This window comes from Neopelma chrysocephalum, unplaced genomic scaffold (assembly GCF_003984885.1).
Source record: "Neopelma chrysocephalum unplaced genomic scaffold, ASM398488v2 Primary Assembly neopelma1_97102, whole genome shotgun sequence".
NCBI classification, from domain to species: Eukaryota; Metazoa; Chordata; class Aves; order Passeriformes; family Pipridae; genus Neopelma; species Neopelma chrysocephalum.
In genome coordinates this window covers 1,171,087-1,243,175 of record NW_020925744.1, presented here as the reverse complement: position 1 = coordinate 1,243,175, position 72,089 = coordinate 1,171,087, and the positions used below count along the sequence as shown (strand labels likewise).

At 40.3% G+C, this 72,089-nt stretch overlaps 1 long non-coding RNA gene across 1 annotated transcript; it reads right to left on the bottom strand.

Annotated features, from left to right (window-relative positions):
* Window positions 1–35,411: 35,411 nt before the first annotated feature.
* LOC113961268 lies at window positions 35,412–50,689 on the bottom strand. The gene is made up of 3 exons (XR_003532255.1): window positions 50,587–50,689; window positions 43,310–43,396; window positions 35,412–35,558 (listed from the first exon to the last, which is right to left on the bottom strand). It is a non-coding gene; the product is annotated as an uncharacterized LOC113961268 (long non-coding RNA).
* Between the last annotated feature and the right edge of the window lie 21,400 nt (window positions 50,690–72,089).

Sequence of the window (72,089 nt, the reverse complement as noted above, 5' to 3'; positions counted from 1 at the left end):
TTAAAGAACCATTCCCTGTTTTCTTTTATTTTGTTTTTAATTCTCTTTTACATTAAGTATTCTCATTGGTAGACACCTGACTAATTTCTGGACCTCTGTACTTCACCAGAAGAGAACCTGCATTGTCTATGAGTGGAAGAGTTGTGTGACTCAACCTGAAAGAGTGGGAGCTCAGTTATAATCCTGCCTTAGTCAGAGGTGTTCCCATGAAGCCTAGTTCCATTAATTAACTAGTCTTTAAATGGGATTAATAGCATGGGTTTAACTTGTAAAGCTTGCTGGATCTGAGAAATAATATTATGGGTTATGGGAAATGCACCAGTGGGCAGTAAATTAGGATATTTATGAACCTTTCTCTGGGCTACACAGCAATTCAGATCTGAGAAATGTTGACATAGCACTGTTCAGCTCCTTTTGTGCCATAGTTTATCAATAAATGGTTTGGCTCATTCTGACCTTTATTTTCTGCCTGGAGCCCAAAACACTGTATTTGTGTATCAATAGGAATAGTGGGAAGCATATTAATTGTGGAATTGGCAGGATTAAGGATGGAACTGATAAAAATACACATATAAGGCACAAAATGAGAGCTCTATGGTGTACTTTGAAAACAAAACCTCATCTTGAAGACTGTGGAAGGGATTAATTTTGTGGACTTTGCATTTCTTCATTAACAGAAGTTATTCTACAAATAAATTCTATGTTATTCTGGATTTATTTACTGGAAATTTGTTTTGAAAGGCATTTAGATAACCAGGCCTTGTCATTAAAGCAAGCATAAATCACAGTGTGCTATTAAGTGTCTTTTGGGTATTTAACAATAGTTGTACCATGTTATCAGAATGTGGTAGTTTGGCCTAAGCCTTCCTTGGTGACCAGCTTGTAACCAAGGAAGTGCCCAGATTTACCCGGTATTCCCTACGATTTTTATGTAAGCTGGGGTATAAGAAGAAAGGAGGAGACGCCTTCGCTCTCTTTCCTTCCGGCAGTGTTGGAGGTGCAGAGCTCCCTGTGTTGAGTCTGTCGGCTTGGAGAGTGAGGCCTGGTAAGGCCTTGTTGACCTTGGGAGGCAGAGGCTGCAGGCAGTCACCCCAGCGTGGCTCTCCATTGTCCCAAGGAGAGTAGTAAGATATTCTTTGCTAATTCTTTTAGTTGATAGACCTTGGGCTACTGATCGGGATATATATCTATATATATATATATATAATTTTGGTTTTTGTTCTTCCTTTCCCCTTTCCCTTTTCCCTGTGAAATTGTATATATATTTCAACTGTACATAACTGTAATATAAGTGTAAATATATTTATATATATATATTGCTTTGTCTCTCTCTCGTTTTTGGTTCTTTTGGTTTTTTTCCCCTCTTCTCCCTTGGTTTGGGGTGGGGAGGGGACTTCTTGTGGTAAGGTTTGGAGACTTGGCAAGGAGCCAGCTTATTTTTCTGTACACACTCCCTATGGTGTTCTACCTTTGACTTGCATTATGGCAATTGACTGGCTGTTGTTCAATTAGTATTCACTTCCTGTTTTGACTGTACTAACGCATAGTGAATATGATATAAATAATGAACATGTCCTCTTATAAATAAAGAGGACCATTAACCAAACAGCATCATAAACCTGACCATCACATTCTTATTTATTCTTTCTGCTGTAGGCTTCAGTGCTGGTTGCAACTGATGACTGCAAGTTACAGGTCAGTCCTCTGATGATAGTAAAAAAAGTGGAATCTGTGAAATGTATGCTATTACATAGCCTAGTACATTAGGCTAGAGGGATGATGAGGAAACTGAAAGAATCTGTTATGATTTTCCAAGAAAAATACCTTACTTTGGAAAAGGTTTATTGTAATGAGCAGCATTGTCATTCTGATTCACTTTTAGTTCTGCAATTGCTATTGACATCGGGAAACTACGTAAATAACACAGAAAAAGTTGAGTCATGATACTTATTGATCTCTGCTTCTAGTTTTTCCTATTGTAAGGTATGTGATTGTAGTTCCAGTTTGTTCTTAAATAACCTGTCTCTCCCATGTCTGAGAAAACACAATATTTAGACAAACAGGTCCTATTCCCTAGATGGTACGTTTAAGTGTTACTGCAGCACAAACAAAAAGTACTGCTGGGCATACAGCTTACAAATCTTGCTCTCAGCTGGGCCACCTGAGGGATTGCTTGCCTACTGATGCTGAAAGAACTGTGTATTGCAGTGTTTTAAGAAAAGCTTTCTTCACTTTGTGAAGCAATCTTTTTGCAATTGGTTCATGATTTTGCAAAGCAGGCATCTGATTGATGGTGTTTCGTTGAGCTTTAATGGAGGAAAGCCAGGTCTGAAGAAAATTATTGTAGTAGTATCAAATGTTTTAATAAGTTATAGACTTTCTATGAACTCAATCATATTAAGAATTCTGTTTAAAAAGAAATGTCACAGAAAACACTCTATTCAGTGACTTTGTTTTAGTCTAAAGTCAAATAAGTCAGAGTTTAAGAAGTTACTTCCTAGGCCAAAGAGCCAAAAGGTAATGCTAGTACTTTTTATTGATTTCTTTAAGAAAATAAAAATGCACATTCCACTAGTGAAAACAATCCATCAGTCATTCACAAGCCTACTTCCTTTGCAGTCATTTGGTGCTACATCATTTAGAAACCAGACTTGCTCTGGGGCTTATACTCTTTTTTTGGATTAATATAACCTGACTAGTGTCAGGTTTTGATTATCATTAAGCTGAAATTGGACAATGGTTCTTTACCTGTATTAATCCTGACATTTTATTGCTTCTGTTTCAGACTTGAAAGATTTTTTTTTTTTGAAATATTTGTCTATTTTCTTCCCCCAACAGTAGCAGTTAGTCCAATACTTATTGCTGCTTCTTATAAATCTTGCTGAACTTTCTTTTAAAGTATTTGGTTTAGGAATGTAAGATTATTAAAAAATGAAATTTAAAAATTATTTTTGAAGTATTGTTTGTGAACAATATGCTTAGGTTTAATGTTTTATTTGATTTGAACTAGAGGAAATAGATTTGCCACAAAGCAAATCTTGCCTATCAAAAAATCTTTTAGTTTTCAGTGAACAGAGTACCATCGCAAAACTTTGAAGATTAAGACCTATTCAATTGCCGGGGGGAAAGGTGCTTTTCTCTGGATTGCCACGCTATGCTTTATTTTGTTCAGTGTGTAAGAAAGGCATGAACAGATGGGTTGGACTATTTCTTAACTCAGGGTCTGAGCTGAACTGCAGGTTAGATGCAATGGTATATATTTTGAAACATTAGAAACCATTTCAACTTGCAAGTCAATGAAACCAGGAATAAGTGCTGAATGGTATCGGTTACTGGAAGTTTAATATCTGTAATTCATCAATACAGCTATTTAGCACTGAGAAAACCACTCTTCAGTTTACGAAGAAGTTTTTTGGCTCACACAGCCTGGCAGCATTGGAAGCTGGTGATTTTCATGCCACCACAGATGAGACACAGGTAGCAGAAGGTTGATCTGTCTCAGGAAGGAAGATGCCCGAAATGTGGTGTGCCTGAAACTACTGGTCAGGAGAAAGAAACACAGTATTTGAAAGAATGGTGGGAGGAATGGGTTTACTGTGTGCACGTTTGTGGAACCGCACACATGTGAATTGCAAGCCAGTTTATTTTCCCTAATCTGTTTATGTACTTCTTCTAGAGCCCAACTCTACTTGGTTCTAGCCAAAGGCAGTGTAACTGAAACTTCCCAGAATTATTCATCTTGAGCAGGATTTCACTTTAGCTGTGGCTTTATGAAGTTGGAAGTTAATAGTCATCCCTGGGTTATATTGTTATCAAAATTTTCAGCCCAAAATATTTAGGCTCTCGATTGGTACTGATGTTTGCAAGTATCTTTGTAAGACAGTGATCAGAACAACTTTTTGAAGCTAAACAGCCTTTGTACATGGCTCAGGCTGTCTTGATTTTAAGGAGCTTCTGTCTTATATAGCTTGTGGTTTTAACATATACTTTTGTACTGTAAGGGTTGCATTTTATCTTGCCTTTTTGAATCATAGAATATCCTGAATTGGAAAAGAGCCACAAGGATCACTGAGTCCGACTCCTGGCCCTGTGCAGGACAGCCCCTAGGATCACACCATGTGCCTGAGAGTATCGTCCAAATGCTTCTGGAACTCAGACAGGCTTGGTGCTGTGACCACTGCCCTGGGGAGCCTGTTCCAGTACCCAACCACCCTCTGGGTGAAGGACCTCTTCCTGTTAGCCAAACCTAAACCTCCCCTGATACAGCTTCATGCCATTCCATTGGATCCATGTCATTCCCTCAGGTGTTATTACCCAACACTAGAGAGAAGAGATCAACAGTCCATTGAGTCCTTAACTAGCAAAAATTTCATCAGGAAAAATGTCTTATGCATACATACAATTCCCATTGCCTTTTTCAATCCATCTCTATATTTCTGCAGGGTAGCATGATGCTTATTTTCCCCCTGTAGCCAAGGGGAAAGGAGTAAGAGACTTGCCCAAGGTCATCTATGGTAGTTTTAGGTGGTGGACCTGCATCTTCCAAAGCTTTCGTTCTTATTGCTGCTTGCTATCAGTAGCAGTAACTCAGCCCTGTTAGAATTGGCCATGTTTGTATTGTATTTTAATCAAGAGAATAACTACTACTTTTAATCTTCTGAACCAGTCCCTTTAATCCTTTAAACCTATTCAAATTAGGCTCAGTGCACAAGGTGCTAGTAATAGCTCTGGGAGTCAGAAATCTACTTATGAGAAGAGGGGGTCCCTCTGTACAACAGTGAAGTAGAAAATGGTCACTCTGAACCCTAGATTAAGATGTTTCCCTTCTTATCATCTACCATGATGCTTGCATTTACATTCTTGGGGTAAATCAGGTATTCAGTGCTGTAACTTATCCTGTCTGTGTGTATTAGGTTATACCTTGACTCTATAGAGTACCCTAAGTTGACTGTCCTATGACTTCATTCAGTTATTTCTATTTGTCCTGGTTTTGGCTCAGACAGAGTTAGCTTTCTTCCTGGTAGCTAGTACAGTTTTGTCGTTTAGATTTAGGGTGAGAATAATGTTGAGAGCACATCGATGTTTTAGTTGTTATTGAGCAGGGCTTACACTATGTCAAAGACTTTTCAGCTTCTCATGCCCTGCCAGAGAGGAAGCTGGGGGTGCACAAGAAATTGGAAGGGATACAGCCAGGACAGCTGGCCCCAACTAGCCAAAGGGATGTTGCATACCATGTGGCATTGAGCTGAACAGTAAAGCTGAGGGTGTTGGCTAGTGAGTGGGGACCTACTCCTTGGGGACAGGCTGGGCATCAGTCAGCAGATGGTGAGAAATTGCATTGTGCATCACTTGTTTTGCATATTCTTTTTCTAATTATTATTTTTTCTTCCTTGTCTGTTCTATTAATCTGTCTATACCTCAACCCATGAGTTTCACCTTTTTCCTGATTCTCTGCCCCATCCTACTGTGGGAGAATGAGTGAAAAACTGCATGGTGTACAAGGTTGAACTGCAACCATATTACTACAGGTTGTAGTTTGTAGTGAGTAGGCAAGATACTACCTGGTCTTTTCAAATATCTCATCACCTGAGTCGCAAATACTCCAGAAAGTCCTTGCCCACGATGGCAAAGTAAGAGCTAATGCAGGAGTGTAAAAAAGACCTAAATTAATGAGATCATTTGGATTTTCAGCAGTATGTTTCCAGAATGGTGGAGTGCAGTTCTGTGGTATTGCTGAATGTAATTTAGGCTGCAATTAAATGGTGGTGGGTATGGGTATTCTCTAACAGCAAATAAATACAACCCCTTTGTTTAAAACACTGAACTACCAGACCAAGTCATTTTCAGCAAAAAATGGTCAGGATGATGGTTTTACTCTGAAAACTGAAATTAGATGCAAACTTTGGATTCAGGAAGAGCTTTTCCAAGATTGCCAGGTGTTGTCTTACTGCAAAAAATGCATAAATGATGCAGATAGGAATTTGTTCAGATTACAGGAGACAACAGCGTATTGGATTATGCCAGTCATGCTGAGCAGAAGTAGCAAGCTTCACAAAAGTTAGTTTTAATAGATCTATGCTAATATTTGGCACTTCATAAAATTGTAGCTTATTATCCATAGTTTGACAATGACCACATGTTTCCCAAACCAAATATCTTGAAAGAGAAAAAATATAAAACTCCCTTGACAGGGTAAATAAAGTGGGGAAAATGTTATTTTAAACTATAGGGAATGTCTGAAAATTTAGTATTGTGAATGAGGTACCAAACTTTTAACTATTCTATGTACAGAAAGGCTCTCCTTCACAAACCTGCCTAAAATAAGAGTGCTGGAGGGAAGGACTCTCATCTACTTTCAGACAAGGAATAAACCTTGTTCAGAAGTTGACATGATATTGTCTACTCTATCCCTGGAGGAGATCCTCCATTTCTTAGCAAATTGTAGGGGATTAGCAGTAGGCTGCTGAAGGGCCATAGCGCTTCACTGCTGTAGTGGTTGGCTTTTGGATGAGCAAATTCTGACTAAAAAAATCAACTGTAACTTCTTCTCTGATTGAGTAGAAGTGAATCTTCTCTAGTCAACAAAACAAAACTACAGTGATTGAGAGCTCACACTTTGTGGGAAAGATTTGTTAAGAATTCAGGCTCCAGAGATCCTGAGTTCTTGCTAATTTTGAAGATAATATTGACTTCCAGTTGCAGAGAATGGAGTGCTGTTCACTATCTACTCAAACACTTGAATGCTCCAGTTACAAAGTTTGCCTGGGTGTTGTGAAACTCCTCATTAAATTCTCATCTGAGGGTGATGTCTTCTTTAATGAGCTAAGTCTGTTCAGACTGTCTAGACCAAGACTATTTCCATAGGGTGACATGACTTAGCACTCTGTTCAGTATTCATAGTGCCACTTCTTTTTAATATGGCAAAGTTAAAATGGATTTCTATTGCATCAGTGTACCATGAAGTGTGTATTTTGCATTCCTCCCCACTGTCTATGTTTATATGTGTCATACCATAATCCTTGAAAACAAAAAGAAAGCCTGATTTCCCAAAGGATTTTTGTTGTGTGTGCCCTAAAAACTACTAACTGTCTCCTTGCAGCATCTTACCTTCTTACCATGACCTTCTCATTGCTCTCTGCAGTGCCATTCCCCCATCCCAGTACCTTCCCAGTTCCCCTCACACTGGTCCAGTTGAGTACTGGTGTACATTACTATTATCTGAAAGCTGGGCATGTGCAGATCAGCTGGACAGCATCTGTGTGCTTATGGGCCATCTGGATGAAGCTTCTCTGTTTTGATAAGGAAAAAGTGGTTTTAATTCACCCCCTCAGATGGTGATTTAATCAGTCTTCTATCCAAATATGATTTTTCACATTTCTTGGAGACTTTTATTTCTGAGTCTTCATCTGTATTTGCCAGACAGATAAAAGATGGACAAAACTGAAGAAGCTGTTAGAGATGAAGGAGAGAGACAGACAGATTGACACTTTAAGGGTTTGAATAGGTCTCACTTCCCCAGGAAACGGTGGAGCAAAGAAACTGAAACATTGTGTGTGTTCCTTGAACTACCTGTTACTGCAGGCCGTTAAAGTTGCATGAGGGAGTGGTCCAGTGAAGGGTGAACCCTCACTAAGTCAAATGGTATTTCAATAGTAAGGAGTGCTACGGGGTCATAGCAGAGAATTGGGAAATTGAAGAGTACTCTTCTCTGAGCCCACAAGTAGTGGATGCTGACAGAGAGATCACTGAATATTTCGAATAGTTCTTGCTTACTTTCTCTGATTCCTGTCTTTTGTGTTATTGGAGAAACAAGAGAACTGTGTTTTTCCTGAAGTTTAAGAAATGTGATTTTAGATAGACTTCTGAGAAGATAAGTAAAACAAAAGGCATAGCTGTAAGTGTGAGATTATTGTGGATTGTGGTTTAACCCCAACTGGCAACGAAGTAGCATTCATACGCATGCTCAGTTAGCCCCACACCCCAGTGGGTCACAGACAACTGGAAAAATGTAAACCCTGTGGGTTGAGATAAAAACATCTTAATAATTGAAATAAAATGAAAAGCAACCACAACAACAATGTAAAGGGAGGTAACAAAAAGAAAGGAATAAAACCCTAGAAAAATCAAGTCGTGCACAATGCGATTGCTCACTACCTGCTGTTTGATGCCCAGCCTGTCCCTGAGCAGCCCTTCTGGCTATTTCCCTCCAGTTTGGATACTGGGCGTGACATTTTATGGTATAGAATATCTCTTTGGCTAGTTTGGGTCACTTGTCCTCGCTGTGTACCCTCCCAGCTTTTTGTGCACCTGCTCACTGGCAGAGCATTGGAGAGCTTTGATTTGAATAGACCCTTGATTTAAGGTAAGTGCTACGGAGCAACAACTAAAACATCACTGTGTTTTAAGCATTATCCTCATACTAAATCCAAAACACAGCACTAGGAAGAAAATTAACTCTGTCCCAGCCTAAAACAGGACAGTGGTAGAGCCACTTGTTATTGTCCAGCACATACAGGCATGTTAATTCTGATCTCAGATATTGTACTGGTGTGTCAGCATGACACTACTTAATTACTGTGGCCTCCCAGGCTACTGTAGCCAGGTCTGAGTGTTTGGGTGGCATTCTCTACGGCACCCTGCAGACTAGGGAAATTTTCCTTCATCCTGGAGATTTAGAGTTATCTCCAATAAAGCAACTGGAACTTGCCTCACCAAAAGACACTGCCTAACTCTGAAGGTGCTTGAATGTCAGACTTGATTGAGAAGCCAAAATTGGATGAGACCTGAAGTAGAAAAGCTTTTGGCTTCGTGCAATTCTGGAGTTTCTGGTCATTCCTCTTTTCAGCCGTTCCCCAAGGTGATAATTTTGTGCAGCAGATTGAACGTTTGACCTGCTCTGAATTTCATCTACCTATTTCTATTGGACTGAACTGCAGCAAGTCAAACTTGAAATCAATGTAAGTATCGGCTGAAGATATGAGCTTTCACACTTAACCTGGGCAGCCTAGTCCCATCTGGGTATGGAATGTGCAGCTGTAGCCAGATAACAAAAATTTCACTCACAACGGACCACCTACGTCCATACCAAAGAGGTTCTGATGACTTCGACTAGCTTTCCAGACATCTAATAGCTTCTCCCAGTGAATACACAGTGAACTATACTATCAAGATCTCTTTTTTTTCTTAATAACAAAGTTATTAAGATATTACAGAGCATCCAAAGGAGGGCTATGAAGGTGATGAAGGGCCTAAAGGGGAAGCCGTGTGAGGAGCAGACAAGATCTCTTGGCCTGTTCAGCCTGGAGAAGAGGAGGCTGGGGGGAGACCTCATCAGAGTCTACAGCTTCCTGACAAGGGGAAGTCAAAGGGCATGCACTGATCTCTTCTTCTCTGCTGACAGAACGCAAGTGAATGGCATGACATTGTGTCGGGGGAGGTTTAGGTTGGATATTAGGAAAAGGTTTTTCACCCAGGAGGTCATTGGGCACTGGAACAGGCTCCTCAGGAAGTGGTTGCAGCACCAAGCCTGATAGAGTTCAAGAAGTGTTTGGGCAACACTCTCAGGTACACGGTATAATTTTTGGGATTGTCCTGTGCAGGGCCAGGAGCTTGACTGAATGACTAGGACACCTGACTAGGTCCAATAGTAAAAAAACAATCACTATATGGCTTTTCTTTTCTGCCAATGAAAGGCCATCTTGTAAACCTAGAAGACCAGGAGTTTTGATATTAAGATACCATTGTATGGCTGTTTACCTGAATCAGGTGGGGATGCATATTTAATTCTAAAGATGACGATGTAATATTAAGTGGTAAAAAAACCAAACCATTTTTTTCAATTGCCAAACTTTGTCTCAATGGCAGACTTCATGTGAATACCAGAATAGCATAACACTCTTGAGTTATGAGCAATGCCCAGAACAGCAAAGAATTGCATCACACAGCTAAAAAAAAACAGGTCCATGAGAACTGCAGGCTATTACAGGCAAAACTGATGTGACAGATGATTGTCAACTCCAAAAAGTGCCATGCTACTCTGGTACACCAGCGACAACCATGACAGAGCTAAGCTTTACATGGCTGCTTTTTGTACCGCATAGTTATAGCAGGTTTGCATGGCAAAATTTCAATAGCTGGGGAGGGCTACAGCTGTGGCTTCTGAGTAGCTACCAGAAGTTTCTCCCATGTCAGCCAATGCCAGCCGGCTCCAAGACAGAACTGTTGCTTACCAAGGCCGAGCCCATCAGTGACTCTGGGATAACGTATTTAAGAAGCAAGGAAAGTTATTGGCCAGAAGCAAATTACAGAGGAGTAAGAACATGTGAGAGAAACAACTCTACATACCCCCAGGCCAGTGCAGAAGGAGGTGGAGGAGGTGCTCCAAGTGCTGGAGCAGAGATTCCCCTGCAGCCCATGGTGAAGACTGTGATGAGGTAGGCTGGTCTCTGCAGCCCATGGAGGATGGCAGTGGAGCAGATATCCACCTACAGGTCATGAAAACCCCATACTGGACAATGTGGAGATATCAAAAGAAGATTGTGACCCCATGGGAAGCCCACGTTGCAGCAGATTCCTGGTAGGACCTGTGGCCCCATGGAGAGAGGAGCCCACACTAGAGGAGGTTTCCTGGCAGGGCTTGTGACTCTGTGGGGGACTCACACTAGAGCAGTCTGTTCCTGGAGGACTGCACATCATTGAAGGGACCCATGTGGGAGCAGTTTTTGAAGAACTGCAGCTTGTGGGAATTGTACAAGCTTGTACAATTGAAGCTTGTACATTGAAGAAGTTCATAGAGGACTGTCTTCTGTGGGAAGGAGCCCACACTAGAGTAAGGAAAGAACTCCTCATCATGAGGAGTAAGGAACAGCAGAAATGTGTGATGAATTGACCGCAACCCCCATTCCTTGTCCCTCTGCACAGCTGTGGGGAAAGAGATAGAGGATCTGGAATTAAGTTAAACCTGTGAAGGAGAGAGGGGCAGGAGAAATGTGTTTTTGAGATTTGGTTTTACTTCTCATTATCCTGCTGTGATTGAATTGGCAAGAAATTTCCTCAAGCTGAATTTTTTTTTTCTGCCTGTGATAGCAATTGCTGAGTAACTCTCCCTGTCCTTATCTCGACCCCTGAGCCTTTTGTCATGTTATGTCTCCCCATCCAGCTGAGAAGAAGAGTGACAAGAGTGGCTTTGGTGAGTACCTGTCATTCAACCAGGGTCAAACCACCAGAGTCCCTTTTGATGCCTAACATGGGGCATGAGGAATCTGAGATAAAGTTGGTAGTGGGGAGTAGTAATGGGCAAAACATGGACTGAACAATGTGAGAGAGTAGAATGACAGTGAGGAATTTCTGTTGTAATTGTGGCAATTACTGAGCAGTGGATTGTGTCTAAATTGTCAACTTCCATTCAGTGTTGTGATAATGTTATCTTGATTTTGGTGTGGAGAATTATTTTCTTTTTTGGTTGACATTTGTTGTTGACATGAGTGAAGATTGTGTGATGAATGTGGATTTTAATGATAATTCTTAAATATGTGATTCACAGAGGTAGCGGTGAAAGGAATAGTACTTATGTCTCACTTGCTGTGACCTGGAAAAGGCTGCAGGGGGAGTGGGGGCTGCTACCAGGAACCCAGGGGGGTGTTGGCCTGGTATGCTGATGAACTGCTGAGGATGGAGAACAGGTCTGAGGAAGTGCTGTGATAGAAACATTTCAGAGAAGCTGAAAGCCCTTCTCTGATTCATTAATTCCCATTTCTACGGCTTCCATTTCCTTAAGGTGACAGACAGTGCCACACACTCCTCTGAAGTTAGTGAAATGTAAGACCTTTTAAATATTAGTATTTCTTGGGACCTCTGGGTAGGTTCACCACCTGCCTACCTCATATAGCAGCTGTCTAAAGCAGTTTCAGTCACTTACCTTTTCTATTTTAAAACCTTGATTTTGCTGAACTCCTCATCACAGGCTGGTAAGACTTTAAGGGACTAAAAACTATTCAGCTTCCCCACTAAAAGTGATGTGAGCCCTAGGCTGTACTAATGGGCGTACTTCATATGTCATCTGTGCAGCTTTAGACTGGACAGTTAAGCACAATAAATCTTCACAAGGGCACCACAGCACTAGATTATGTTGGCACACCTAATCCACTTCTTTCTATCTGTTTCTACCTGTTTTCAAAGCACCTGGGTGTCTCATAGTGGGTTTCTTTTTTTTTGACACAAGCAAGGGAGTCTGATTGCTCCCAAATTACAGAGATTCTGGACACTAGCAAAGAGCAACCAACCTGGAGCTGTAAAAGGAGTGACCAAGTGTCTCATATGTAAGAGTTTGTATAGTTCGGTTTTGTGAGGATTTGTCCACTTGCCTTAACTTTGAGTTAATTCTTATAAAACAGTGCCATGTGGGCATCACTTCCAAAACATTTCAGTTAGAAATGAAATACAAACAGTTCCTTCTGTTAATGAATTCAAACCCAAGCTGTTTAGTAAGCAGCTACATGACCCTTATGTATCAGCTTCTTTCAAGTGTAGCTGGAAGGAACTTTCTTAAGACATAATCTCAGTCTAGCTTTGGTACTGGCATCACTGTAAACCTAAAATTTGGAAGATAGATTTTAACTGCTGTGTCTCCTCCCAGAAACACCATCCACCTATTTCATGTACATACCTTGTCTTAATCATTGTTAGCCTATTAGTGGTGAGAACTGTGTAAGCACCATTCAAACTGGGAATAAACCTGTATAATGAGCTAAATAACATTGTCCAAAATGCAGAGACACTAGTTTGTCTGTTGCTTGTGGGGTATTTCTCAGTATATGAAGTAATTTACTATTGTTCACACAACTATCATTTTAAAACAGCATCCTTACTTCTTAGAAGTTGTACTGAGGAGAGAGGTTTTTCTTGGGCATAAGGTTTTGGCTTGTTGAAGATCTTATAAGAAGAGCAGAGCATTTAAGAGAAGTTCCCAGACTTCTGCTTTTAAAAGAGACCAGGTGGCTGCATGGTTATGGAAAATAGTACTAAAAATTGTGTGTGTGCAGCACAGATGGCTTTGAAATACTGAGGGTGGTCTGGAGAGACTCTCACCAATGCCTAACTTTCCTTCCATGTCACAGTGACTTATCACCAGCATTAACTGTGAGTTTCTGGTTAGAACTAGGCTTCCCTTCATACTGAAAAGTATAAACGCAAAACCACTTATGAAAAGACGAATTAAAAGGACAAGTAACTAGACTAACATCACTGTGCTCTGAAAGCAGATATCAATGGAGCCTTTCAGAACACCATGTGAAACTACAGATGGGTATTTCTAAAGCATAGCAGGCGGTGCTTTCCTAGAAACCCTGGAAGTCATTGCCTCTAGCACCTTTTACTCCCTTCAGGAGAAAAAAACCAGACTGGCACATCTAATACCACAGGGCATTAACACCTTTTGATAAAATGCCTGCCAAAATTTCATGCAATTTGGGGATTTACCACAGTTTGTGGTGCTTACAGGAACCTAGCTTCTTAATGTGGGCTTGGTGAATCTTATCCCTGCTTCAAATTATTGCTTTGTTTAACATAAGCATATTGAAGGTATCTATCCTTACTCGTGACTAAAATTATGTCCTTTTTGAAAGGTGAAAACCAGCCCTTTGATGTTAGTACAATAAAGCCTTCTCTAAAGGGCCAAAGATACTTGTGGAGGGGGGGGGGTTGGTGTTTTTGGGGGGGTGTTGTTGGTTTTTTCTTTTTTTTTTTCTATACTGTCTCTGTGCTTTAAGTTTATCAAAGATTTAAAAATAAAAATTGTGCTTTCAATTGGCAGTTTCCAGCTCAAATGAAAACAGTAGGGAAGAGAGGCAACATAAGCTTCAGTTATTCTTACAATTGTCAGTTTAACAACAATAACAAAATTACTCCAAAGCTCTGAAATGTGAGTCACAGTTTAATGATTTAATAGAACATGAATACTGAGATATTTGGATTCAGATTCAACTCCGGATTGTACTTGGATTTTCAGAAACAGGTCTTGGCTATGTGTCTTATCTTTTGTACACATAAAATACAAATACATACCTTTTATTCCTTATAGGAGTTTTTTGATTTCTGATACATTTTTTGTGTCATATAATAATAGAATAGTTTGTGTGGGAAGGGACCTTTAAACCTCAACCAGTCCAATCCCCCTGCAATGAGAAGGGACATCTTCAACTAAATCTGGTTGTGCAGAGCTCCATCCAACCTGATGTTGAATGTTTGCAGGGATGGGGCATCCAGCACCTCTCTGGGCAACCTGTTTCAGTGTTTCACCATCCTAATTTAATAATTTACCACCCTCGTATCTTTTGCCATTGGAAGAAAAAAATGTATTCTTGGACAGCCAGTTACATGAGGAAGATAATCTGCCTAACTATACCGTAACTTGATTTAATGCCTTCCAGGCACACTTTGAAATCTCTGCTCTTTCCATTACTTTTGACGTTAAAGATCTTCCAAGACAATAGCACATGTTCATAACCAAATGAGTCCTAGAACACCAGAGACAGCTAGACAAGTCAAAAGCAACTCATGCAACTTGAGCATTCATAGCAAATTTTCTCCCCAGGACTTCCTCAGGCTTTGATTTATTTTTCCAGGCTTTTGAATATGAAGAGTATTTTAAGACAAAAGATATATGGTGAACAGTTCCAGAATAGTAAATTGAAGCTATCTATTTGACACCCAGGATAGATGAACTGATATCTCTTTTTCATTGTCAATTACCTAAATGTATGGTACCTATTTAAAGGTTATTTCTGATGGAATGCTGGAGAGAGAGGCTATTCTGAGTTGGATTTAGGTGACATTTTCTCTTTACTTGTTAATGCAGATGATACAGCTAACAAGCCTCTGCATCTTGGCTTTTAAAATATCATGTCAAACAACATCACTGCTTATGATGAATGTCCTTAAATCTATTGCCTTGTGGAATAGTACTTCAAATTTTGTTTTCATCACTGTGTTTCATCTATAAATATACAAAACTACCTGAACAAAACAATCATAGGGAATATTACGTGCATTTTCTTTGCATAATTGAATCACATTTTTGCACAGATATTAACAGCATTCAAAACGAAACAGTAGCAAAGTTATTAAGAAAATCAGTGCTAGGATTTTCCTGCTGCATCTCTGCAAAACATCAGTTGATCATCAATTGATGGCAGGAATTCAACAGCATGATTAATTGCATTACTGACTGAAATTTTCATACTTAGACCTTTTATTAGATTTATTTTTGTTGGGAAAAAATCTTCTCTGTGAAAGGGAAGATGGTTGAAAACTGAGATTTGCAAAGCTGAGGACTTTTAAGCCTTTTTCCCATCAAAACAGTCCCTGCCTTTGGAAACTTACTGGCTGGAGTAATTAATGCTTTCTGCAAAACAGAGAATTCAGATAAAGCTGAAATGGAAAAAACTATACAGTGAACTTCTGCTGTGTTACGCAATGTGAGTAGGATTCTGGTGTTTTACATAGACTTGAGAAGATGAGATCAGTTCCAGGTGTCTGGACCTGTTCTTAAACCATGGACATTTTTTTCACAACACTATCAGAGTGAAATCCAGCATGCATCAGGGTGCATGCATCAGACCCAGCACAAATCAACGTGTGGCCCCTTCCCCCTCCTCCAGCAATGCTGTTTCTATAGGAGTGTATGGACGTGCTTCTGGCCAGAGCCTGGTATGCTCCAAAAGGGGACCTTCTCTGGACAGTCAAGGAAGCAGGATGCTGCAATGTGCTGTGCTGTCTAGTCAGAGAACATAGGTACAGGGTGAGTCTCTGAGATGGAAGACATAATGTGGTCTCCTCATAACAAGACTGGAAGAGGCCACCACTGCAATTGCTTGTGGAGCAGGACTGGGAGGGCAGGGGTATATGAGGCTGCTGATTTTGCAAGTATATTTATGCAGAAGATCCAGAATAAGCACACTCAGAATGACAATTAGAAGGCATTCTCCATCTGTGCTGCAAGAGAGAATATTAAAAACATTTTCAGAGAATGATTTATGTGGAGAAAAAAAATGCAACAGCAGAAATAGGTGTGGGTTAAGCACTAGATAGAGCAAAGTGGGCTGTTATCACCAGATCATTAACAGCCACATTGAGGCTGAGGACACTTTAATAGACCCATGCAGGGAGGATTACTGCTATTAGAAATGAGTGGCAGCACTGTGCTTTTTATGAGCAGTTGGGGCTATATCCACCAGAAACAATCTTTCCTGGAGCTATTTTATGTCTGCTGGTACATATGATATTTTTCTTTGATCATAGCATAGTGGGTAGTTTGATACTTATATTTTCATCATTATAAAAATCTAATCAATGGAACTATCAGAGATATGCAAATCAGCATTATAGAAAAGATGGGCAAGCATCCAAAGTTGGAAAGTATTTGAAATGTGGCAGAAGACTGCAAAATTAGGGTTCCAAAAAGCTTATTTTTATTCTGTTGACCTCTGTCTGTCTGTGCAGAGTCATAGCCAGGAATTTCTGCACAAAATCTTTCCTGCTTTCTTATGAGACACAACACATGAAAGAAAGCTGAATTGCACATCTTCTTTCAGGCTCTCTGCGGGCATGCTGCTTGGGGTCCAGTGCAAAGTGTCCTGAGGTCTGGGACTGCCCTAATGCCATGGAGAACTGCTTCAAACAACAGAGCAGATTATTTCTGTAAATGGTAATTTGCAGTAGGTTCTATCCTTGAATAAACTGCTTTCCTAGAATAAACTCCTCTACTGGTTTAATGTAAATGTGGCAAGGGCTCAGTTATGTTACAGAGGTTGGGAACTTTTTTGCTGCTAATCCAATAAAAAGAAAGTCCTTTCTTCCCTTTCAAAAGATATTAACTCCGAATCTAAAGGTGTGTTTGACTGACAGTTAGGAGAGACTATATTTAATATAGGGCCACTGAAACTTATAAAAAAATTACCATGTAATACAATTTTTGCAGAGTGGATTCATTCATTAAGAGGATTTCTCACTGATCAGTAAAAAACTACATTAGTGCACATAGAAAAGAAAAATAGAGAAAGTATGGGGCAAAGGAAAGGAAAAAACAGGGAACAATTTGAGCTCTCCTTCCCATGGTGTGCTTCAGTTATTATGACAGGCATCATGTTCCAGCAGTGAAGCCTTTGTCTAGCACAAGAAGAAATTTCCAGGCGAGACATGAGGCGAGAAAAAAAATGCCTTTATATTTCATTCATATTAGTTTATATTTCACAGGTCTTTCTGCAGGATCACTTTTTCAATAAACCTCTACAGACACAACAAAATATAAATAGTAAGAAATAATTGCCCTCTAGGATCTTACATTAATAGTGAGGATCTGACTTTTGCTCCAAGAAAATACGCAAACCTGTCAATGCAAAACAGTGACAAAAACTAAGCAGGCCCTGTTCTGTATGCAGAAGACTATCTTGCACTTACAGGCATCGTTAATTTTCAGTTTCACTTGAATCTCACTGGCCTAACTCTACTGCCACTGGGAATTATGCTTACTGATTTCAAAACGAACCAAGTTAAGGCAGTGTTCTAGAAATTCCAACTCTGACAGAAGGTTAGTCCCTGATTGAATGGACAGCACTTTTCCTTCTTGAGTCCTGTCAGAGAGAGGAGAGTCCTGCCACTATGTTCCCTGATCACTCTGGAGTTCAGCATGGCAACTGATTCTACTCTCTGAAAGAGACGTTACAGATTTAAACCAGGCATCTGAAAGTCTTTACAGCACAGTCACTGTACTGAGGTTCATTAAATCTGGAATTTAATCTGTACAGAGAAGTAGTGGTATGTAGTTGGACTACATTTGGACACAAACATGTCAATGAAAAGACTATGGGAACTAGATATCACATCAAGTTGTTATTCATTTATGATAGTTTCAGTTGGAAATGCAGCTTCTCTTCAGTGACTGTCTCACTGACACACTGTGAAGTCTCCCAGCATGCTTTTGTCCTGCAAGTAGCCATGCTCCAGCAACATCCAGCTTCTAGAAATGAAATATCATGAGCACTGAGATACATTAGCTGCCACTACTACAAGATCTGGTGTCTGTGGCTTGTAAGTATGTCCTGGTTTCACAGGAGCATGTTTTGTCTGAGATGTTGATGTAAATGTAGCTTGTTTTGCCTGATGATTATATTTTTCCATGCCTGTCACCATATGCTATTGCTGTGACTCCTGCTGCACTCATGTTTTACTCCTCTTCACATGCATTCTCTTATCACATGACCCAGGGAGTCATGTGTATGAAGCCTATTTTACGTACTTTGGTGGAGACTATACACCTGAAAATAACAACAAGCAAATTGCCATGCTATCAAATAAACAATGTAGGAAAAAAAGCTTTTTTAAAATGCATCAGCTTATTTTGTTTAAGAAATTATCTGGGGTTTGATAGATCCCTTTTGCCTCGTCTTCTGTGTTGTCTGACATCATATGGTATAACCTGTTGACTCTCCTTACAACTTCACATTCCAAAGTGTATTAAAATGGAAAATAATGCAGAGTTATAGGCAATCAAAGCCCTGTATAACTTGTTTTTCAGTTTGTTGAACAAGAAAATAGCTGTTTTGTTGAAGTGTAGTGTTCTGGGTCATAGTAGTGTCCCTCTCGTAACACAAAGTGAATGACATTGGTCATGAGAAAATGTTATGCAACTTTCATTTGCGTGCTCAAGGCATTATTTATGTAATGCCTACTACAGGTTGCTTATAAGAAGTACATTGTAACAGCTTTGTTTTTTGGTCAAAGTGTGCAAAACATGTCTGAGTAATTAGAGTCAACAAAAGTCCATGAATTGTTACCAGTGAAATGCCCTGGTTATGTAGGAAAAGTTTTGCAGCAGTTTGATATGGAAAGCCAGGAGTCACTTGGATAATTTACTGAATAGCTTCTAACCTCTCCTGTCTTTGAAAAGATACTGTTGATTATTTGAGAAAAGCAGGTATCTAAATTTCTCTAGTGTTTTTGCTGGGGTTATGACAGTAAGGCCCTGACAGAGCAGCACCATAAATCACAGGGTCGATGGGACTGTCACTGCCAGGTAGAAATGCTGGAAGCTCAGGCTGCCGCTTGAATTTCAGTGCAGCATTATAGGAAGTCACGGGTGCCAAAACCCGCTGCTTCTCATTTGTCTAGGCATCATTGTACACTGAATGAATGTCTCTGTCTGCTACTAGAGAGAACATAAAGGAAACTGCTTGAAAAAATGTGAGGGAAAATATAGCACTTTGTGACACGCGGCAAAGCCTATCAAAAAATCAGATGTGTAACTCCCTTCTTGCCCAGTGAAGATGGCTAGCCAACCTGATGTGACAACCAACCTACCACAACTGCTGACATGCCTTCAGCTTCACTAAAAGTGATGTGGTACCTGTCATGCTGCCACCTCTGTGCTACAGTGGCCATTAAAATACACACCATGCAGAGTTGTTCCATGCACTGTGGCTTTTTTGCTAACCGGTTCAGTTAGAAAAGATGGAGAGACGTGTAGTCACAGAGTGAAATGTCCTACCCATGCATGTTAACGGGGAGCCGCTGGCTTACACTGTGTTTCACACTGACAAATCCTATAATTGATGAAATAAAAGGGAGTTTTGGAATTGACATCAAAGAGCAGAGGCAAAAAATGAATTGCCAAAAAAAAGAAAAAAAAAAGCAGGTTGTTTTGGGACAGGCTAACTATCTCTGACCTGTAAGAAAGAATAGTCTTTGGCCACACTAGAAAAGGTGGTTGTGAATCATATTTTCCCTCTGTTGCTGCCGGCCAGAGACAGATTAGACTTTGAAATAAATAAAATAAGTTCCAAGGCAGCTCTTGGATTTATCCCAGCTGTTCATGGCCTCAACCAGAGACCACTGGGTGTCTGAGGCTTTTCACAGGGCTCAGAATACTATGAGCTTCAAATGGAACCAGGATGCCTTATTCTGCTCCTGTCTTTGAAGGAGAAAACTCTTTTGTGGTGGTATTGACTGGGTCTTTTGAGGGAGCAGGCTGAGGGATGAGATAGGAAATGAAGTAGAAGGGACTGTTGCTGAAGAGGAGGAATGAAGAAGTGGGGGTTTATGAGGAGAGGGGAATGGTGATATCTCTTGTCTTTGTCTCACCAAGCCTTCCTGTATTTGAGCTAATCCTAAAATGTGTAACTTCCAGACTCTTCTCACCCCTCTCTCTTCAACTATAGCTTTTCAGCTTCCCCCTTCACTCACAACCTGCTCACTCTCCTGGGATCTGCGAATGAGTGTAGTGTGTTGGATCCAGCACACAAAGACAGACAGACTCATCATTTCTCCTATAACCTATGCACGGGAACATCTCACTTCTTTACCTGCAACCCTACAGTGGTGGTCTCTACCCCCTACCCTCTAGCCCCAGCATATCTGGCTGTCCAGAGTCCTGGTAGGGAGAGAATATTCAGCAGGTTTCCATCTGTCAGTGACTGGGATGCTTTGATTGCTCTGTTCAGTGCTACTTGTATCTCCTCCTCAAGTAACTCCTACATATTTTTCTTTCTTTGCCTATATGCTACATGTGTCAGTGTGAATGTGTCTGTGTGCATGTACACACATACACATTAGCCCTGAGAGTGGAGCACAGCCTAGGAGTCAATATACATATGAAAAATTTGACGGATTTGCTGCATCGTTTTCATGGCTCTCTAATGTTGCCAGTGATATAATACAGGCAACAATGCAGGCCAGACAGAGCATCTCACTGTCCTTCCTCTGCCAGAGATGAGAAGAAATTATTGTCCTGGAGTTATAAACACTTCTATTATCCACAGAATGGATTTCCTGAGGGAGCTTGAAAACCTCATATATAAGGGACCTGTGGAAGGCCTTGGAGCTCAAAATTCTGAATCTGAACTTGCCATTTTTTTTCTTTGTTTGTTTGTTTGGTGGAGTTTTATTTGTTTTTGTTCGGAGGTTTTTGTTTTGTTTGTTACTTTTTTTTTTTTTTTTACTTTTTACAAAGCATACAAGGGGTAAAAAGGGAGGGATTATATGTCATAGCAAGTTTGTAATGTACCAGTTAATGAGCAGGGATATAGTAGGGTCATGGATAAACTTCCTCTTACTTTTTACTACTCAACCTTCATTTTGCAAATACATTTTAGAAAACTAGCATTTATTTACTTTCAAAGACTTTATACTTAGTCTGGAATTGACCTAGTAGAGAAACCCAGAGTCCCTCTCTTGCTAAACTTATGTTGATGAATTACCAGAGCCAACAGTAATCTCAAGGAACTCTATTTTCAACAGAAATGAAAATGTATGAAAAGTTTATAAAATATGTGAAACAGCTTAAAGAAAAAGTGAGCAAGGCTGGCCCGGACCATCTGGAGTTAGTGTCTCATTATCTGAACTATTGCTGGCTTTCAGTGTATGTAATAAAGTGGGAAGGAAAAGAAGACAGGCTGAACAGTGAAGGGATCAAGGGAGTATAAGGTGTGAAGGAAGGCTGGATGTGCTTTATATACCTTGTGACATATTTTTAGTGAGAAAGAGAGAGGAGAGACCTGTGCTTGCAGACCTTTACTGCTGCAGATGAAGAAGCATCAGCTGAAAAACCAACCAGTGGTACCAGGCACATGCTCACATCCTGTGCTGGCCAGCCTGTGACAGTGATGTCGGGATGTCCTGCAGGTGGCTGGGAAGGAGAATGATGGAACAAAGCAGTCTTTCATTCCTTGCCCTTCTGAGGTATTCTCACAGTCTCAACTGAATGTATGAATCAGAAGGGCAAACACACACTGTGTTTTCTGTCTGGAAATTCAGACTTTGTGTCTTCAAAACACTTCTCTGGCACTCTGGAGAATTACAATGGTGTCTATCAACCACTTGCTAAATTGGAGTGAAATTCCAATTTCCGCGGTGAGGTTCAAGGGGGGTAGGTGCAGATATGGATGGGAAGGCAGTTCTGTAGAGACTGGAGAGCAAATGCTATGTCTAGGAAAAATCTGCTCTGCTTTTGATCTCCTTCCTGTCATACCACCCTTATGTCCTGTCATAAAATACCTTGAATGGTTCTGGTTTTAAAACAGATGGGAGCAATTCTGAAATACTAACAGTATCAACACTTGGAAAAAATTTTTTAAACTTGGTCAGGTCTCTATGTCCTTAGTTGTGTAACCAGTTTCCTCAATAAATAGATGTCAGATAGAAATAAATGTATTGGGGAAATAATTTACAGCATCTAGGAAGTTTTATTGTTCACAGAAATTACTATTTCTGTGGAGAAGGTGGTGCTCCCACAAGTGCAATCACATTACAAATGTTTCTCTGTCCTTAAATGGTATTTTATTAAGTTCAAATATGCACTTTTTTTTTCTCCTTTACACTGCAGAAGAAACACTTCAAGACTGAAATAGGACAACTAAGGAAATTAGCTTCCTATATCAGATGCTTCCATAAAATTATGGTGCCCATAAATTAATAATCTGCTTTGATGGACGAATGGGATTCTATAAAGTAGATGTCTAGCATGCAGAGAAAAGTACTGTCTGTGTTTAGAAATGGTGGAAAGCATAGTTTGACTAATCAAAATATGGTGGCTGAAGTTCTTGGACATGTAACTCCAAATCCTGCAACTGTTTTCACTCTATTTTGGCCTTAATACTGGAGATCACCTAATGTTTCACCTCATCCACACTCTCTGAATTTTTTTATCCAAGAGCAACAATTTCAGATTTTGAATAAAAAAACCATATGTTGTGCCAACATATATATAATTCCAGAACATTCTTTCAAGTTACTTGACTGTTTTCTTTGTATTTGCATCCTTCTCTCTTTCCTGTTGCTTTTTTCCTTCATTATCTCTTCAATGTGAGATCTCTACCTTACCCATTTACAGTACCCAAAAAGGCTCTCTTGTCTGTACATGTCTCTAACTCTCTTTAAAGTCGCTGAGTTGGGCTGATTCCTGTGGTGGTGAGAAAAAGGTAGACATAAAGAGTTGTTATGAGCATTCTGATAGGATCAGAGAAAGTCACTGAAAGCATGTAAGGAGGATATGGGGTTATATCCTCCTGGGTTTTATCCTCTGGTTGGTTTATTTCAGATTGTATGAAAATTACCTCTTGTAAGTTATTGCTTTTTCTTATTTTTTTTATACCCTAAAATGTTTTAAAAATATCCTAACTTAAATGATGTTATTTTAGCTAAAGAGCAAGACTGTGACAGAAACTTGGCTTCTGGCAATGTTGCTGTTGCAAATCTTCCGTGCAGCTTTGAGAATGGTTTAAAGATGTTTTTCTCTTTTTTAGTTTCTTCAGGGTTTAATCTCAGCAGAGAAAATCATAACTGGGTTAAATTTCTCACTTTCTAAAATAGCTTGATGCCTATGAATATAGTGCTGAACTTAAATGGAGAAAAAGGAACTGATATGAATCTATTGCCAAATACGGTTCTTGGCTATAGACCCCCATTCCAAAATTTGAAGACTTTTCACTTCTTAAAGTGTTATAGAGCAGGTGTCATGGTATTTCTCATTACTGTCCTTGACTGTAGAAGAAAATTTTTATAAATCCATCAACTTTATCTTGAATAATACTTTAAATATACTTTTTTACAATTTCTTCCGTGGCTTCCAAATCACTTGTGTATGGAGAAGACAAGGCAGATTGTGCTGTTTTGAACACCAATAGTTCTCAGGCATTCCACATTTGCAGAAAGACAGTACTGGGGGAAAAGCATCAGGATAGATAGCGTGACAGTCTATACAAATGATCATAGTTCCTGACAGCTCCATTTTCTTCTGCCATCTGTGTCCTCAGTCTTCCTGGAAATTATGGTATATCAGCAGTTCTGTTTTATTACCCAACGCTAAATCAATTTAGAAAGATATTTGATATGGCAGCAATTTTGGAGTTTCCACAGAAAAACTAGAGTATTTAACACTCAATAAAAGAAGTTGTACATTGTGGACTTAAAATTACTAGTATGTGCATATTTAGTATCAGAAAATAATTTCCAGATTTCTGAGTCTTGAAATATTTTTCCCAAATTACTCTGACCCTTTAGAATGGGTTTTGAGGAAAAAACAAACAAACAAACAAACAAAAACAACAACAAAAAAATTCACCCCAAAACCAAACCAAAAACCCCACTCAAATTCTATCTGTTTTATCCTAGGAGAAGAAAAAAACACCCAAAACCAAAACAAACATAGAGCCATGTTTAAACCTTTCAGTGTCCTGGAAAAATCCTTGGGACTCCTTGCAAGATCCGGGGGAAGCAACTTCTGACCCACTGTTTCCTGCTATGTTGTGCCAACAGCACCTCCTGCTTAGCCACAGACTTATTCCATCATTGGGCAGCATGGATTTTCTACATGAGTCATGAGTAAATCTGCCTTGGTAGGTAGGTCAAGAAAGAAATATAGTATTATCTGTGGACAGTGCGCTTTTACTGGGATATACAGACCATTGTTCATTCAATATGCAAGTGTTTGCAGTGTGGGGAGCTAGAAATGCCTTTCATGGATAAGTCCTATGTATAATAATGCAAGTTCTTGTGTATCTTGTGCAGGGATTAAGTTTGGAGTAGATCAGGATTTGTATGCATTCAAATCAGAGGGAGATTTTGACACTGGTTTCAGTGGGGCCACTTCAAGCAAGCTGCAAGCTAAGATCCACAATGCTGTTTCAAACATTCCCAAGTTCTCTTCTAAGGAATATCTGTATTTGTTTCATCTCTGTGGTTTTATAATATTCCCATTACACGTTATCTTCTTGTCAAGTGATCATGTTTTTCCAGTTTGGGTCAGTAAGGTGGAAAACTTGTCTCCCATTTCTCTTCATTTATTTAAAAACAATACAGGACACCACTGGCACAAATGTTCATAGACCATCTACAGGCAAATACTTCATAACCATTTCACCCTTTTTTTCTGTTTATTGGATGCTTTTGTTTCATCTTTCAATGTCAGAATGTTGAAAACACTCTGAAATGCAACATTGATTATGGACTCCAGTACTTAAATAAAAACACAGATGACAGATCCTCTGGGCTTATAAATCAACATAACTCCACTGACTTTCACTACTTGAACAGATGATTCAGGAATGCAAATTTAACATTTGGGGATTTGTTTTTTTTTTTTTTTTTGTTTTCCAGTTCATGTAATGTAGTGAAACATAAAAGAAAGAAATATGCATTTGTGACTCATTTTTCCAACTGGATGATCTTTTTTCTCTTTACTCTGTGATATTCATACAGCTCTTAATCATAGCTTGTAAATTATTTACTTGTAGGTACTTTAAATTTTGTTAGACCTGCCCCCCAAAGTTATTACAAAACTCATTGTATCCACATGAAAAGAGGGTAAACTATAGTCCCTTCTCCCACTTATTTATGCTTTTTATATCTGCTTTAAACTACAGCTGATAACACATCTTTATGATAGAAGTGGGATGTAGTAGCACATATATACCACCTGCTGATGGAATATGTACCATGTGCTGGAACATTTTCAGATGCGGCTCTGTTTGTTTCCATGGGTCATTTGGCTATCCAAAAGATGCTTGCTTCTCTTAGCCCAGTGACAGCGAGCTGAGTGTGGGAAAGTAAAGATTAGAAGCCCTTCTTTAGCTATGAGAGGTGAAAACTGGCCTGAGGGAGTCAGGTGGGAAGATCCTACAGATTTTATGAGGCTGGGTGAAAATTCAGTGCTTGTAGACAAATTTGTGATTTCAAAGAATTGTAATTTTCTGTGGTATCCATGGGAAGCCTGGTAGCCTATATACAAGTACAGATGTGGATTCTTTTCCAGCTGGCAGTCCTTATTTCTGCTAACTTTTCCCAGGTTCTCCTTGGGGATCTGTAATCCGCCTTCCAAATTTGTCAGAGGTCAAAACTCATAGTTGGAAAGGAATCATCTTACAAGAATCTTTCATTTGCTGCTGTTCTCAGGCTTTGTTGCTTTCTCATTGCTGAGGAGATGATACAGTCTTCTAACAACTCCAACAGAATTTGGCATTACCCCATTATACACCATGTTGGTTGGAAGTAGTTCCATAATCCCTACTGCCCAAGCAATATGATTTTGCTGTCTGTCTGTGGGGTCACACTAAGATTTTTGTAATAGCAGATGAAAGGTTATTCTCTTTGGAGTTGACTGACTCATTCTAGAAAATCTTTGTGCTCCTTGACTTTATTTGAGCCTTGGATTTTATGAGGTTGGGGAAAATTAAGTTGATCAGCCAGAGGACAGATGTGCAACAGGGACTGCTTTGAATGAGAATGATCCTTAAAAAGTTGGGGTTATAAAAATTCCACAAATTCTACAGGAAATTTCTATAGGTCAGAAGTAATAAGGGACACAGCACATGTTTAATAAACAATAGAGCAGCCAACTAATTTTTTTTTTCTCTTCAAGACAGGCAAATCTGAGAAAGGGCTGACTCTTCAGTAAAGGCAGCTAAGTCTTCTTTATATTGATTTTTTAAACAATTTTTTTAATCAGGTTTTAAAAGGTACAACTTTTTGAAATTACTACGGAAAGTGATCTTATGATCCTGAAATATAAACTGGCACATGACATTCAGTATACTAAGTACAGAAGACATACATGTAGGACAGAGGGAGAAAGAGGGGCAGATGGAGAGAGAGGACATTATTTATGTACCTCTCTCTCTCTCTCTCTCTCTCTCTCTCTCTCTCTCTCTGTATCTATCTATCTATCTATGTATATATCTATATCTCCGTCATAAGAAGGCCCAAAAATGTGAGCCCAATAATTGGATGTGATCAGAGGAGCAAAAAGAGTATTTGTAATCCTTAAGGGAGTTGTAAGGAACAAGCCAGAAAATGTCATTAATATGTGACATAAATCTCTAGCATATCCACTTTTGGACACTGTGGGCAATTCTGATCTCTTCACCCCTAGAAGAACAGGTATGACAAGAAATGCCATAGAGAAGGGAAGCAATATCAACAAAATGGTCTCAAGTATACAGTAAGGTTGAAGAGAAGCCCACAGCTCAGAGGAAAATGCCCCAAAAAAATTTTAAGAGAAACGTAAAATAAATATGGAATGATATTTCATTTTTTACCTCACACAGCAAAAATTAATTAACAATTAGGGTTGATGAAGTTAGATCTAATTGAAAATGTTTCACTTCAGGAGTAAGACAGAAGAAGAACTCATTGGCATGAGACATGGTGGGTCACAAAAAGATCTATAAAAGTTTTTGGAGGATGGGTTTGTTTGTTGCTACTAAATCTAGAGGTGTGTATCTTGTGTCTGTCTGTGATTACTCCCGTGTAGCTAATAGATTGATGATAGAAAGGTGTGCAGGCACACATAGTTCTCTGCATGTTGTAGCATCTGTTACTGGCCACTTTTGGAAAAGGGACACTGGCTGAGGTAGATGGTTTCACATATTTTTTTATGGCATGACCTTGAAGACTAATTTTGAAGTGGCTACCAATTTACGCTGCATTTGTAATATACTGCTGTATACTACAGAGCCTGAAGGATTTGCCTTCCCAGGAGTGCAGCTCAGATGTCTGTCCTATATGTTAAGGCACAAGAGAGGGACATGGAGTGCTCTGGCATCTGTGTAGTCGTAGGGCATCTGGCTGAAGGGCTGTTCCTGAGAGGTACCTGCACAGTGGTGTCCACAAAGTTGTGGAGTCATATTTTAAAATCAAAATCTATTGGGTTTGGATTTGTCACCATATTTTTCCTTTTGGAACATTTTGGATTTTTTTTAAAAACCTTTTGTTTTCTTGCAACACTTTTTTCTGTGCTAAAGAAGAAGATAATTTTTCATCGCGTAATCTCCACTTTACTATGCTCATCCTCTTCTTTCTGGACTGGTGAACATTGTAAATGTCTCAACACTTGAGAATGGACTTGAATGCTCTCTTGATGGTAATTTGAGACAGGATATTTTGGAACAGCTTTGGTCACTCTAGTGGTCCTGGTGAGCTCTAATCTTATGAAGACACATAACATATGTGGCATGACTGTTTAGTAATATTTGCTGTGAAGCTTTGCAGCTGGCCTTTAACAATACTTTGAGGCAACATTTGAGTAAATGAAATAAAAGTATTCCCCATACTGATGGCTGTGTCCTAATGCTGACAAACAGTTCTATAGCTGCTTGGTTTTGTTCACCTTTTAACATCCACATACAACATTATCCATCACAGAACAATGGTTGTACATCCCACTCAAAGCACACAGCTGAGACTGTATTTTGCAGGGCATTGAATCTGACAGGTTCAAGGATTGTGGTGGATAATCAACAGAGCATGAACTTAGAATGTGAAACTGCATGGAAGGGAGCTCGTTCTTTGAATGTGTGATCAGAATGGCAGACAGTAAGGGGAGTGGAGCTCAACAGACCTTGTGAATGGCATTGATCAGGGTATTTGGAAAGTGCTCTGTCCAATATTTTTAAAAACTACGTGCATGATTGAAAATAATTCCATGAATAAATTTGTTTTGGAAAGCTTTCGCCTTGCGAGGATTTATGTGTGATGGTGGTTACATATCAGCATTGAACTGGTGAGTTGACTCAGTTTGGCTACTGTTGTTTCAGACCACCTCCTGTGATCTGTGAGCACTATTCATTTGTGCCATTGACCATTGTCAGACTCTCTATTCACTGTCATCCAGATGCAGGCAGACAAGTTTAGCATCCACAGCCTCCTTGCATTTCTTCCCCTTAGGTGGGAGCAGAAGGTGGCACCTCTGGCACATGTGCAGATTATGAGTGCTCAGTAAAACCGGGACAGCCAGGGGTCACTCTGCATTGCTGACCATACATCCCATGCATTCAGCCAGAGTGTGCAGTACAGCCAACAGTTGCCTGTGCAACATGCTGATACAGCGAGACTCAGCCCATGAAATCTAAAAGCATGGAAGAGAGTATTTGTGATTGCAGAGAACTCTAATCTAATAGACAAGAGATTCAGTCAGAGGCTGAGACTAGATTAGAAATTACTATGATTATGCAGTGAATGACGCATTTCAGGATGCTGTGGGTTTGCTTTTTTTTGATATTTTCAAATCAGGCCTGGATATCTTTTGGCAGAACAATATTCCCACCCAACCACGAGGCACTTGACTTAACAAAAGAACTGTTTAATGACATTCTACAGTTTGTGTTTTTGCACAAATCCTGGCTGGATAATTACAGTCTTAAAATCTGAGACCCTGAGGAGGTGCATTGTCTTCGCAGTCAATTATTTTAGATATTCATGCACTAGAACAAAATAAGATGCCCTTGAGACACTACAAAGGAAATTATATCTTTTCATTCCTATCTACTTTTGATATGCAGTATGTGAAACTTGGGCCATATCTTTCCATGTGTGTTATAAGATCATGCCAATAGCAACAGCCAAAAGTAACAGCTTTCTTTCTGACAGCCTTTATCCAATTATTTATCACCAGGCTTTTTTGCAGGTTGATTGTCAGCAGCGGCAGCACTTACTTCTTTCTTTATCCAAAGAAATACTAAATTTTCATGCCTAATTGAATTCCCTTTATAGTAGAGCACATTCAGTGAAGCCCCTCTACCAAGTTCAGCAACATTACCCTTGTGCAAAACGGGCATCCACATTGACATATTGAACCTTGTATTTTTAAATTATTTTACACTCAGCTAAATATACTGCTTTTGTCTAATTCTGGTAGAAAGCCAGCAGTTGGATGAACTGTAGTTCAAGGTCTACTGGTTTGATAGAATGGTCTGTTTTGCAATAGTACTACTCATCCTTGCACTTATCGTTTTGTACAGAGAAATATAACAAGAATTATTTAGGGTCCCATGTCTGAATTAGCTGCACTTCGATGTAAATGTTTTGGCATTGGCTTCCACTCTGAATGATAACTGATTCAGACTTATCTAGAGACAGAAGCCAAAGAAGTGCCTCAGGGACACAGCAAAAGGAAGGAACATTTAGGCATCATAATGGCTCCTCTTTAATACTTTCCTATCTGAATAGAAAATGGAAAATCCTTATCCTTTCATTCACTATTGTCCTTTTCTGTCCTTGCCCTCATTAGTGGTCCCAGCTACCCTCCCTTTCCAGATCATTATCTGTAAATCTATGAAGACTTTATCCTTCTTTTTGCCTTTTAGTAACAAAGCACTAATACCTGCCCCACTCTCTTATCTTGATCTCGAATGTTACTGATGTCATGTTGACATCATAGTCTTGCATATGAAAAGGAATCAAGCGTTGCTCTCCAGAGTGAGAAACTGTGGAAACGTATGCCCCATCAGAACTGACGTATGCAAGCACATGATATTTGGCCAAGATTTTGCTTTCTATATGTTCATAGTGAGGGATAAAGTAGAGGAAATAATTCTAGAAGGAACAGGAAATAAGATTTAAGATCAAACACTTGCTTGAAGTTTCTAATTTTTCCAGAAAAGCTTGTGAATAAACCAATCAAATTCAGCCAGGAATCTCATAGGAACAACTTTCAAACTTTTAGAATATGTGCATATGTATACATCTGACTTACAGAGGATTTTTTGAAAACCTTCTGACGCATTTGAAATTTAGCATGTGTCAAAAAGGTTTTGATTCTATGGGATTTAAAAAAGTAATGTCTTCATTTTTTTTTTCTTCACTGAGAATAATATCCTTGTAACATAATTTTAAACCAAATTAATCTTTTTCATACATAACATTTTTTTTACCATTGGTAGCAATTGTCATAGTTTTATAAAATACTGCTTAAAATTTCTAAAGTACAAATATTCCAACCAAACCAAAGCAATAATGCAGTATATTTTGGTGATATGATCCAAACATTTTATTTGATACTTTTTTGAACCTCTTCTTGCACATCCTGCTACATGACAGGGGTCAAGAGTTTTGCTTTGGACTATCAACCAGGTTATTGTGTAGACTTGCGTGAATAGTCTTTCACACACTAGTGAAAAGAGTACACAGATGCCCTTCCTGTTCTTGTCATTACAATTTCAGGCTGCTTCTGTCCTTAGCTAGCTCTGGAGAGTGAGATCATACTTTGAAAACAGAGAAGAGAATTACAGCCCTCTCTCTTTTTAAAAGAAAATTGCCATGGGAATACAACACAAGCCATTGTTTCACAACTTGGACATGGAGAATTTAGTGTTTGTAACACTTATTTTGTAGAAGCTTCTACAAAACATCTCTAACTTAAGTGGTGGGGGGTTTTTTCCCCTCTCCTTGACCTAACAAATTGCTCTATTGGGAGAATTTTGCAACAGCTGAATTGTTCATTAATCAATGGTAAATTAAGAAAATGACCTAGGATTGGTTACCTGCTGGATTTTTAGTATATTGAAAAAGTTACATCAGCCTCCAGATACTGTAACATAAGGTAGTATAACACAGACGTCCCCAATTAAAGATCTCCTGGGGAGAAGAAGGAAATGGAGAAGAGAGATTGATGGCACCACGTTTTGTGGAATGGCATCTGTGAGGAGTCTGTATCATAGTAGTTCAATTTACAGCTATATAGCTGTGAATTTAATTCCCATGCTAGTACATGAGTAGTTGTACCACATTGGTGTTGTAATTTTGTGCTAGTCTTACCAGAGTAATAAAAACCAAGCCCTACAAAGCACCTTGTGAGATGATGTGTACCTCATCAGTTTTGACAGAATATAAATGCACAGTTCCCTCCATTAAACCCACAATGACATCTTTCCTGATGATTCAAAGTACCTGAAACAGGTGGTCTGGAAGATCTTTCCTAGAAATTCCTGTAGTGGTGCCTACATCAATATTGCTGTAAATAATGTTAAATTCCTTTCGTTTACCATTTTTCCTTTAAGCTTCAATTGTGGATTGCCTATCATCCAAGACTTGTGCTTCTTTCCAGTAACTGTAATGCTTGTATATCAACTTTTAGCCAGGCTTCCTAAGGAACTGAAGTTTCTGTGATAACATGGTCTATCTCTCCAGTTGTGTATCAGTTCCCTCTACCCTGGTAATTCTGCAATTTGCTAGCCAAATTTAACTGAGTCTGAAGGAGATGACAGAAATCTTAACATGAAATACATCCTAATGTGGTGGTGGGTTTTTTGTTTGTTTTTGTTTGTTTGTTTTTTAAATCAATAGGTGGAAAAAAGAAAGAGATCTTAATTAGTGCCTCATTTAAAAAGGTAGTCATAAGTAAGGTGTTTGTCAAACTATTTGGTAACAGTCATCCAGTCTTCATGCATGAAGAAGCCAACTGGCCACAGCACATGGATGACGTGAAGGAATAGAGTAACTGAGGTTACTACACTGGGAAGGCAGATGAGGACTTGAATCTGTAAGAAACCTAAACAGTTTTTCTTTTCACTAAAGAATGTGCCAGTTTTATTTGCTACTGTGTACTTCTATCTGCCATACTATGACTCCCTGTGGAACTTAAAATTCACCCCACATAGGAAGTTTCTGTAATTTTTGTTTTAGAACTCACTGGTATAGCTACCAGCATTAGATTTCATGGTTGAAAACTTTTCTTGTTTTGTCATCTTGAGACTTACTTTTTCAAAAAACCCCATCAAAACCAAACCAAACCAAAAATCCCAAAACCAAAAACCAAGAAAAGAAGTGAAAACCAGCCCATGTATCTTCAGAATTCTGTGCACAAAATTCTGCAAATCTGTGCTTATGTCACCGGCTGGTGTTAGGGCACCAGAGATCCTTACTGTATGAGGTGGTTTGGGCACCTCAGCTCTCTGAGCAGGACTGCACTAGTCCTTCGTACCATTTGCATTTATTTTTGTTCTTTATCTCCAAATCCCTAGTTGCTGTAATTCTTCAACAGCTCATCCCTTCTTGTTTGTCTATTGATATGAAAAAAACATCTGAAGAAGTGTCAGAAATTTCTCCAACAGACAAGGCTTGGGTGTAGGAGAAAGTGCTGGAGCAGGACAACTAGAGGAACTGGGTCTCAAGGATATGTAAAGCAATGTAGTCAGGCTTCTTGTTTGGAGTACGTTGCTGATAAGGCATTTGCTCCTCACTGAAGGCAGAGTGTTTGGAAGAGGTTTGTTCCAGTGCTGCTCTGGCAGCTGTAGCCAGCAGAAGTGCATGGAGGTGACTTGCAGGGCAATAGAGCCCGCGGGTGGACAGGACACTGTGGGGAGCATGGCTGTACGGCAGTAAAGGCAGGGGAGGCTCTGCTTCTGCTGCTAACTAGATGGGGCAGTCAGCAGTTGAACAGGGAAAAATGAGCTCCACAGAATTATTCCGCTGCCAGAAGCAGTGCTATTTTGGGCTGGTGTCAGTTGGCAGTCTGTTGTGTCCTCCCTGGCTGTCAGGTCTTGGGAAGGCTGAGGGCTGGTGCTGTGGTTGGCAGGTGAGCATGCTTGGAGAGGAGGGGCAAAGGACACAAATATCCCTCACGCATGTCCTGGGGAAAACTGGAGTGCAGCCTTCGAGACAACATCCTCCAGTTTGGCCCTGAATGGACAGCACAATTTTGAATAAATAAATCCTGTTCCCTGAGGAAATGTTCAAGTCTTTGTGTGGAGCTTTGTGACAGCAGAGAAAGCTATTGGAAGGAAAAGTAATGCATAATTTGCTTGTTCATCCAAGTTCAATAAACCCCTTTGTGTACAGTTATTGCCTTTATGCAAAATAAACATCTCCAACAATGAAACAGGTTACTGGAGACTAATCTACTTTCTTTACTGGTTCCTTAGCAACTACAGCTATGAATTAGTTGCCAAGCAGCCTAGTTCAATGTTTTGCAATGAAGCAAGAAGAGAAAAAAGAGCAAAATAGAAAGGTGCAAGATTGAATTGTGAAGTTAAGTGCAGACTAATAAGCAAAAATTTGTGTTTTGTTTTGTAAGGTCACCAGCCATTATTTTTTCTCAGCTTTTCTCAAAATACACATATTTGAGATTGAAAGCTTCACTGTGGTTTTCTGGCAGTGGGGTGTAGGGTTGTGCTGCCTGGCACAGTGGTGCTGTTGGGCTGTAAGTTTCTTCTGTATGGGCAGGAGTGGCAACCTGAAGAGAGAGTTGGGACACAGAGCCCTCTGAGATGCTGGCTCAGGCAGCACATGCTGGAGGTGCCACCAGAGGTTATTAATGGTTTCTCTGTGTATTAGTGATGGGCAGAATTTGCACTATGGACACTGACAAAAATAAGTCAGAAAAAATGGTCCTCACTTCATGGTGAAAATCTTTTATCTATATCCATACTGTCCTCCTAACTGAAACAGAGGTTGTTTTTCAGACACGTAAGAGAAAAAGGTGCCTGGAGGCAGATGAGGATCAAAATCTGGGAGGAGTAGACAGGAGTATAACCAGGTCTGAGAAACTAAGGGCTTAAATGGGGAGACTTTACAAAAAGAAAGAAGGTGTAAAAGGGTTGCTGGCCACTGTTCTGATCTGATACCTCCATCGAGACCCCTCTTGCTGATCTGAGTCAGTGCCACAGGAATACACTGTGTGGATTCAGAGTGGGTGATCAGAGCTTTTCCTGCCTGTGAGAGGCCTTGGCAGAAGCCTGCTGGCAGGGTGGGCAGTATCTCTAAATGGGTCCCAGGGGATCACACGGACATGCCTGCCACAGCCGAGAACTAGGACCACCGATGGTGGGAGGAACTGGGAAAGCTACTGGGGACTTGACAATCCATCCTCATCTGTGGGAGCCTGATGTATGGCCACACTAATATTGTATGTCTGGGGTCTGGGTCTTAACACAAATTGGTTTATGTCAGTTTCTTCCTCAGGGCATTAGGTTCCACAGTCCAGATGGTGGAGTGCCCTGGGTACAGAAACCATACAGTAGTATATAGGAGAAGTTCAGAAGGGAAGAAGAAATACATTGTGCTATACGTTTCTCATAATAATAGGGTCAATGACATTTAGTTGATGGCACAAATGACACCAAAGCCATGAGTGGGCATAATTAATGATGACAAAACATAGATACAGGACATACAGACTGCAAAAATTGGACTGCGTCACAAAACTTAAATTGGATCTGAATTTTAATGGTTTAAAATCCAAAGGCTTTAAGAAATCAGAAGTCTTTAAAGTTTTCAAAGCAGGGTACGGTACCCAAAAATTGTGGAGTGAGTAGTATTATTGCAATTACAGCACTTTGTGAATTGTCAGGTCTTGGAAACCTGAGGTATTAGAGCCGAGGCAGCACTGGGTACAGCAAGGTCTCTGTGGTTGCACAAAGAGAGACAGAGGGAGTGTAGGTCTGTCTGTTGGGAATGGAGAAGGGGGGAGGAGGGCATAGGAAGTAGGGTAGGAATGGCCTCAGAAACTGTTAGCTCAGTACTGTATTTTTCTTTTCCTGTCCTAAACTCCAATAGAATGTTTAAAACTCAGTCTGCAAAATATGTTTTTGTCTTACACTGCCCCCCACCCCTTGAAAAAAAAAAAAAAGACATTTTTGTTATCTGATCTCACCAGAGCCGCATCCTTTTGCTGCTGCTGCTGCCTTTTAATGATCATTTAAAAATGATTAACAATGCCTGGAGCCATGACAGCCTGACTTCCTGTGCTGAGCTTCTGCATGTCTGGATTTGCGGGAGGGAGTTCCTGACAAGAGAACTTCCTATACAACAAGGACACTCCGGTCATTGTTGAGAAAAATGACTGCATGCAAGAGGTATAAGTCATGGACTAGTACAGATGCTCTGGCAGAAATATTTTTTTACTTGTTTAGGGCTACTTTTTTTTGGTACCAGAAACACATTTGTTTGCAATTTCTGAAGGCATCAAAGCAACAGAGTGACTAGCTGTCACTGGCTGCACAAATCTAATCTTCAGTTCCATCTTCTTTAAAAAAAAAAAAAGTGTAAAGCAATGGGAAAGTCTTCTTTAAAATCAGGTGAGATTACTGAAAGATTTCATGCAGGGAGACGCATGACAAAAGCTCACTTATACCTTGGGGAAGTGGAGACTTCGTAGGATTTAGTTTCTGAAACAGTGTTCTCAGTATGTAGTTAAATACTGTCTCAGAAACAAAAACTCCAGTGTTTGCTCTCTGCTTCTTCAAGTAGAAACCCAGTTTTGACTGATTGCACGACTCCTGCACTATCTGAATTTCTTGTGGTTCCTGGTCACATCAGGGTTTCTTAAAGCTTATTTCAGGGACTATATTAAGCTTTGGTCATTTAGGCTTTTTTCTAAATGAATTGGCTCATCTTGAAAAGGAATTTTATTTTGGATGGAAAAATGTTCGTATGTGTATATAGGAAAAAGGAGGAAATGCATTCACTGCACATTTTTGGACACTCCAAACTCGCCTCTCTAGCTGACATATGTTTTCTTCCACTGGGGCACTAAATAATGGAGAACTGAATGCTCACATGCCTGTAGAAACATGTGGGCAAGTGTATTGGGCACTGTGTATTGTATCAGAATGATACACTTCTGGACAGGAAGTTGTTTCTATAAAATCTTTGGTTTTCTTCTGGATGGCAGGGCTAATGGAAGGAAGGTGACCTCTCTTTTTGGTTACAAGGGAACAAGATCATTGAAAGAGCTCATATCCAACAGCAGAAATGCTACTGATGTGCTGGGGTTCAGTCATCCACATGTTATGCAGCCAGAGCCTCTTGAAATGCAAAAGGCTGTATCTCACCCAAGTGGCTCATACCCCTCAATAAGATCATGGGCCTCCTTTAGGTTTCCTGTATCATCTACACCAAGACCATAGAACCAGAATCATTTAGGCCAGAAAAGACCCATTGAGTCAGGCCATAAATTTACCACTGCCAAATTCAGCACTAAACCATGTCTCTAAGTGCCATGTCTACAAGTCTTTTAAACACCTTCAGGTATTTAAGCACAGAATCACAGAATCTTAAAATAGTTAGAGCTGGAAGGGACCACTGGACATATGATCGCTAAAGGTCATCTAGTCCAACCTCCATGCTCAAGCAGGGTTCCCTGCTACTCAGGATTGTGTCCAGATGGCTATTGCATATCTTTAGGGGAGGAGACTCCACAACCTCTCTGGGCAATCTGTTTCAGTGCTCAGCCACCCATACAGTAAAGCAGTTCTTCCTCCTATTCTGATGGAACTTCCTGTGCATCAATTTCTTCCTGTGGGTCTTGTCCTGTTGTTTGGCATCACCAAGAAGAGCCTGGCTCCATCCTCTTGACACCCTCCCTTCGGGTACTGACATACATTGGTACAATCCGCTCTCAACCATCTCTTATTGAGTCTGAACAGGCCCAACTCTCTCAGCCTTTCCCCATAAGAGAGATTTTCCAGTCCCTTAATCTTTTTTGTTGCCATCCACTGGTCCCACTTTGGGAGATCCATGTCTCTCTTGTACTGGTGAGCCCATTACTGGACCCAGCACTCCAAGTGAGGCCTCAGCAGGGCTGAGCAGGATTACCTCTCTCAAACCACTTCCCGGAGCAGTGTGACGGGAATGAGATGTTGGAAAGTAGTGCCATGGAAAGGGACCTGGGGGTCCTGGTCTATAGCAAGTTGAATATGAGTCAGCAGTGCCCTGGCAGCCAGGAGGGCCAACTGTGTCCTGGGGGGCATCAGGCAAAGCATCCATTGCCACTCAATCCAGGGAGGGGATTGTCCTGCTCTGCTCTGCACTGGGGTGGCCTCACCTTGAATATTGTGTGCAGTTTTGGGCATCACAATGTAAGAAAGGTATTGAGCTCTTAGAGAATGTCCAAAGGACGGCAGAGAAGATGGTGAAGGGCCTTGAGGGGAAGCTGTATGAGGAGCAGCTGAGGTCACTCGGTGTGTTCAGCTTGGAGAAAGGGAGACTGAGAGGAGATCTCATTCTAGTCTACAGCTTCCTCATGAGAGGAAGAGGACAGGCAGGCACTGATTTCTGCTCTGTGGTGACCAGTGACGGAACCTGAGGGAGTGGCCTGGAGTTATGTCAGGGGAGGTTTAGGTTGGATATTAGAAAAAGTTTCTTCACCTAGAGGGTGGCTCTGGGTGCTGGAACAGTGTGCTGGTTTAAAAGTTAACCAGCAAGGGAAAATAAACTCAATTCAAAGAGAGATTTATAAGTCAGAATAACAATTTATTAAAATAATTCAATAAGTACAATTATACAGACAGACAATTGGTTTTAACCCACAAAACCCAAATGTATAACCTAGCACCCTGGGGTATGAACAAGAGTGGTGTGCCTTGGCCCACCCCCGAGTCCAAAGCAAAGGGAGAGGGGATAAACCTGCTGGTGGGAGAGCTGCTGCAGTCTGGTCAGAAGTGGTGATTGCAGTCCAGTCGAGGGTGGTGGTCTCAGTCTGGTTGAACGCGGTGGTCTGCAGTCTAGTTGAAGGCAGTGGTCTGCAGTATTCCTCTGGATCCCACGAGAGGGTGGCAAGGTTCTGAAACTCCCAGTTATATACTCTCCAGTTCAGGCGGGAGTGCTCAGTCCCTCCCTCAGAGTAGGGAATTCCATAAAAGGGCATGCGGATGCTCAGTCCCTCCTCCATAAAAGGGTATCAGAGCAGGGAATTCCATATAAGGGTATCAGAGCGGGGAATTCCATAAAAGGGTATCAGAGCAGGGAATTCCATAGAAGGGTACAGGAACATCTTCCCACCTTGCAGGCCTCTACTGACAACAGTTTTTGGGAAATGGCATGGAGGCTATAGAATACACAGTTATGGGTTACACCCATCCAGGGATGAATTGGTCCCAGCCGTTCTAACCAGGACAAACAGGCTCCCCAGGGAAGTGGTCACAGCAGCAAGCCTGACGGAGTTCAAAAAGCATTTGGATGGTACTCTCAGGCATATGATGTGACTCTTGGGGGTGGTCCTGTGCAGGGCTAAGGGTTGGACTCAATGATCCTTATGGGTTCCTTCCAACTCAGCACATTCTGTGATTCTGTGAAAATTAATATTTATTCCCAGTCAAAATTAGAGCTGGATAATGAGAAATAAAATAAATCTAAAGAACACCTTCCTCCCATCCCTCCTTCCCTTCCAGCCTTAGCTTTATTCATAATTCTCTACCTCCTTCCCCAGAGTGGCTCAGAGAGATGGGTACCCTTTTGTCCATGGCACACATTCCTTCAAGAACAGACTCCCCCAGCACGTGTCCCACATGAGATCACAAGTCCTACCAGTAAATGTGCTCTAGTACAGGTTTCTCTCCCTACAGGGCCACAGGTTCTGCCAGGAGCCTGCTCCAGTACGAGCTTCCCATGGGGTCACAGCCTTCTTTTGGGCATCCACCTGCTCCAGTGTGGGGTCCTCCATGGATGTGGGTGGATCTCTGCACTCCATGGACCTCCATGGACTGCAGAGGCACAGCTGCCTCACCATAGTCTTCACCATGGGCTGCAGGGAAATCTCTACTCTGGTGCCTGGAGCACCTCTGCTTCTCCTTCTTCGCTGACCTTGATGTCTGCAGAAGTGCTTCACTCACATGCTCTCACTCCTCTCTGGCTTCAATTGCAATCGCTTCTGCTTAATATTTCCCCTCCTCCCTCCTTCTTAAATATGATATCACAGAGGCATTACTACCATCTCTGATTGTCTCAGCCTTGACCTGTGGCGGGTCTATCTTGGAGCTGGCTGGCATTGGCTCTGTAGGAATAGGGGAAGCTTTTGGCAGCTTCTCACAGAAACCACTCCTGTAGCCCCTGCTATCAAAACCATGTAATGCAAATCCAACACATTCCACCCCTCACCACTGTGAATCACATGGTTAAGAATGATCATTAAAATCCACATTCATTACACAGTCTTCAGTCACATCAACCAAGAAAAAAAATTGCGTACATAAAAATCAAAATAACATCATCACTGCACCATGAAGGACCTCTTTGATCTGAATTAATACAGAAGACAAATGGTGTGAAGGGCTTGTTGGTGCAATGCACAAGTGTGAAATGCTTCAGTAATAACAGTACAGAAATTAAGCTTGCCAAAGCTCCTTTTGACTGAAATTGTTATTGAATTCACCTAAGCCCAAAGCAACAAAACAGGTCAAAGAGATTATGGAACTGATGATCCAGAATTTAAACATGCTACATAATGAATGTTTGCCCAGAACTCTTTGTATTCATTATATTTAATATCTTTGTTAGTCTAGAGTTGATGACAATGACTGGTTTTAATACAAAAGTGGTAGCATCTGTGAAATTGCACAGAGGTCAGCAATGTATTCTGAGCAAGGAGTATCTGCAGTAAACTGGGAATTGAGTTTTGGAGACCATTACACAGCGTTCATGGTGATAAAGGCAAATTTCTCATGTAAAATCAATTTGTTGATGACAAAATTTAGAAAATCTACTACTACTAAAGCTGGACTGGAAAGCAGCCAATTTGGCAGAAACAGATCTCCCAATAGGTTTCAGTAGAATATTTTTACAGTTTAGAAAGAACACACTAGTGAAAATTATGAGTCAGTCACAGCTTCCATACCCTTCAAGGTTGAACTGAAGTCCATCCCAAACGTCTTTCAGCTGCATATTTCATTTACTGCTGGGCTTAAGCTCACTTACAAGAATAGAAAAGCCAACAGGCTTTCTCATTCCTTATTAGCATTAAGTATCCCTTTTTTATCAATAAGTAGACAATATGTGTGCATTATCACACAAAAAAGTATTTCTCATGAAACAAGGAAGTGTGATCATGATAAATATAATAGCTATTGCAAAACTACCCTTCAGCAAGGACTATTGTAGCTAAACAGAGTCATGAATATAAATGTCTGGAAAATGTCATTACATTTCCCCTGCTGATACCAACAGCTGAAACTTCTGACTTTTGTTCATTGATGATACAGATATCATTCTATATCTTTCTCTCTTTTTCTGAAGTATTTCATGACTTACATAAGAGCAGCTGAGGCTCACCTGTGTGGCCTGCAACCAGCACAAGTAAGGGGAGCTGGCCAAAAAAGGAATGTTCCTAGTTCTTTTGTGCACCTGGTAAACGAATTCCAAGGAGATAAATATAAGAAATTGAGCTGTTTTGGAATTTCTCTATAAAACTGTTGTGTGGGGAGTTTGGGGGTCTTTTGGGTTGTTTTTTGGTTTTTTGTTGTTTTGTTTTTTTTTTACCAAATAACCTTTCTTTAATACCAAAACTTCGTGTGAAGTTACATCCCTCTATTGACAGGCAATTATCTGTAAGAGAAATGCATTTTTCTCATGTCCATGTGGCACATTTTCCTACAGCCCATTTGTGGCTTGATTACAGGGCTGCAATGTATTTGGTGTTGGCATTCTTGCTGTAGCCCCTGCTAGAGGTGTTCCATTTTGTATAAATACAATTTCTCTGAATGGGGGACTCGGTCTTTCTCAATCCATATGACTGCTGTTGAATAATTTTCCCCATTCCACTGAAAACCATCTTTTTAAATTTTTTTATTTTTTTTTTAAATCACAAGCTGCTTCCAGTGGTCTTGGCTTCTTTCCAAAGACAGCAGAGAAATTGGACTTCTTCACAGGGTTCATTCACTGACTCTTGACCACAGGACATGAGAAGCATTTCCCAAGCATTTAAACTTTAACTATAGAGCATTAAGCTGATGGCTGAGATATCCCAATGACAGCAGTTCATAGCAGGAACCTACAGCATGCATGAAGGATTTCTCTGAGAAACTAATGAGGTACCATCTATTCTTTCTTTTAAGAGTCACCTGTGTCCTCTCTGTGGTGTATTTTATCCTACCAGCTAGACAGAGTAAATGCTAGACCATATGGTAAGCACAAAGAGGCATGAAGTTAGTCCTGATGAGATACAGAGGCTGTCTGAGCTCAGGGAGAGAGGTCCAAAGAGAAGAGAATCAGAGTGAAGGCCCATTACTTCCAGGCAGATGGCCTGGGACTACCATCCACCCAGGGAAGGGGGGTGGATGAGACTCCATAGCGCAAAAAGCATGTCACAGATTTTGTGTGGAACTGATTCTCACCTGCTTTTATGAGGAATTCCATTCCTGCAGCAAGGTATCGCACTCCAGTGGGCACTGGGAATCCTTTGGTCTTGCAGCCAGGACACTGACTTACAAACTTGGCTACCTGCATCCTGTTCTGGTTCATTGTTTTCCTAAATGCATTAACAAGAGATCAACAAATTGCACCTCATCTGTGAATTTTCCCTGCGCAGACTTTTCTCAGGCTTTTTCAACTTTTCTCGGGATGATCCAGATTGAAGACTTTTCTTCTGACATAATCAGAAAATGCAGAAAGATGTGAAGTGTGAAGAGTTAGCAGAAAATGCCAAACCCTTTCCACTTGTAAGACTGACTGATAATTTCTGTAGATTCATATGGTATATTAACATTTGTTTTTAATGTGTTACCAAAATCAGTTAAGAGGAAAAACCAATAATACTTTTGATATAAGATGTTGGTTTGCTTCTGGGCAGAACAGCTGTCACACATGCTTTCAGAGCAGGAAAAATTGATTACATTTAGAGAAGGATATGTGTGCAGTATAGCATATTGTCCTTATCCAACAAATGAAGGTTTTCCCGTGAGATATGTTACTGATTCTCAGTGACACCATCACTGCTGCTTATACATCTGTTCTGCTTTTAACTGCAGTATAACTCAATCATCCTGGACAGATCCTCCTTTCAGATTTACATTTCCTCTAAACCTATCAAGTCATAGGCATGACAACATCTGAACCCATGCCAAGGCCTGTAATTCATTGGAGACCCACTTCCTCCCTCCCAAAATGCAGATCTCTGGCTGCTGAGGATCTGACTTTCCATATCAGGGCTGAGCCTCACTGGCCACCCTACCTGCTGTCACTGGCAGCAGCCAGGCAGACAGGGAAGGGCTTGCTCTGTTCCACCCATTTAGTTCAGGACTTTTCACTGGGGGTCCTCAGACCTGCCCCAGATGGGACACTGTTTTTGAATCAGATTTTTCAAAACCACCTAAATCTTATCCTTGTCCAGTTTAGTGCTTAGATGGCAATACTCTGGAAATGGATGATTTCTGTAACTGTTCAGTGTGAAATTTGCCTTTTCAAGAGTATGAAACTCATACCTGTCAACTAAAATGAGTCTTAGTTTTCCCATTTTTAGATGCCTACAAGTAGATTTCTTCACTGCAGCTAGCCACCCCGAGTGCCCTTTACAGTCCATAGATGTCTGTCCTAGGATAGCAAGAAGCCTTCTCCTTGCCTCTCACCAATCATGACAGATTAAAGGGTGTCTCACCAAAACCTGAACTGTCTGGGAACTGGCACCATCCTCTAAGTGTTGGCTGTATCACAACAAGATAAAAGGCATGTCTGCATGCATGCAGGCAAGCAAACACATGTTCTTATTCCAGTTATAGGCAGGGCTGGGGGGACTTCAGCATCTTTGATGTGGGTGGCAGAGAGCATTCACGCAGCTGCTTACCTGACTCTGCAGACATACTCCAGCAGTGGTCTGTTTCAGTAACGTGGCTGTTATCTTAGAGCTGGTTGCACAGTGTTGCTCCTGTGACTGCAAAACAGCACAACTATGGCTATAAATAAGGGACATCAGATGTCAGGGCTGTTTTCAGAGAAATAAAATGTACAGGTTTCTTTAAAATTATTAAAGTTGCAGTATTATAAATGCCATCAGAATCTAGTTAATTCTGTTCAGAGAAACAATCTCTCTTCATCTGGCAGGATGAACAAACAATCTCAAGGTACAGGGTACTCCATAAAGAGGATGTGGAGCAAGTTGCTCACTAAGATGAGGCAATGAACTACCAAATTCTTTTAAACAAAGAGAAGATAATGTAAAATGATAAGTGATCTCAACAAGTAGTGGGAGGGAGAAAGTTATCAACATCTTACAGGCTTGAACTGTGGTTTATAGTTGGCTGACTTGTTAATTGTAAAAAATTCTCAGATATAAGCACAAAAAAGTGTGTTGCCTTTGCAAAAGCATATCCCTCTTGTTTGACAGTTAAAAATTGCAAGAAAGAATAATGCATTCATCATTTTTAATCAATCCTTAGAACAGTGGCCTAACATACTTTTTGTTTATAGCTCTCTTTTATGATAGTCAGCAATAAATATTTTAGAAGTTGACAATATATATGGTGCTTTCAAAAGTGAGGAATTTGGAGCAATGAATAAAAACTCTTCCCAGCATGAGTGAGCAATAAAGATCATCACTGGATGTACATCTCTGCAAATACTCAATAATACAAATTCTACTAATCTTTCTACAACATATTTTGGGTGCAGTATTGCAGTCTTATTTCAAATATTTCTTTCTGGCTTAATATTTTTGCAAATTAATATTAATATACTGCAAATCTGAAAGAGAAATATCTGACCTACTGAGATCTGTGGGAATTTTGTCATTAGTTTCTGTGAATGCAGAATTCCATGTTAGCTGAAGCCTTACTGCCCTGGTTTAATGGGCTTAGGGTAGAAGCTAAGAGGTTTTTAGCCAGCAAAAATGTGACAGCCTTTAACAGCCTTTCAAGTGAACTACTAAAGGTTTAAGAAGAATCCTAAATGTTTTTAAGATAGGACTTGAGTTTATAAATAAAATTTGAAATAATTCCTTTGTATGTTCCCAATTCCAAGCCTAAACAATTTGTCTCAGTCCTCGGTACCTTTAGGAACAGCAAGCTGATTGGAAGTCGAGGAAAATCACTAAGCATTTAAAATGTGTGTGACTTGTGTTACAGGAGCTGCTGCTGAGATGGTCTCCCTGGTGAAGTTGAATTTCCTCTTCTACTTCTCAGTTTTTCCTTTCGAAAGGCACTATACCTTCTCTCAGCCCAGATCGCTTACGCTCAGGGCTTATCTGTAATGAGCTAATACATTTTGTCAAAAACTGCTAAGACGCATGTTAACAAGATGTTGTCTTTAGTGTGGACAAGAATGGTTGTACTTAAATACGTTGTCTGGACAGGTTTGATTCCACAGTCCTTTGGGATTTTACATTTGTGAAGTACTGATGGTTATGTATGTGTTCAAAAAGAAAATGTTTTCAGGTGCACAGAGAGGAAAATCAGTTTATTATTAATAGGTACATTCTGTGTTTGCTGCTTTCTTTGTGTCTACTTGATAATCTGAGGCTGAAAATTGTAGTTACCAGCATACAAATGAGCACTGTGTACCTCTTTCTTATCTTGGCATTCCTAGAGTTAAAGACATTTTTAATTGAAGGGGCTACTTATTCTGCCAGGTGTATGACCACGGGAGTAGCATTGCCACATTGTAAGACAGCGTCCTGACGGCTATTAGAGGTTTAGTATGAAACACTAATGTTTCATGTGTCTTTAAACTCAACTACTGAGTTGGTGCTTTTATCACTACAACTATCTGAAACACGCAATTTTACAAATTCAGGCCTTACCAAAGTTTGGAGTTGCTTGAAGTTTGTTGTTGAAACCCATTTCTCGAAGGCACTGAGTGCTAAGCTGAACCTAACCTCCATTGCAGTGGTCTGAGGACAAGGCTGCTGGTCTCAGGCCTTCAGTTTTCTGCATGCCATGCTCTGGCAGTTCCTACAGCATTTGCAGTTCCTACAGCATGTTTGTGGGGTACTGAGATGCCAGCTGCAGGGAAATCGATTTACTGAAAAGGTTCGTGTGTCTTCTCTGTCCTTACCTGCAGACCTCAAGGAGAGTACCCCAAGAAGGATAGGTCAATGTGCATGTATCACAGAAATTTTCTGTTTTGCAACAGTAATGCAGAGCACAGTCTTGGGACAGACTCAAGCAGGATTGTCAATAATGGTGCCTACTTGTCATTGCATCAAGATAGATCCTCAGAGCCTTCAGTGGGTCATTCTGTAGAGAGACGTGCTTGCACAACCATCCCTGCTCCTGGTAGCAGGCACTACAAAACTGCATGAGCTAAATGAGCTGAGCAGGTGGTAATGGGAATGGATCTGATATTGCACATATGCTATATAGCTACTGCTTCCTAGTGATCATAATACACCACCTACCAGGTCAGTTTTTTGTATCTTTTGAGGAAGCTGAATAGTGCTAGTAACACAATCTGTAATGACACAGCCCTTGTGAAGTATTGGGTGAGTATATGCTACATGAGCAGGTTCTCAAAGAAATACTGATGAAGCTGCTTTGAATATCTAAGATATGTAATGGATGCAAGAGAGAAAAGCCTCTCTTTTATTAGGCCAAGTTGTAGCTTGAAAAAAAAGGACATAGTCTCAGCTCAGTGATGGGGTCATTAAAAACTTTCAGCCATTAGAGCAGTGGAAGACATATTTAATAAGACAAAGGAGAAATTCTATACAGAGTTCCTCATTCTCTGCTTAGATGCTAATTTAATTAATAAAACCCCAAACTTCTTCAGTGTCCTAGTTCCTTGTAGACAAGCAATAATTGTTTACAAATTGTCCAACAACCAGCTCACAAGCTTCAGAGGGAACTCATTACCAAGATAAAAATTCTTCAAATTACTTTCTCTTCCATCTGAATTATATTTATAATCAGTTCATAATGAAGTTCAAATCCCATCCTTTAGATCACTTCCACTAAAGTGGAAGAGCTGTGGTAAAATTATTCAAATCTGGCATGATTATCTTCTGATTATTCTTCCTCAGAACAGCTCACCCATTGACTTAATGAGTTTTTCATTAAAAATTATGAAGAATGATAGAAATAATTGATTTATCAATAAGGACTAGCTTATCTGATATTCTGATTCACAGGTTAGGATTCTGTTAGCATTCTTCAAAGGGAACAAAATCCTTCTGTTTTTATTGAACATCTATATGAATCAATAATGAAATGCTATATTTTTAAAAGCAGCATTAGCTGTGTAGTGGTTTGATGTTATCTGTAAAACTAAAATTACTTACTGAGAAAACAAGTATGTGCTGTTTTGTTTTGGGGTTTTGGGGGTTTCAGGTTTTTTGTGTGGTATTTTTGAAGATGCCAGAACATCAGTTATTATGCTGGTAAGTTGTACTTCGAACTTCCTGCTGGTAAGCTGGGCTTCCTTGCAGGCTCTTTCTCTCTCATGCTGGAAATCACTGATCCATGTGCTGATCTATAGGATGAATAATGAGAAACACATGATTAATTAACTATGGATTTGGTATTTTTTAAAATGTGACATGAACTTAATACAGTATATCTGTAACGGCAGTAGGGTAGTTCCAAAAATAATTTCCTACTTCCTATTTTCATCTTTCTACGGAATTTAAGGGGTGAATTCAGCACTGGGGCTCAGACCTTGTGGCAAAAGGGATTTTGCTTCTACATCATCAGAATCAGTTGAAATCCCACATTTTCTTTCAATGGGCAGTCTCTGGCAGAAATAAGTGATTTTCAGGGAATGTTTCCATTAACTAGAGGTACACAATTCCTGAGAAAGGTAGTGTAGCTCTATCTAAAGGCATGGGTGAGTGCCAGAAAAAAAGCAGAAATCTTTTGTTACTCCTGCTAGCTTGAATAATCAGAAAAGAGCTATCAATTTTAATGGGAAATAACCTAATCAATAAGTTTGACCTCTAAGTAAAGAGATAGTGGCAAAGGAGGTAGTGGTCAAAAATTCACCTGAAATTTGCAACATATGGTAATAAAAATGGGTTTGCCGTCTTTATAGTAACACGTGACATGCCAGCAAGACATACAAGTCTCATCTCAATTACTTCCGTGAATTGTCAAGCCTGTTACAAATAAAATGATTTTGCTTCTTAAGCAAGCAATGCAGGTGGGGAAGTGAGTGACATCTCTCTGATCCCCGTTCATTTCCTGTAAAATGCTTAGGGGAGAAGGCAGTATCAGCCAGAAGAGATAAGCAATCTGTTTCAGAACAACAGAAATGTCTTATCGTAGCATGCCATAAAATATCTCAGTTTGAATTTGAAGTGAAAGACTTCTCAGTAATACCTAAGAGCCCAATAGCATTATAGATGTAAGTAATTCTTAATTGTAGTCTAGATGTAAGACTGAGAATGTCTAAAGTTTTGTAGAGGCACAAAGAGTCATCAAGTCCCTAAAGTCCTTGAAAGTAAGTGAGAATTAAATACTGGCATTTCTACCTTTGAAATTTCCTCTTCATTGCTTTGGACTTCAGAACAGAGATGTTGCCTATAAAGAGCTGGATTGGGTTTTGTTTTGAAGTAAGACATTTATTGAAATTATCTTTATAAAATTGTTGGAATAAATTACTTCAAATGTTTTTTGCTGGGCCAGGTGCCTAATGCTGTGGTTACGTAGGATTCCTTCCCACTGTTTCACAAGCAATGAAAAAAGGGCATTTTTACACAACAAGCAAGTATTAGATGACCTGTTGCTGGGATTTTTTGTGCATGTAACAGTAGGCAAGGTGGCAACATTCTGACTGAATAAGAGGTTCTTTAAGATGTGAGCCTAAGCCTATAAAGAACATGGCTTGGTTTACAGAAACATATTCTTCCTGCATTCATGCTTCATTGCTGTGGGGGATTGGGTGCAGTGGGAGTCTGAGATAAAGTATCTTTTTCTTCTGAAAATCAAAGCTGGACCAATACAATTCTGGAAAATTGGGAAGACTAAGGGGACTGCTTTTCTGAAGCATAGGACTATGTTTCAGTCATACAAATAGATTCAGGTCCTGGCTTTAGCAAAGAGCCCTCATATGACCTCGGCAAGTGACCTAATCACTGTGCTGTGGTGACTTAGTCTCTGTGTCTAGGTTCAGTGTTTGCAAAATGAGAATAACAGTACTGTCTTTGTCTTGTCTGCTCATATTGAAAATTCTTTGATGCAGGAATCATTTCTGTGTGTTTAGCGAGGCTCTTGGCATTCAGCTCTAGGTGCTATTTTAATAACAGTACATCATTGCTTCTAGTTTCATCCCTAACCTTTTTGGAACAGAGTTGCATTTAGGAATCTTTTCTTTTAACCCCATCCTCACCTTGGGTGATTCAAAGACTGAAGGAGACCTCAGTCAAAGTCATACTTGCTTTGCAAGACAAATTACTTCCCTTTGGTAACCCTGCATGACCTGGTATTCAGCTCCCTTATGGGCAGAAATCCCACCAAATGATCCCGCTTAGTTTGATCCTACCAGCTTTGAAGCCAGCATATTGCATTGGCTTATCTTCCAGGGACTGAATTTGCAGAGTTTGTAGCTAACAATAAATTCTATTAACTGCCTCTGTGGAGAAATCCAAAATATCTCTGCAGTAATAAAGATGGAGCAGAGATGCAGAGCATGGGAGGGACTGGAGACACTGCTGTATCCTAGGAGACAGCATTAGAAAGAAGGTGGAGGACTCACGGTGATAGCCTGTTTTACATATTACTGGGGTTCTCTACTGGTCATTAAACATGCGTGAATGAATGTTGTCTCTTCAGAGCCAACATTCACTGGAGAATGAGAACTACTCAGCACTAGTGAGGCCACACCAGGAGTATTTTGTCCAGTACTCTTTATCTCATCACAAGAAGAATAAGGAGCTACTGGAGAGGGTCCAGTGGAGGGCTACAAAGATGATGAGATGTCTGGAGCATCTCTCTTATGAGGAGAGACTATGGGAGCTGCACCTGTTCTGTCAAGAGAAGAGAAGACGGAAAGGAGATCTCATTAATGCATACAGATGTCTCAAAGGCAGGTGCCAAGAATATGGAGCCAGATTCTTTTCAGTGGTGCCCAGGGACAGAACAAGGAGCAATGACCATAAAGTAAACCAAAAGAAGTTTAACCTCAACATGAAGATGAACTTCTTTCCATTGAGGATGGCAGAGCACTGGAACAAGCTGACCAGGGAGGTCATGGAGTCTCCCTCTCCGGAAACATTCAAAACCTACCTGGATGAGTTCCTGTGTCACCTGCTGTGGGTGACCCTGCTTTGGCAGGGGGGTTGGACTAGATGATCTCCAGAGGTCCCTTTCAACCCTAACAATTCTGTGATTCTGTGAGAACAAGTGCCAAACTGACTACAGGATTTTCAGATACATGGGTTTTGTTAAAAGCATGACACATCAAAGATGCTTTGCAGTTATCAGGTATGAAATGTCCTCAATTCTCAAGTGAAAAGAACAAATACTTAACATGCTGCAGCATCTATGTTTACAGCTGACCTGAGATGTTGGCCCTGTTGAAGGCTGTGTCAAAATTCCCACTTACTACACCTAGCAGTTGAGGTAGCTTTCCAGCTAGCTAGCCCTAGGTAGCATCTAAGATGACTAACAGCCAGCAAGGAAAGCAATGCAATTCCATGCCATGTCCTAAAGAATCCTGACCTTCTGCACTCTCTGCAGGGCAAATGTACAGCAACATTTTGCAGTGGCTCTGAAAGATGTTTGCTGATAGCTGATTATTAGAGGGTTGTACTAACAGGACACTGTATTAATAAGGGGGAAGAGAAGACATGTTGCCAGAGATGAGGTACATGTCTTGTACATTTTATCAATGCAAACAAAGAAAGTATCAGAGCTGTGATGCAGTTTTCTTGCTGTGTCATGCTTAAGAATTGTTCAAGTTTGATTCTGAAGCTACAGCACCACTACAACAGATTGTTGCACTTATCTGAGCAGGCCTAAATATTTCCTCTATACATTTTGCTCAAGTAGGAGACATGGAATCTTCACTTTTTCATGGTAATGCCCTGTTTGTGGCTGTGACCCCCAAAGTACACAGGAAAAAAGGGATTTAAGTAGGTGTTCAGCCAGATAGTCTAATTGGGTTTTCCAATTAACTGTTGTTCATTTTTCTTACCAACTGCTCCTCCCTTAATTGTCCTCCATCTGCTCCATCATCTGAAGGAAGGAGCTCAGGATAGAATGTAGTGGGCTGGCTTTTGGATTTTTTAGGCCTTCCTTAGCAACGGGGGTCAGAAATCTAAGGAAGTATTCCATATCATCCTTTAGCATAACACAACATATAAATAAGGTGCAGACAAGAGAGCTCGCTCTCTTCCCTTCTGGTGGTTCTGAAGACACAGATTCCCTGCTGTTGGTTCTGCTGTGTGGGGGAGTGAGGCCTAGTGAGGCCTTGTAGACCTTGGGAGGCAGAGGGTGCCGGCGGTCATTCAGCATGATTTCTGCTGTCCCAAAGAGATTAGTAAGATATTCTTTTGCTAATTCTTTATTCTTCTAGTCTCTGAGTTTTTCGATTGTGCATATCTGTTTTGTTTTCTCCCTTTTTGTCCCTCTTTTCCAATTTTCCCTTCCCCTCTTCCCCTTTTTGGAGTTGTACATAATATTCTTACTGTATGTAACTGTAATGTATGTAAAAAACACGTATACATGTAGATATAATTCGATTGGTTTCAATTTCTCTCAGTTTCTATAGTTTTTTTGTTTGTTTGTTTGTTTTTCCTTTGCCTGAAGGGGGAGGGAGGGAAAGGGCTTTTGCTGAGTTTTGGAGATTTGGCGGGAAGCCAGCTCTAAACTTGCTCATAGAATGAGAAAAATGGGGATGGAGGTAAGCCATTTTGAAGGAATTTTCTGTTTTCCACTGACTAGATGGAGGCTCAGTAAACATACACTAGTCCACTCTAAAGAAGACTGCTTCTGAGTCTAATTCAATTTGCATTGTGCTTATACATATCATGATATTAAACATCAAAAGAACTTAATAACACATGATGCTGATTTTAACCATCTTCCTGAAGCTTTCGTTTTTTAAGGTTGGAGTAACCCAGTGAAGTAAAACACTGAGAAGTTACAAAGGAAGAAATGCCCATGCATCAGGCATGTGGAAAGTAGGATGGGACTGGACAAGTACAATGCTTCTTGGGGATAAACGCCAAGATCTTACTTAGCCCTTCCTGAAATAAAACCCTGAAAGGTTATAGAGGAAGAAATGTTCATTCCTTCTTGGCAGTTTCTCAAATTCCTCTTTTAAACAAACTTTAATTTTGACACAGGAGCTGCCTGGAGTTTCATCCAACAAATGTTCTGGCTCAGCACAGATGTTGTTAGTGAGTTGGGCATTCCACATTTGGGCCTTATGCTCTTGTTTTCAACTTCCAGGTGTGAAAGGTCTCTGACAGATGACCCAGGCCATGTGATTTTTCCCATGAAGGAAAAACCTGATGATAGGTACAGTATTAGATCTCTGCCTGATTGCAACAGACTCATCTGGAAAATAAAATGTAGCTCAAAAAAACCTGTCCTTTCCTTCTCTGCTTCACCCTGTCCTCCTTTCTTTCTACAGTTATCTCTGAGCCTGGGAGCAGCTAGAGGGGAATGACGGGAATAGGAAACATACTCAGTTACAACCTAGTCTACAAAACAGTCTGTGAGCTAACTCATCTTCCTGAAGTAAAGCCACTTGCAAGATGTGTATCTAGTCTAAGTTAATCACTGTCTTTAGAGAGCAGTGTTAATACCCATCAAATGCCCAGATCAAAGTACCACAGGAGAATTCCCACATGCCACTTCCTAAATGTAACTCCCTTCTGCAACTGCATTCTTCTCCTTGTTTTACTTGTTCTTTGTTTCCAAAACTGTGCCAAGGGCTTGGCAAATATTCTCAATGCCTCTTATAATGAGGAAGAAAGCCAGGAGATTATATATGAATCTGGGAATCTCCCATGCTAGGACAAAAGTGCACTGCAACAAATCAGCCTCTATTAAGCTTTGTATGGGCTGGGTGATATGAAGCAGAGAGAAAAGTGTTAGCTGAAATAGTTTCCCCCTCCACACTGACATCACATAGATGTTTATCTAATGGCTGGTATGTGCCTATCAATGGATTTGCTATGCCAGCACAGCTTTCTGCGTCTTGTATTCTGTGCTCTTGTCCTCCCCAGCCTGCACAGGGGGCTACTCAGGGGGCTACACCACCACTTACTCTGTTCAGGGGTGATGCTCCACCGTGGCAGATGTGAGGGTTGATGTTTGCCTTATCAGTACAGGGTGTGCCCCATGAAATCCGCTGCAAACTGAGCCCGCTGCTTTTGTCTCTCATAGACAATACATGCAGGTTAAGGAGATTGTGTTTGATTGTGAGGTCCTCAGAGGTTTGTGTGCCAGAACTGGCAGTACCTCAGAACTCCCTGTTGCAGCAAACAGTCTTCCTTTGCTGTTAATTTTGAAGAGTTTTCTTACAGCTGTAACCATAATACTTGCAAGAAAAAAAAATTCCAGCCATGTTCTGCCCTAAGGGAGGTCATTTTATATGTTTCCTCTGGATTCTCTTATTTTCAGCCATCTATATGTGTTCTTTCAGGCACAGGAGGGCAGAATGGATTTTGGTATTTTCTTCCACTTGGGGTATCAATGGTCCCTGGACTTTTTTCAAGGATGGATTCCCAAAGATGGTCATCTACAACTGGAGAGCTGAATGCCTTCATCTCTCTATCTGCATGTAATGGGGCTGGCCACTCTTCCCAGCTGGCTGCAAGTTTGTACTGGATTTTGCTTAAGGCAGAGCATGTCCAGGGAGGCTTTGCTTACTAGTTAAATATTGTGTATGGCTAGGACTATACTGCATCTTTCACACACTAATGTCTGCACACTGTTTCATGGCTGAGGATCTCATACCCTCAGCTGATAACTCCTAAGCTTAATCTATTTAGATGTCTCATTCCTCATGTCTTATATCAGATGTCATTCTCATTGCATCTTCAAGATCCAGCACAAAGTTATGATGTCCAGCCAATGTACTTCACTTTGACCACTCCAATGCTGGTGTCTAATTGTGTGGTACGGTCAAGAAATTACTTCAGCTTACCCTTAATGCCCTTGTTCTCTCTCTTGAGAGAGGGTTATGCTTGTATCTGTTCGAAGGAGACTATGTTTTGTAACTACTATGGGTTTGGTAGCCATTGTCATATGTCAGGAGAGATCACAAAAATAGCTATCAGGCATATCACAGGCTCTTGAATCTACGCCTGTTGGAGAAAAAAGATGTGTTTCTCTCTTTTCTTGGGCTTGCCCTAGCAGTTGTCCCTTGTCTTCTCTCAAGAGATTGTGTAAATGTGGTCACTTTTCACTGAGTCCAGTTCTTATGAGTTATTAATTCCAGTATGCATTCACTTTTCTTTTCCCAAGATAAGCAGGTATGTGCTAGGGAAAAAGTGGATTTTCATAAATGTTCTAAATGACGATAATCCAAAATCCTATCTGGATAATAAAATGTTAATAGTACATAGAAAAGAATTCAAGCAGCTCGGAAACCTAAACATAATTGCTTATGAACACGGAGTGTTTATTGCTGTCAGAATTAATCACTTTTCAACTCCCAGCTGTTAAAATCCTTCTGGCAGATCTCCAAGCAATTTTCCTTCGGTTACTTTTCCCTCAATTAAATATTAGTGCAGTTCTCAGGCTCTTGTTACATAAGAAGCAATTTCAAATTGCACTTCTCAGTTCTTTTAACCATAAACTGTCAGAAATTTATTCTGCTGCAAGGTTTTTTTCTCAACTCAGATTTTACTTGAAGTTTATACCAGTGAAGGAGGAGCATTAATTTCATGTGAGTCTAGGCCATAGTTGCAAAGTTTAGATGCAAACTTGCCAAGACGAGTCAGAAATTAGCTTTGAGGCTGGATGCTGTCAGGTGCTTCGCATGTTGTTGAGGTGTGGGGTGAAGTTGTAACCCCACAATTAAAGTTTGGGGTAGTGCAAAAGTTAGGCTGTGTTCCATGGGAGCAGTGGAGCTGGTTAGATGGTTTCCATGGACACGGCCTTGGGTTGCAGGGAGTACAAGGTTAAGACGGTTTGATAATGTGCAGGTGCTTGGATTCCTGGGTGTTGTTGTGGGAATATGTTTGTGTTGTGTGTGAAGTTGGCAAACTCAATAAAGGCTGCCTGCTGCGCTGAGCAGGCAGACATCTCTTTGTCTCACCATCCTCGTGTGTCTTGTGTGTCCTTCTTTTCCCCTCGGACCAAGACCTCACGACAGGTACCCCTCGACATTGAGGTAAACGGAAACTGAGTGCACTTGGTATTCTCCAAAATGTTTAGTACTTCAGCAGAAGCTCAGAAAGCTGCAATGGACATAGAGAATATCTCTGGATGCACCTCTGTCTCACGTGTAATACAAAGAACAAAATAGCTAAAATGTAGGCACTGTCAGTTGCACCACAGCAGGTGCTTGCAAGGACTGTTTTGAACCTTCATAAAAAGCCACAGTACTATTGGATCTAAGATTGATATGTGAGCTGTAGTTTTGTTTTATGTACCAGCATCTATCTGCAGATACTCTGTGACAGTAGGGATGCAGACAACTTCTTTGGGAATATAGGGTGAGAAAAAAGCCATGTCAGAGCCCTGATGGTGTGTATTCAGATGCAGTCCAAGCAATCAGGGTTATGCCTGTGTGATGACAGACTGTTTCTTCATCTGTGTCTGTGTACATAGAGTCAGGAATCCATGGCAGACTGATTTTCCTGTCTGAACCATGACGACTAATATAAGGCTGTCAGGAGTCTACCAGGCTTAAAAACAAGATTGAAATACTGTGAAAAAGAACAATGTAAGTATGGACAATACTGTTTACTTACTTTACTTATCACCTAGCATCACCTTTTTTAAAGTCCAATTTTGGTATGTGTTTAAAGGGGGATAAACATAATGATGGAAACAAAGAAATGTGACTCTTGTAAAATCTAATTCTCTTTCTGCAAACATGTGTCTTGCCCCGATGAGCAATCATGGTTTTGGCTGGAACAAGTGTGATGTGCTCCCGTTTTTAAAAATTTGTGTATTAATTTAGCCTCTTTTGAGAAACAACAAAGCTAGATATTATTTTAGCAATTAAAAGCATCTATGTTTACTGAGTGGGTATTTGTGTGGTATCTTAATTCAGAGAAGCCAAATCATCACACAGGACAGTAAAACACGACTTCATTGCACAGCTGGAAGATTTCATTAAATGTCTGGTTTTGAGTGGAGTGGGATAAACCAAAAGTGTCTGAATACAGATCCAGTTAACTGTTCAAGTGACCTGCATGTGTTCAGCCAAATTTATGCTACATAAAGCCCCTAAATTTCCTGGGAACCATATTTTTTAATGCCAATAAGTAAGAGGTTTTTTTTCATCTGTTGTTCCTTCATCAGTCCCTTTGTTAACACATTGCTGCATCTGTGGTGTACCTTCTGTGCCAATGATTGCATTGTGTACAATGTCAGGTCTGTCAGGGAGATTATAGAAACAAAGTGAATGGAAGCCATGGACTGAGCAGTGCATGTGCACATTTTTGATTGCTAGCTGCACCTTTTGCTTTCTAGACCATTGCCTTCAGTTTGGGCTCCCTTCTTACCTTGTCCTGACTGCCTCCAACCCAAGACAGCAGTAGCAAGGAAGTGAAAAAATGCAATGAGAATGGAAGCAAACTGCAGGCATGGGGCAGCCATACCACGTGGAAAGCAAGCCACCTATTTCCATGAAACTTTTAGACTCAGTATTTGTGAGAGCTCTGCTGCTGTGTTGAAATTGGTTGAAACTAGTTCACAGGGTTTGCAAGTTATTCAGCTAGGAGAGTACATGTAGGCGATGTAACTGTACAAACCTTTCTCTCTTAGAAAGACAATTACTACTTCATTCCCAAATTCATCAAAGGGCAATGTAAAACTTTTGTGAAGATGGTAGGAAGAAGCAACCTTCATATAATACAAAATGTCAAAACATTACCTCGGCAATAATATCTGATTCAGAATCATCTCAGAATCTCAAAAATGCCATCTTTTCCTGCAGAAATAACCTTTGGTAGAGGAATTAATTGTCACACAAAACAACTGACCTTCCAGGGTAAGAAACCTTTTTAGGGGCAGTATAGGAATTTTAAGTGCTTATTTCCAGGCCTAAGCATGTATATGCATATGGAAATGTGGACCAATATCATCCCATTCAGGTGCTTAGGTGTATGTATTTGGGAACCTGTGTATACGGGCACATCAGTTTTAACTAAAAAAAAAAATAGAGAAACAGAAACAATTTACTTTGAACTGATATAATTTCTGACACCCTAATTTAATTTTGAATTGGCTTTATTGATTTAATGGAAGGTAATAAGGAATGGAATTTAAACTTAGCAAAAAATAATCCATCCTATATTTAAATAGGAATATTGCTCAGGGCTGATCAATAATCTGACAATTTAAAGAAAAGAAGAACTTGATTCTCAGCTGGAAACAATTCCTCAGAAAAGTATACTTGATTTTGGAAAATGTATGTCCTTGTTGGATAACGCCCCACACACTTTAGACATTTACCTGAATGTGAAAGCTTTGTGTTTACTTTTTCCTTGAAAAAACCTCAAACAAAACAACTATTGCTTTTCCTGACAACATTTTTTTTGGTCACATTTCTTTGCAGTAAGTAAAAAAATACTTTATTTGTGCTGATTTGATTAAATAGGTGCAGGTATAGTGTAGACAGTTCCTGTAAGAGCTCAGGTTTCAAAAAGAAGCTCCTCTTACTGCAAAAGGGAAAAATGCCTTTCCCAGGGCATAGAAATGGAGCACAATTTGTTAGATGGAACAAGAGAAGACTTTGAGAAGCAAAATGGTGCTGATACAGCACGTAAAATTGCAGTTTATTGTCGCATATGACATAGGCAGCCATAGGGCTGTGAAGAGGATGAGAAAGACCTTGGTGACATACAAGAATTTGACAGTGTGTAACTAAATGTTGCAGCAAAGAGGCCTCTAAACTGTGCCACATAGTGTGTTGTGGGAGTAGTAGTTGTTACTTCCGTATCTTCTGTTATTCTTGATTTCCAATGCAGAAAGATGAGAAGTGTGCTCAAAATACTTTTCTCCCACTTTCCTCTTTGCATTGAGTTCCCCCAGTGCAGAACAAACTTCCTGTCAGCTAGGGTAACAAAAGAGCAGGTCTGTATCCATACAAAATATTTTTCTCTGTGGATCAAAGGGTTTGGGGAGCTGAGGAATTGCTGCAATGCTGCCAGCTGCCTCCTCAAGCATTCTTGCTCAGTGCTGTACTTCCAGAGTGCTGGAAAAGGGAGGGTGACAGTGAACAAAATCACATGAGATTGACAGTAAACACAATCACTGTTTGGGCAAGGAGCAGGAAAGGGAGATCCCGAGGAGGTTTTGGAAAAAATGCCAGATATTTCATAAAAGCATGAAGAAATCCCGGAACCTTGTGATCACATATTATTCTCCCTCCCTCCCGACTTGGCTTGGGAAAGGGAAGAGCATGTTCTCTAAGCCTAGGGGTTTGCCTCTGGTGCCGCACTATGCTTATTTGTGGTTAGACTCCTTCATGATCAAAAGAGCTGCCTATGGCATGAAGGTACCACTGAGATGCTTACCACAACCAGCACGGATCAACGGGCAGTCCTACAGCTTCTTCAAAAGCCTGTGGAGGCAAAGTGCTCCCCAGGACCTTTCCATCACGGAGAATGTCTCACCAGACACGGCAGGGCAGGGGTCTCTCCCTCTACTCTGTGTGCTGACAGCCCATCTGTAGGATGTCCACAGTCTGCTGCTTTTATAGTATGATACCTTGGAGGTATACTGGGAAAAGAAAGTGAAATGACAGGAGCTAAAGAGGGTCCAGAGAGCTAGAAGAGCACAAAGAGAGGTTGGATTAGGAAGTAACCTATCATCCAGCATATAGTAGAAGTAGGAAAACACATAAAGTAAGGAAAGTATTAGTGAAAAGAGTCATCTAATCCCCCCTAGACATTAAAGTGCTTGAAAAAATGACATGTTTCAGCTCTCAAGACTGTTAATAAATAGCCAGAGTTACAGTACCATCCATGTGCCTCTGCTTTAGCAACTTGCACTCATGTCTGTCTGGCCAGAAAAATTCAGTGTTGCTTGGTAGAAAATTGTCCCTGTGAATGTTGGCTCAGCATGTGGGCAGAGCTGATGGTTTTTAGAAAGACAAGGATAGCTGTAGTGCTATTAGTGTCTTTAGAAGGAATCTCAGATGTCGTAAAGTGGACATAGTTGCACTTTAATCTTGATTTACACTATGGGAAGGGAGACCATCCCTTGCTAGTTTTTGCTTAGAACAAAAGAATGTAGATTTGTTTAGGAATCTCAAACATGCATGGTCTTAACCTGTTCTTGCATTCTCACATCCCTCTGGGAAATATGACAGAATTTGGTGGCCTTTTTGTTTTAGGAAAAGGGGCTGATTCCCTATGCAGTCAATCAGAGCCTGTGTCACTGGAGCTGGATCTTGCCCTGAGAAGGGCCTGGATCTGGCCTTGCCTGTTTATTTCACTTGGACATTCCTTAAATTGCTTTCTTACCATCTCTAGTAAACAGGAGTTCTAGCTCAGTCCTAATCATATTCCTGGGTATTCCTGGCCTCTGAGTTTCCTCAGTAAACAAAACAGTTATTCTTTCTGCTGCATTCCTCCTAGCAGCAAAAACAGCACTGTGCTAGGGGAAAAGCCTATTGACCTACTGGGTACAAGAAAGGCCCGGGGTTAAGGCTGGCATGCACTTGATTATTTCCTCTGATTAAACTACTCTGTGGATTTTGTCCTCTTTCTTTTCTTCCTTGAAGGTTAATGCAAGTAAACCTGAAGAAGTCTGTGGAAATGCATCTGAGAAATTTGGACATTGCAAGCACTTGACAGGTTAATATATGTATTTGACCAAGTTCTCATTCTCAGTGACCTGTACTTGTGTATCCTAGACGTGTCTCAGCATCTTGTTGTCACCTCGTCTCTGCCCCAGCTGTTGCAGTGAGTGTGAATATTGCTGATGGTGTTGCAATGACAGCAGCACTGCAGTGTGCTGTGGCTGCTCCACTCAACCTTTCAGTGTCCCTACAGCCAAGTCACCTGTGACAACCCTGCAAAGTCCCTTCAGGCTCCACTGATATATGAGTTGAAGCAAGAGACATGATTCTCTTCAGCTTTAATGACCTTCTTTTTTTGTGTTACTGCAGCATCCCTGGTTTTATGAAAATAGACACCTCATTAAGTGCAAACCTGCTTAGGCCACAGACACATGTACAAGTTTTGCAAGTCTGTCTGCAAACACATGATGTTACTTTTGAAAGTCATTTAGTCCCAACAGTGCCAACTAACACCACAGTCAGTAGGAATGACATTTCCCACGCTTTCAGGTACCTACCTTTTGATGCATGCCTTGCTGATTCTTTGCACGTTCATGTGTGCTCTCTGCCCATTTGTAAACACAAGTTGAAGTGTATTTTTCTCCTGGTTTACCTTTTGGGAGATGTCTGTCAGTAACTTTGCAGCTCAGCTCTGTCACCTCATGTGGGCTGTGTTGTAGTCTAAGCACACCTGTTGATTTCAGTTGAAACCAAAAGGGTTTTAAAGTGACTCTGGTTCATAAAATTAAGCAGAGTTATTTTTCAATTGCTTTTAAGGGCAATTTTACCTCAATATGATCCAACTTTACCAAATGCGGGCTGTTTTATGCACAGACAATAGGCAATGTGTGTTGTTCCAACTTGGGGTTACTGTATCCAAAGGATGTCAGTGTTATGAGCGCTGCTGTCATGGATATCCAGTCAGCAACCTCTGGGTGGATATTCCCATTGCACAGGAAGCACACTGCTGTTACAGTAAACTTGTCTTGCAAACAATGCTCAAGGAAATAATTTGTACTCCTCTATAGTCACTAACTTTGCATAAAGAGAAAACTGAGAGATGTTGGTGCGTGGACTGTAGTGAATATAGGTCTCTCCTATGAGAGACCTTCTGCCTTACCCAGAGACTCTTTCCTGAGCCAAAGGTGGCAGGTCCTTAAATTTCACAGTAAAGCCAAACTTTTCCAATAGACACAAGCTTTTTGTGAACTATAGACTGGGCTATAGTGTGAACAGCATGAAATTATTCCGGTGTAACTGTTATAGGCCTTTTTCCAGAGCCCTGGCTTGGGATGGAGACAGGAAAAAAATCCCATCAGGCAAAAATCCAGAACAAAATAGCATCCAAAAAAGACTTTTGACAGGAGACCAGGACACCCCTGATAGTCCTGGCCTCTTAGAGCCAAAAAGGGATGTCAGGTCACCTTCAGCTGATGTAACAGTGTTGCTTTACTGGAATTAATTATGTCTGCTGTTACTGAATGGCTAGGATATCCTTACCCAGAGTAGAATCTCATTGTGTGCACAGATTTTTTGCACAAACCTCTACACTGGATGCCCTTAGATGACCAATGGTGTGAAAAATAGACTATTATTATTCTCTTTAATAAGGGAATAAGAGGACCCTCATGGACAGAGTGTTTTCTTTGGGTTGCCTAAAGTTATATTAGAAGAGTATACATTCACCACTCCATTCTAGCTTGGCACCAGTGGCTGAATTTGTAGAATTTTATGTTGGTAAGCCTAAGTGTTTTCAGCTTGATCCTGACTGTCCTGTTGGAGGTGATAATGCAAATTAGTATAATGAAACAATAAGCTGAAGACTGGCAAATCATCCGGATGAGACTGTATTTTATTGTAGGTGCTTGGATATGGTAGATAGTATATTGAAGAATATGGTCAGCAGGACATGGAATATACCAGAGGAATCAGCATGAATTTTATGAAGGAAAGGCTTGTTTTGTCAGCCATTAGGATTCTTTAGAATCAGCAAGCCCATAATATTAAATATGTGGATTTTCAATTAGATGTAGATTTTCAAACACTTAAAGTTCATAAACAGCCATGGCACTAAAAAAAAAAAAAAATTATTTCAGGATTAAGTGATTCATTTCAGGGTTAAATGATTGACTAAAATACAGGAGAAAAAGAAAGAATTTTTTTTCCTAATGGAAACAGAAGTCATGGTGCTACTCACCATGTTCATATGATCTCAAAAGCAGGATGAACAGTGAGGTGACAAAATCAGAAGATAATACCAAAGCATTTAGATTATTGGCAGTGGAACCTTATTGTAAAGAACTGTGTAAGGATCTGAGGTATTTGAGTGACAAAACAGTAAATTGACAGATGAAATCCCATTCTGAACACATGAAGTCCTGCCAAAGAGAAAAATAATGTTTAAGCAAGTGGTTTATAGCAAGCAAAATAAGTACTTTTTCACACTGCACCTAATTACACTATGGAATTAGTTGTTGCAAGGATATATGGAGAACAAGAATGTTAAAGGTTAGAGAAATGATTGAGGAAGTTAAAGGAGGAAAGGAGTAAAAGGAGAGTGTCTTTTGACTTTGGAAGTCCTAAGTACATGCTGATATTATTTTGGTTTACATGGAACATGATGTGAATAGCCATTGTGTCTCCTTCCTGCTCATATTCCAGAAATGGTGTCTATGGCCAGAGACAGCATGAAAAGAATTAGAAAGATTTTCCAGAACCAGACTTGTGATTTAATAAGATCACAAATCAATAAGTGAATTAACTGTAGCTTAGAAAGGGGGTAAGAGTTCTCTTGTAGGGCCTTGCCTCAGCTGCAAGCTGGAACATCACTTTTACTTTGCTACTCAGGACAATTTTACTCAAAATCTTGTTATATTAGCCCAATGTCTGAACCTCCTCTGAGTTTGAACACAGTCCTAAAAGCTAAATAAAATTGTTGGGGCCCAAATTTTCAAGAAATTTGGCTGATATCTGGCTAGGAAGTTATGTCCATACTGTAAAAATAGAATTAGTATGTATTAATCCTTTGACTAATCAAGATATGTACTGTGGAAAGGAATCTTTGCACACCTCCTATTTTTGTCGTGTGAGGAAAAATCATGTATTTAATAACCTTATTTGTTAGCCTTTAATGTTTCACTCCTGACAAATACCTTCATGTCACCATTTATTTAATGAATCCTACACTGAAGCCTGTCCCAAGAGGAGGATTGCTAAGCTACATCCTGTGATTACATTCTCCACAATGAAGTTAGAGAATTTGTATAACTGTGCTTCCAGACTGATAGTCCAGTCCTCAGAGGTGATCAAGTATTTACCATTGATATAGAGAGTCACTGAATGTCAGAGAGAAGAGTAGAAGGGCAAATCTTCCCACTGTATAACCCAGGAGATTCTGTCAGGAGAGAATGGAGAAACAGCATGCTCCAAGCGCATGTCAATCTCAGTTGTAAAATCTCTTCAGTAGATAGAAGGCCTCATTTCCGGTGTGGCTAATCAGTTTTGTACTAGTGCAAATCTATTGGCTTCATGGGAAACTCTATTTATTGATTCAAGTTAAATTTTTCAGGCTGAATGATTTTTGTTGTTTGGGGTTTTTTTCCCTGGCTGCACTCAAGAGGTAGGAATGATGTTGATCCCCCTTTCTCTTCAATAGATGGCAGTCAGCATGCTTGTCTGTGATACGTGAACTTGGAATTCAAAAATCAATGTTCCCTCACATTTGAGAGAGTGATCCCAACCTTCAGACTTCTTCTGTTTCACTGACAGTCTCCTCTGTGCATGTTTTTTCACTGTGCAAAAAATGATCCTTGAAATTAAGATGGAAGTCCATATCCTGCTTCTCAAGGGGGCACCTAACTTATCATGAAATTATAGTAATATTTTTCCCTTTGTTTTCTGAGTATTTAATTATCTTATAGCAAAATGGAACACCAGTGGGATAAATTCAGAGCAATTCTATATACTCATCATGTCACCTTCCCTTATGAATACCATATAAAACAATATGCAGGAATATCCAGAAGTAAACTCCCTGCCCTCTGGGTTATTGGTTAATTAGAGAGACTTGTTCTACCTCACTGGTTTAGTAGATGGGGCCTAAGATTAGCACTTCATATTCGTTTTCTTAGCTTTTTGCTAAATGTATGTAATAGGATCTCTTTTGTTGTTTTACTTTTTGTTCATCAAACTGACCCTTCAAATATGTAAATTCTATCTGGATTGATCTGCAGCTTCTTTTTTGATTTGACTACCAGTCCAAACTCTAATCAATTTATTTAAACCTGAATGAAACTGAGGCACATATTGTTTATCTGCATACTAGTACCAGGCCTTTGATAATATCAAATGATTACCCATACAACCATTGACAAAGGATCTTTATCAATATAATTTCCCATAAATTTGCCATTTTAACTTTTTGACAAAGCTCATCTTTTATTTTTCTTGATGTATAGCTTTTCATTCTTTTTCAGGTAACAGGCGGTACTTCAAATGAGTTCTTTTAGTTCAGTAAAGTAAATGGGAGCTATGCATAACTCTACTGGGTTCAGCATTATTTAATGTTTTTTCAGTAGATATCTTTGCAGCACTAAAATCTGTCTGTGTGCTAATGATTTTGTCTGCTGCAAGTTGGCTGCGTTCTTTTTTTTTCCCAGAAGGAGTGAAGTTAACATATTGGCTTCAATCCAAGCAGCCATAAGTATCTATACTCACAGGTTTTTATATGACACTGATCTTCTCACTCCACTGCACGTTGCCAGTTGCCAGAATAGGTCACAGTCTTGGGATCTTGCTGCACCCAAAGCTGCTGCCAGACTCTCATTTAATGCATGGTCCAGCCCCAAAATTGCAGCCATTACTCTCAAGGGCAACATTCTTGTAATTTTTCATGGTCTCATCACTTTAACAGTAGCAGTAATATTGCTGCCTTCTCTAAGGAAGTCCACTGAGCAGCTGCAGCTCTGACACAACTCTCTGCCAGCCTCCTGAGTGGCATAGGCTACTGTGTACATCTCATACCTCAATCCAGCTTTCTGTACTGGCTTCCTCTTTGCTTCCAGAGGAAGTTGTTGTATTGCAGAGAAACTTGTTAATCAGATTGACTTAGCTGCTAAGCTGCTAAGGAGAGTTTCTTGGCTTGGCACCTGGGGATATGTAAAAGGCTTGATGTTTTGAAACCTGTTGGTCTTTTTGTTGTTTTTCCTTTTCCCCTCAGATATTGCTTGGCAAAAAATAGCCCTCGCATGATGAAGAGGTGCAGTCAGAGGACAGGGTGGGAGCCAGAAACTTTTTATCCACACTCTGTCACTAATCCCCTCTCTGGTCTTGGCACATCCCTCTGGCTCAACATGAGGATCTTCTATAATGGGGATGCACAATAAGAATAATTATATTTAATGAGGTAGGCTTGGAAAATGGATGTGGTCCTCTTGCTTGCAGAGACATGGTGCGGTTATCAGACCAAGTGTGGCCATGAAGAGGGCTGCACTTGCAAATCCCTAGGGCAGGACAGGGCAGGTAGGAACTCCTCACCATGTGCTGTGGGGAATGGCCACTTGTCCTCGCTTTTGGTTTGAGTTGATTGCTGAAGCTTTGCAGAAAATGTGCAGATCAGTTTGCATATAGGATGTACTGTATTAGAACTACCTGTTCCTGTAATCCTCACTGGCTTACTCCATCTGCCATCCATGAAGAACTTCCTCCTCTGGAGAGGATGGGAGTTTGAATGCGTGACATACATATAAATGTCTTGTGGCATCTTCATGGCAGCCTTCAACTAGTATATTGGAGCCTGGATAGTCAAAGAACAGGACTCTGGACTTCTCACAAGGGATCAGAGAAGATACTCAGGGCCAGACAAGTGAGGCAAGGCAGGTTGGTAAAATGCTATGGGAAAATAAGAATTGCTACCATAGCTGTCCTTTAAGGTAATAACTATTTACACCATCCACCTGCCTGCCCTGTGACCTTCTGCTAAGTTTTAGTACAGCCTTTATGTTCTAAAATAATTAAAATTAGATGCTTTGTGTTTCTTTTGCAGGATTTTGTTTTCCCATAAACATCATATGAATTTTGTGTCAGATCTGAAAACAAAGTGAACAGTTTTGCCTTCTTTTGAAATTGAAGAAATGAGGCCACACCCTTTTAGTCCCCTAGGCAAGCAAAAAAATAGAATCTGTGGCAGGGAGCTCACTTGGCCTAGTTTTCAATCCTCTCATGAAACTCATACCAGAGTTACATAATTCATCTAACTTTCCTCACCTGATTTTGGGTCCTTATTGCCTCTTCTCAAAGAAAAGCAATTATTGAAGAAGTAAAGATTAATAATAATAAAAACATGGCTCAGGACAGAGCATGTACTTGATAGATTACATCACTTCTAGCTGGAGAAGGAAAATTTGATGGCCTGACACACAGCATCCATAAAAATCCCTTGTAGCTACCTCCATAGTAATGACGGTTTTTATTAGTATGCAGGAATGTCTCTTCCTATATCCTCTGTCTCATCCCATTCTCAGCCAACTGTGTAAGCAAGTGCTTCTATTGAAAATAATAGTGGTGCGGATTGCTCATGGCCTTTAAATTAAGAACACTTAAGCTATTGCATGGCTTTTCAGTGCATGCCACCTTGCAAGATCTATCCTGCAGCTGCTCTGTTGTTTCCTTGCGTTATTGGTCTTGTGTGGGATGCTGGAAAACTGAATAGCTCTGCATGTGATTCACTGACAATGTGATTTGCATGAGTGTCTGACTAAAATTACTAAATTTTTCATTTCAAACATCACCTCTTGTCCTTTCAATGCAACAAGAAATTAAGCTGACATCCTTGAGTTTACCTCATAACTGAGGTTTTAAAGCTATAGGCGTGTGAGTATCAGGTTACTTCCCAGTGAGAATGAAACAGCTATTTCCTGAGGGCACTTGACCTACTTCCAACCAGAGAAAGTAATGTGGTCTTCAGATGACAAAACTAAATCTTATCCTTTATGCCTTAACAGTTCTGTTATGGACAGGGCTCACTAATGACTAATGACTTCGGATTCAAAGAACATCTTCAGATGTCTGTGATAATTAATGACAAAGATGCTTTTGTTTAGAAACCAGTTTTCCTTGAAGCCCCAAAAGCCTTTTTTGGCATGGAAATATTTGCAAAATGGAACAACAGCTGGTGTTGGAACTTGCTTGTTTATTAAGGCCAGTGCTTAATCCCGACTGGTCCATTATGACGTGCGTGTACCTCAAGGCCTATGCTGAAATGCTTTTACACCTTGAAGCCAACTTTCCTTAAGCTGTTGACCAGTTCAGCATTAGCATCATATAGATGCATATGACTCAGTGTGAGGAAGGCAGAGAGATAGCGCTGTCTTCCAACCCGCATCCCAGGTCTGCCACACACTACATCTGATGCCTGGAAATTACAAGAAACTAAAGGTATCTGACATCAGCAGTGCTTCTAAAGATCTTGCTGCACTAGTTTGTCCCGCTTTGTGGTGTGTGTGTCTCAAATGGTGTTCAGCAGATAGCATAACAGAGTCCATAAATAAACAAAAGCTCTTACTGACAGTGCATCTCTATGGTCAGCCCTCAAAATGTGTCTCAGGTTATCTGGGATTCTGTTATTTTTCAGCCAACAAGTGCATTCAGCTTGACTCTGCAGGATTTGTGTAGGTGTTCCACTGCACAGCCTTGGCATGTCTTTAGAGCCTTCTTTAACCTGCAGGGAATAAAGAAACTGTGCTTGCTGTGATGCTAAATGTGCCTCTCTTCACAGCACCTACTTGGGTGGAAACAGTTGACTGTCTCCTTCCTTCATCCTAGAGACAGGATCCACTTCATGCCACATGTGCCATTGAGAGACTCATCCACTGAAGGGCGTAGAGAGACTCTGACTGCCTTGTGTGAACTGTGTATCAGGTCCTCCATTACCAGTTTTACTTGAGGTAGTGGGAGGGAACAGGAGAATGCAGCTTTTTGATTGTTGCTGCAAGTTCTTTGGGTGAGTGAATCTCACTTGGCTGTGGAAGGCATCTTAAGAGAGTGCGTGGTGAGCTCTGGGGGACAAAATTTTGGTTTGTGTGTATATGAAATTCATTATTAAAAAGGTTAGCTCCCACAGTTTCCTCCAGATTTCTCTTGTCATGGTGTAGTCTGAGATTTCTTCCTAGTTTCCTTCTCTAGACACAAGTTTCTCCAGAAATTATCTCTTTCATTAATTGTTTGGTCCATCATCCTTTTAAGCAATGAACTACTTGTTCCGTGTTAGTGGTTAGACATATACCTGAGAATGGAGAAATACACCCTGCTGGGATGCACATAGCTTCATCAAGTGCAGGGACAATTAGCACTAAACCATTTATCTTGGCATAACATAGGTAACTGAAGACCGATGAAGTACAGCCGGTGCTCATTTTCATACATGGCTTAGATGGTGGGACTGATGTAGCTGACCACATTCTGGAGCTATTGTTAGCAAACAGCAGTCTTCATTTTTTCATAGCACTCCACAAGGTTTATACTCCATGCACAGACTTTGACCAGTGATTTTGACATCAGTGATTTTTATGAAAATCATTTTTATGTTGGGAAAAACTGAAGGAAACACATTTGTGATGTAAACTACTTCCATTCCATCCAGCCTTCTAGCTCCCTCTTGCCAGAGATGAGCTTTCTTCACTTGGGAACTTCCCCAGCACATGCAGTAGTTCTGATGCCACAGGGCTGATGTTGCACCTTGTGTTACCTTTTCTCACTTGCTGAGGATAACAGTGAGACTCAGTAGATAGCATTCATCTATCAGTAGAATTGTGGGGTCCTTATGTCCTGCTTTCTGTTGAGGAATGTATTGTGCCATTAATGCTTGTATGTGCCTCCTTTCTCTGTGGATTGATCTAACACTTGCTTATAAGAAATACTGTGTCTGAGAAAAGGCACAGGGGCAAAGAAAGGTCCCAGAGGGCCCATGAGGGTGCTGGCTGTGCTAGCTGAAGCAAGGTGGGGAATATTAGTCTTCGTCTCTGAGGACAGAGGCTCTTTTGACTGTGCTTCTGCCTTTAGCTTCAAGGTAAGATTAATACTTGGTTGCAGAGGCTTTTGTTCCTGCCCCCAGCAGAGTTTTATATTGTCATTCTAATCAATTTTCCCCACTGCAAGATCCTTTTAGGAGTGGAGAAAAACAGCAGTTTGCTCTGTCTTTTGAGGCTTGGAGAGCTTTGGGACATTCAGTGCTCTGCAGAAGCAATTCAGCACCCCAGAAAATAGAATTGCACTGTAGAACAATTCAGAAGTAAAGGAAGCTTTGGTTTGAGTTTCTGAAAACTAAATAGATAGATAATGAAGACAGAATTCCAGAAAACAGAGGCATGGGCAAATTATAGGATGTAACTGAGATCTGTCATACCAGTCTCTGTCTCTGCAGCTGGCCACACACATGCTCTAGTGCACCCATGAGGGCCTAAAATGTTCTTTCCCCCTTCATTTGAACTTCACCCATTTTTCTGCTTGCAAAATAACAACATATAGATTTAAAAACATTTACTCCAAAATACACAGTGTGTGTTTGTTACAGGTTCATTTTAGCTGCCTGTAGGCAATTGGCCAAGACTGTTGGTGCATTATTGGTTGTTCATTGTCAGTGCAGGATGTTGGACACTGAAGACACATGGTAACACTTTTGATGATGAACTTGCTGCCTTTGAAACCAGAACTCTGCAATGGAAGCAGCTCTGCAAACATCTAGAACCTGAGGTAGCTCACGAGCCTTTCTGGAATTGTTCTTGTGAATTAGATCTTGCTAGTCCAAACAGTGCAGAAAGCAAGCAGAGATTATGAAAACCATTAAAGCAAACTTGTGGTAACAGTTTGGATGCATGCTAATGAAAATGTCTTTTTATTACAATTCTAACTCTAATTCTCACTTTAGACACATTCAACAGAAGAGCAGTTATGCAGACCTGTCAAACAGAAACATTCCTTTATTTTGTTAAATAGACACTTTTGAAACTTAGCCATGTGATATGTTGTTGTTGGCTAAATTTTTATTTAGAATATATAAAATTAATTTACCCTGTAAGTTTACGGAAACCTACTGGCACACCCTGTGTATTGCACTGGAAAGTTATAATTTTTCTACAGCTGTTGTAAGAAAATGAAGAAACATTTCTGATGAACACGTATGTTTGGAGTTTTGAGAGTATTTTTGTTACTGATCTGTGGTTTACATATAAAAAATTCATACAAGACTGAAATCCCAGTCTAAGCAATGAAATTTGTAGAAAGAATTTTACAAGGAAATCGAAGTAGTAACAGGAATTGTTTTGGATTTTGGGGGGGTTTTTGGTAAGCTGATGGCTCCCAGTGTGAAATGGTCATTGTTCAAAGACTTAAGAATGGAAGCTGATCTTTCAGTTTTTACATTTTTGTCATTGAAGGAATTAATCTGAATAATGATGGAAAAAGAATTTGAAAAAACACTTGAAAAAAATATTAGGTTGTCTACAGTGAAGTGATTACGAAGGTCTTATCTACACCTAAGTAATTGAAATGTATCACAACTGTGTATCAAGAGCTCCTAAATTGGTTTGGTTTTGTTTTTTTTTTTTTTAGTCTGTAAAAGTTGTAGCAGGATTAGTGCTTTTTTATGTCTGATTCCAAGTTTATTGCTCAAGAGGAAGGAAACTACTGACTTAATTCTGAAAGCGATGCAGGTGTGTGTCCACTGTTTCTCTGAGGGGCTGGCTGATGAACTCTGATTAGCTGCAACTGAAAAGGTGTGAGCTTGCTCTGCTGCAGTCTTAGAGTAAAGCTGGGTTTGATCAGTGAATGGATTGGGTGGGAACCATCCATGTCTGAGCTGGGGTGATTGGGCAGGATGAGATAGGAGTTACTTCATCTATCTACTATGGAAATACGTGGAGTGCCCAACTTGCTGCAAATAACTGCAGCATCCACTGTATTTTATGAGGGATGGCCATGAAAAGGTTACAGGTTGTAATTTGAACATCTAATAAAATTTTCATTGGGCTTCTAAACCAATGGTAGCAGAAGGTCTCTTTCATGGAGGATCCATATGATGTGGCAGAGGGAAGCAGATGCCTACTAAAGCTTACTGCTGACTGAGTAAACTCAATTGTGGCTCTGAAAAGACTGGTATGGTGAAAGCTGTAAAGCAAGTGTGAAGTGAAAGAACAATGAATGTGGACTAGTAAAGGTGGAGCTCAAATGTAAATAGCTGAAAATACAACCAAAGTCGAAAGATATTTCCCAAGACCTACCTGCCTATTGGGCCAAGTATAGGGGAGAGTATGTATGTTTACCTGTTTTACATGGGTTTATCTTTCTGATGATGTTCTGTTCATTCTGAAGATGAATGAAAACCTTTTTTAGTTTCCAAGTACTGTAGTAGCGATAATATTATACTGCACTCAGGCATGCCATACTCCATTCAGAAAATCGCAGGTAGTAGGACAGTGACTCAGATATCTGCAGCAGATGCAACACAGTGAGAGCTGAGAGGTGGCTAGTAGGGAATGGCACAGGAAGAGCAAAATGTCTTCACTAGAAGGGGTGTATCACCCAACAGAGGCAAGAGATCAAATCGCAGATGGATTTGTTGAGGTGAGTTTCCACTGTTCTCAGTGCAATGCCTCCCCATAGAGAGGGCTCTACCATACTGGGAAAAGCCTGGGGTTCAGGCAACCTGCACCCAGTTGACAGTGGGAAGTATTTTCCTACCAGCTGCTGTTCTTGCTTCTAACTGAATGCTACTCATGAACTGCACTGATTTAGGTTGCTAGTTGTTACTCAGAAAAGATTCTGCAAGGAAAATTATTCACTTTCCATATAGCAAGTGGGTGTCTTATGGCAGCTAATATTCTTATTTATGGGTGTAGCAGGATGGATATAACGCCCAGTAACATCAGAAAAATGCACTGAGTGAGATAAGATGTCTTGAAATGTTTTAGGTCACTGTGGATGGAAATGCTTGCTTCACCTGTCTGTTGGATACCTGCATTAAATCAGGTAAAAAGTTCTGTAACAACTCTTTAGGCTTAGAAATAACAACAACAATGGGCACAAGTACAGAGAAAAAACCCTTCATTGCCCTCTGCTATCGAAATGGAGATTCTTTTATGGAAAGAGAGGTGGTGACAAGTCTATATGGTGAAGCATTCATCTGTCCCACTCCCAACACTGAGAGTAAGTGCTGAGCAGTTTTATGTCTTCACTTTTTCCTTGACCTTCTGTGCTGCAAGTGGGGGTGTGACCTTTTCCTTCACTTGGTTCATTGATTTCCACACTTGATAATGCAGGTCTTTCCTCTGCCCTTTGACACCAAATTAAACTTTAATTCCAATGAAGGTGGAAGGACTGCTGAGTGGGGGTTCTGCTGAACACTCAATGAGATCTTCTGGGAGTTAATTACGCTGCAGATCTCTTGTCCTCGCAGCTTATTAAATCCTCCTCTCTGGCCTGATATTTCCAGTCAAAGGCCCCTCCTTTTTCCGAAGTGGCTGCTATCTTTCCTAGATAATAACTGCAGCTTGCCTGCTTCTTTTGCTTTTTATACAGAAGAAGGCCTTTTGCTGATAGCAGATTGATTTGCATGCTGTCAGAAAACCTTATCAGCATTGCCATGGAAGACAGTAAAACAAACTGGTCAATTAGCCATGTACAGCTCTTTTTGATTCCTGTGATTAGTTAGTAACGTAAGTAAACAGAAA